The sequence below is a fragment of the Prosopis cineraria genome, unplaced genomic scaffold (assembly GCF_029017545.1).
Source record: "Prosopis cineraria cultivar Desert tree isolate PC_DT_omini unplaced genomic scaffold, ASM2901754v1 PC10, whole genome shotgun sequence".
Taxonomy (NCBI): Eukaryota; Viridiplantae; Streptophyta; class Magnoliopsida; order Fabales; family Fabaceae; genus Prosopis; species Prosopis cineraria.
The window spans coordinates 3447275-3518302 of NW_026555341.1; the positions used below are offsets into that span (position 1 = coordinate 3447275).

General features: G+C 36.1%; 7 protein-coding genes and 2 pseudogenes across 17 annotated transcripts; 2 read left to right on the forward strand and 7 right to left on the reverse strand.

Annotated features, from left to right (window-relative positions):
• The first annotated feature begins 504 nt into the window (after positions 1 to 504).
• Positions 505 to 3067, forward strand: LOC129322862 (cyclin-D3-2). Its single transcript, XM_054969298.1, is given in 8 exon segments — positions 505 to 1093; positions 1096 to 1251; positions 1358 to 1590; positions 1701 to 1902; positions 2039 to 2160; positions 2162 to 2219; positions 2222 to 2335; positions 2338 to 3067. Coding segments are annotated over 8 exon segments (1110 nt in total). The 5' UTR covers positions 505 to 996; the 3' UTR covers positions 2466 to 3067.
• A 2771-nt stretch (positions 3068 to 5838) lies between these two features.
• On the reverse strand, positions 5839 to 7756 carry LOC129322705 (ADP-ribosylation factor 1-like; annotated as a pseudogene).
• A 3068-nt stretch (positions 7757 to 10824) lies between these two features.
• On the reverse strand, positions 10825 to 13078 carry LOC129323163 (microtubule-associated protein RP/EB family member 1C). The gene is made up of 6 exons (XM_054969746.1): positions 12894 to 13078; positions 12611 to 12766; positions 12358 to 12464; positions 11538 to 11754; positions 11351 to 11464; positions 10825 to 11257 (listed from the first exon to the last, which is right to left on the reverse strand). The coding sequence occupies exons 1-6, from the start codon at positions 12999 to 13001 to the stop codon at positions 10979 to 10981; spliced, it is 981 nt and encodes a 326-aa protein (XP_054825721.1). The 5' UTR covers positions 13002 to 13078; the 3' UTR covers positions 10825 to 10978.
• A 742-nt stretch (positions 13079 to 13820) lies between these two features.
• On the reverse strand, positions 13821 to 16991 carry LOC129321303 (probable LRR receptor-like serine/threonine-protein kinase At4g37250; annotated as a pseudogene).
• Positions 16992 to 23142: 6151 nt separating this feature from the next.
• On the reverse strand, positions 23143 to 24723 carry LOC129321694 (putative oxidoreductase TDA3). Its single transcript, XM_054967571.1, has 2 exons — positions 23742 to 24723; positions 23143 to 23620 (listed from the first exon to the last, which is right to left on the reverse strand). Exons 1-2 carry the CDS (start codon positions 24625 to 24627, stop codon positions 23253 to 23255), a joined length of 1254 nt encoding a protein of 417 aa, XP_054823546.1. The 5' UTR covers positions 24628 to 24723; the 3' UTR covers positions 23143 to 23252.
• Positions 24724 to 37712: 12989 nt separating this feature from the next.
• On the forward strand, positions 37713 to 39408 carry LOC129284441 (transcription factor MYB44). The gene has a single exon (XM_054919928.1). The coding sequence runs from the start codon at positions 37868 to 37870 to the stop codon at positions 38915 to 38917; it is 1050 nt and encodes a 349-aa protein (XP_054775903.1). The 5' UTR covers positions 37713 to 37867; the 3' UTR covers positions 38918 to 39408.
• Positions 39409 to 41087: 1679 nt separating this feature from the next.
• LOC129322279 (probable cadmium/zinc-transporting ATPase HMA1, chloroplastic) lies at positions 41088 to 51091 on the reverse strand. Its single transcript, XM_054968509.1, has 13 exons — positions 50380 to 51091; positions 50020 to 50170; positions 49740 to 49927; positions 47981 to 48127; positions 46595 to 46790; positions 45873 to 45985; positions 44619 to 44860; positions 43655 to 43760; positions 43174 to 43338; positions 42650 to 42866; positions 41952 to 42139; positions 41782 to 41868; positions 41088 to 41431 (listed from the first exon to the last, which is right to left on the reverse strand). Exons 1-13 carry the CDS (start codon positions 50914 to 50916, stop codon positions 41252 to 41254), a joined length of 2517 nt encoding a protein of 838 aa, XP_054824484.1. The 5' UTR covers positions 50917 to 51091; the 3' UTR covers positions 41088 to 41251.
• Positions 51092 to 54316: 3225 nt separating this feature from the next.
• On the reverse strand, positions 54317 to 61791 carry LOC129322338 (protein MRG1). Of its 11 annotated transcripts, none has more exons than XM_054968638.1 (12): positions 61514 to 61791; positions 60903 to 60982; positions 60318 to 60371; positions 59573 to 59718; positions 59382 to 59417; positions 58795 to 58835; positions 58017 to 58118; positions 56407 to 56546; positions 56067 to 56236; positions 55724 to 55808; positions 54985 to 55040; positions 54317 to 54730 (listed from the first exon to the last, which is right to left on the reverse strand). In XM_054968638.1, exons 1-11 carry the CDS (start codon positions 61649 to 61651, stop codon positions 55034 to 55036), a joined length of 999 nt encoding a protein of 332 aa, XP_054824613.1. In that variant the 5' UTR covers positions 61652 to 61791; the 3' UTR covers positions 54317 to 54730; positions 54985 to 55033. The 11 variants fall into 11 exon arrangements, with proteins under 11 accessions (XP_054824613.1, XP_054824607.1, XP_054824614.1 ...); XM_054968632.1 differs by having other exon boundaries at positions 54985 to 55078; XM_054968639.1 differs by lacking the exon at positions 54317 to 54730 and adding an exon at positions 54764 to 54895.
• A 7869-nt stretch (positions 61792 to 69660) lies between these two features.
• On the reverse strand, positions 69661 to 70626 carry LOC129284582 (PAMP-induced secreted peptide 2-like). Its single transcript, XM_054920098.1, has one exon. It carries the CDS (start codon positions 70355 to 70357, stop codon positions 70019 to 70021), a length of 339 nt encoding a protein of 112 aa, XP_054776073.1. The 5' UTR covers positions 70358 to 70626; the 3' UTR covers positions 69661 to 70018.
• Positions 70627 to 71028: the final 402 nt, after the last annotated feature.

Genomic DNA, 71028 nt, shown 5'->3' on the forward strand with positions numbered 1-71028 from the left:
ACTAAATTTAAAAAAAGGGAGACTTAACTATCACTAATTCAATATTTTAAAACTGTCATTTTATTTTATAAATATAAATGATGTCACGCACAACAAATTATGATTTTATATATATATAATTGATTTTAACATGTACGGGATGTTTGGTCATTTTTAAGAAAAATCATGGTTTGTATATTCTGGAAAACATAGGATTTTATTTATAATTAATTTTAATGTGTAAAATGAATATTCAAATATATTTTTACAAAATTATGATTTTATTTAATTTTCAATTCTACTTTTCAATCATGATTAAAATTAATATTATTAATCAATTTTATAAATTAACGAGACATCTTATAACATAATTAATTATATTTAAAATTAATCATATTAATCAAAATTTTTCAACAATCAATCCTTTTTTTGTTTTGTTTCGTCTTTGGGTCAACTAATCTGATAAACGTAGTCAAGGATACGGTTTCGGATCCATAAGCTTGTGGTGTGGACCTTTGACTATTTTATCAATTACTGTATGAATTAGGATGGATATTTCTACGAAATAAAGATGGAAGCACGGTAGACAGTACTAGTGACTAGTACAAGAAGGCTAAGTCTGTCCAACTCCTGTTCCGATGATGTGGAAAAGGAGCTATTTTTCATGCGTCTGCTCGGTGAGCGTGCCGTTACATTCCATTTTCCTGCGCGCCAAACCAGCCTCCACAGCCCCCATTTTCATATGTCATTTATGTGGAAAATTGTGGCAGAGGCCTGCCTGTCATCAGAGACGACTCCATAAAGCAAATTAGGTAAATTTCAACCTCTCCTCAATTGAATTACTGGCCAAAAAAACAAAGGACTCCCCAGATAAAACCCCTCTGTTTCCTTCCTGCATTTGGCTCTCTCTCTCTGGACTTCGCAGATAAACTTATGTAGAAGATCCCAATGGCTCCTTTTACTCATCTTCTCGCTGTATGATGAAGAAGCATTTCTTCCCTCTCTTCCTTGACCACCATGGCTCTCTGGGAAGAAGCCCAAGATTTGCAGGACTCTTCGTTATTCCTCGACGCGCTCCTCTGTCAGGAGGATGGCTTCGAACAAGATTCTGCTGAGGGGAGAGTCGTGACTCCGATTCGGCCGTTAGAGATCCCTCATCTTTCCCTTTCATTTTGTTGGATAATGACTTGTTCTGGGAGGACGCCGAGCTTGTCTTCCTAATCTCTAAGGAGGGAGAAACTCGTTTAAATTCAAATAATCTTATTGCCGACGAGCCTCTACAGGTGGATAATGACTTGTTCTGGGAGGACGCCGAGCTTGTCTTCCTAATCTCTAAGGAGGGAGAAACTCGTTTAAATTCAATAATCTTATTGCCGACGAGCCTCTACAGGGAGCTCACGAGAGGCTGTGAGATGGATTTCAAGAGTCTGCGCGCGCTATGGTTTCTCTACTTTGACCATTGTTCTTGCTGTGAACTACTTCGATAGATTCGCCACCAGCCTGAAGTTTCAGAAGGATAAGCCCTGGATGACACAGCTCGCTGCGGTTGCCTGTTTAGCTCTGGCTGCCAAAGTCGAAGAGATCCGAGTCCCGCTTCTTTTGGACCTGCAAGTATGCCTAACGTTGAGACTAATGAAGTCTAGGTGTTTGTAGATTTGACATGCTTTTTGTTTCTTACAATATTAGTTCTGTTTGAAAGTGGAGTTTTCTGTTTTGATTAGGTGGAGCAAGCGAAGTACGTGTTTGAAGCGAAGACAATACAGAGAATGGAAATCCTAGTGCTATCAACTCTTAACTGGAGGATGAACCCGGTGACTCCCATCTCTTTCTTTGAACTTATTGTGAGAATGCTGGGCCTTAAGAGCCGCTTGCACTGGGAGTTCTTGTTTCGGTGCGAGCGTGTGCTTCTCTGTCTCATTATGGGTAAGCAAAGCATTACATTTCATATTCTAACAGTAGATGCTCACAACTTGGACACACACATCAAATCCAGAATCAGGAGACACGAAAACAATTAGAATATTGCTAATTCATTCAAGTTGCCTTTTTCCCCCCTTAGATTCAAGGCTTATGAATTATCGTCCATCTACATTAGCTGTTGCTATAATGATCCACGTTATTAGTGAGATTGAACCTTTAAATGCAAGGGAGCACAGAAATCAACTCATGGCTTTACTCAAACCAGTGAGGTTTGTGTCAGCTGATCTTTCAGGAACAAGTGAATGAATGTTACAAACTTATTTGAAAGTATTATGCTGTCACGAAGACATTCAAAATCTTAACCAGAAACGCAAGCGCCTGTCTAGCCCAGATGGTGTCATTGATGTGTCTTTCAGCAATGACAAGTCAAGTGACACGGGGCAAAGGCATCATCGGTCTCATTGTCACTGGAGCCACTGTTTAAGCGAAACAGGGCCCTCGAGCAGCAGATGCAATTGCCATCCATAAATCGGGTGTCTATTGATGTTCTTCACAGCCCTCGTTAGTTATTTATCTCAGTATCAGCATGGGACACGGTACCCTCTGGCACATATATGGCACTTGTGTTCTTCGGATGCCACTGTATTGTGTCGTTAGCTGTATACCTGTCTCGGCCATCATTTCCAAGTTAAAGAGATGGAGAATTAGACTCCACCTCTCTACTTTCTTATTGAGTTGGAGGTGGAATGTGGATCTGAAACTAGAGTAGAAAGATGAATTATAATTCTACCCGAGTTGTGATACTTTTCAACAAGCACTATCAAGAAATTTCCTTTATATCCTTATCAGTTATTCCCCCCGACTCTCCTTTTGTTTGTGCAGCAGAATAGTATTTGCACATGGAGATCACTATGAGATGATATGTCTTCAGTGTTGCAGTAGTAGTTGAATAAATGGAGATCTTTTAGAAGGTCAAACTAAACCCTTGTTCATGTCATTGTTTTCCCCGTGGGAGACAGTTTTTCCCCCTCATCAGTTCAATCATATAGTATTACTATTCCAAAACCCTTTTTCACATAAGAGTGAGAAACAGGTCGTCACTAGAGAGTGGAATATCATGTTATAGTAAAGATTCCGAATTTAAAAATCTGACTGATTGTGCTAATAATCTTTTTGTTTGTGCAGAATAGTATTTGCACATGGAGATCACTATGAGATGATATGTCTTCAGTGTGCAGTAGTTGAATAAATGGAGATCTTTTAGAAGGTCAAACTAAACCCTTGTTCATGTCATTGTTTTCCCCGTGGGAGACAGTTTTTCCCCCTCATCAGTTCAATCATATAGTATTACTATTCCAAAACCCTTTTTCACATAAGAGTGAGAAACAGGTCGTCACTAGAGAGTGGAATATCATGTTATAGTAAAGATTCCGAATTTAAAAATCTGACTGATTGTGCTAATAATCTCAAGTGTCTCCATTGTTGAAACTCAGTTTGCAGTTGCTTGTCTGTTTTGTTTCTAATTCGTTTATGGCTCAGTAATTGCAAATGTTTGCGGCGTAGTGGATGTCTTGGCATTAAGAAATATTTGACCCAACTGTTGTTTGAGAGTAATGGAATTTGCATGTGTTTGCTGTTATTGTCATATTGAGGTTTGACCGAAGTGAACCAAGATAATTTAACTGGCGTTGCTGCCATTGATGTCGAACTTGATCCAAAGTGCTGTTTGGTATTGTGCTGTGTTTCATCATTGCCTCTTATGATCATTTGTCAGGCTAAAGTGGATTGGTCAAAAAGTGAATTGCTTTTTGTTCCTTCTGTAGCCTGGCCTCAAATATACTTCCTTTATACAGAAGATGTGTTTTAAAACTTTTTTTATTCTTAAATATAAAAAATTGTTAGTATATTTTTTAATAAATAAATTATTATACGTTATTAAATTAAAAAAAATAAGTATTCTCATTAATTAACTTAAAAAAATTTATTTTTTATTTATAATTATTAAGGATAAAATTAAAATGTTGATGTTTTTCATTAGATAATTAATTTTTATTTATCTGTATGATTTAATTAAAAATATTTTATATAGAGAGATGTGAAGAGTAGGTGGGAAGGGATTCATGCGTCGTTATAAATCTTGAGCAGAGACCACCCCTTGTTTTTCGTTGTATGAAAAAATTTGGCACATGATATTAGGAGTTCCAATGATTCAGCGTTGAAGTCCTTGAAGATAAAGTAATGCTGTATTGCTGTATGGGCCCTTATCGAGCATTGAAATAAAATAATACTCTAGTTCTACTTACAAGGAGAGAAAGGGTATTTGTGTGGTCAATATCCTTTTTCAATTCATGTTTATCTTCATATTTTTGTTTTTATTAAATACTGGAAAAATTGTTAAATGTAGAGTATTTTATTTTAAAATATGCATATTTAATAAGATAAAATTGGAATATATTAAATTTTTAGACTATGTTAATAAAGTTATAAGGTTTTTTTTTTTGTTCTAAAAGATGTTGAATTGATTTTTAATAAGAATGGGAGGAGTAACAAGAACAATAAAAAGTTGAACAGACAAGGTAATAACAAAAGGGGGCTAACTAGGCAGCGCATGAAGGCTTTTAAAGGATTTGAGCCAATGCAGAGAATAAGGTGAAAGGCAGGACAAGATTTAAAATGTTAAAAAGGGTGCAGAGTGAGTCTAGAGTGATAGAGGTAGCTATGAGGATTCTGGGGAAAAGACGGCCTTGCAATGGGAAAAGGATTAAAATGTGGTCCTGCTTTTCGCCTCCTCACTCGCCATGGCCGTGCTTATGGTTGGCTATGGCTACGTGTAGTAGCAGTTGCATTATGTCGTCAGGCATTATGTTTTCAAAAAGTGCTTCGCGTGAGGAGGAGGCATTTTCAAAGTGACAGCAAGGCTCCAGCCTCCCAACCAATAATTCTGAGCGATATCATTACCCTGCTTCGCGGAATCAAATTTAGCACTCTGTTTTGTATTGCTTCTCTTTAATACTTGGGACTAGCACCTCCCAAATCTATGGCTACCATTGCTCCTTTAATAATTTGTCAATGCAGGGAAGCACCCAGCACGCTGCTATGTTTCATGCACATGCGCTTTTTCTTATTTGTCTTGTCATTTCCTTTGCAAATGCGAAATTCTGTGTGAGGAATGTTTTTGTTGCGGGAGTCTCAGCACAAGGGCCACCCTCGCTCCCATTAAAACACCAAGTGAACAGGGCATCTGTGGCTAACAAATGATATTGTCATGACGAAGCAATTCATGGAAATCAACATGATTAATATGAACCTTAATACAATAGTTGATTCCCCGGCCGTCAATGGGGTCCCCTTCCCCACACTTCGAGTTTATGATTGGGCCCATGCATTTTGTGAACAACTTAGTCTTCCAACTCGCTAGTGCTTCCTACTCCTTTAACAGTGAGTAATTTTATAATTTCCTCCCGAGACAATGGAACAATAAGTTAATGTCAGGGACAGAGATTAACAAGAATAATTTTTTTTTTTTGGGGGGGGGGGGACAGAGAGAGAAGAGGTCACATGTGAGGAAATAGAGGGAGGAGTAGTTGAAGTCTTGAAGAGCTGCTGTAGAAAATTGTCTGTTTCTGTTGTATCATATTGGGGTAAAAGAAGAAAAGGAAACATTACTCTCTTCTTCACATAGAAAGTCAGACACTAATAGCCTGAGATTACAAATGATACTGAACCTGAAACTTTCTACAGCCTATAAGGCCATTAGCTATTATTACTTTCTCTCAATTATATAGTGATTTAAGTGACATTTCATTTTTCTGTCCAAAAATTATTATACATTGCAAAAGTGGAAAAAATGAAATGGAAAAAAAAAGATAATAAAAGTCATTTGTACCCTAAGAAAAAATAAGGATAACCGTTACTGTTAAGTGAGACATTACATATATTGATTTCTATTCATGGTACCAAAAAGGAGTATCACCTATCAAGACAAATGAAACTGAACATTGTGACAATCTCTAAGAAGCATTAAAGTCTGTCTTCGGCTAGTACCTACCAAGAGCATTCGCATACCTAATCTTCATTGACTGTTTTTTGCATAGCCCACGTGTAACACGAGAGTGAATACTACATGACTAGAGCCTTTTAGATTTCAAAGCCACACACCAGGGATATTTTAGGTACTACACAAGCCATCAAACATCAACAATATATGTTGCTTATTAGACACTATGGTAGCAACACCCGTATCATGAACTATTGAATCATGCCTTGCCAGATATGTTACTTGATAGCCAATCAAGTCCTCATAGAGTCCTTGTCCAGAGGTGGCGCATGTAGCCTGTATGTACCTGCACCATGCAATATCACAAATGAAATCTAAAACATGCGTTTATTAATGTTAGTTCCAAAGTTCCAAATCAAAGAAGGTGTAGTTTTGGGGAGAATATTAACATATTAACTTTGTGTTATGTGTGAAATCGTAGTCTATGATGGAAGAGCAAGTGGTGGATCGGGTAAGGCAGGTTGAGCAAGTTTGAGAAATGGAAGAGGGGATTACCAACGGCGCTGGCGAGTGAGTGTAATCCAAGTTTTCTGTAATCTCAGAAACACTCATAGCATTTGGAAGGTCTTGCTTATTGGCAAACACCAGTAATGTGGCATCACGAAGTTCATCCTGCGATAACGCATTGTTTTTCAGCATCGTTGCGCTTCCATTTTCTTTCTGATTTTTGAAGGAAGGATTATAACGTACGTACATACATACATACATATATATATATCAAGGGAGTTATATTGGACTGCTGATAAATGGGTACTTTCTAAGATTCTAAGATGTCACTGACCTCACTCAGCATCCTATGGAGCTCGTCCCTGGCTTCAGCAATTCTTTCTCTGTCGTTACTATCTACTACAAAGATGAGGCCTTGTGTATTCTGAAAGTAATGCCTCCACAATGGTCGAATCTACACCCAAAATCGGTTCAGTGCTCTCTACAAATATCTTATCCATAACATCTTCTGATTATTTTCATCATACAACAATCAGTCGTCGGAACTAGATCAAACTAACAACACAGATCAAACACTCAACCAAGATAGATTGTTAGAACTTCAGAGCTAATAAATTCTGATTGAGCCAAGTAATAAAGTGTACCTGTCCTGTCCTCCCACATCCCACACGGTGAAGCTCACATTTTTGTATTCAACAGTCTCCACGTTGAAGCCTGGTTTGTCCATCAAAGAAATCCAACATCGTATTTCAATATCCAAAAAATAATAATAATAATTGCAAGTTAGAGCATGGTGGGGTACGGGTACCTATAGTGGGAATGGTGGTGACGATTTCTCCAAGTTTCAGTTTATAAAGTATCGTTGTTTTCCCAGCCGCATCCAGGCCCACCATAAGAATCCTCATTTCTTTCTTTGAGTAAAACAATCTAAATAGCCTCGATATTGTCAAACCCATTTTTGCCTCTGCTTCGAACAAAATTTCAATTAATATCACGAGCACCTCAGAGATCAAAACTTAGGGATAAAACAGTATGTTCTAAGAATTCTTATCATGCAATCTTCTTAGAAATTGGAGAGCAGAATAATATTTATTTGGGAATAATTGTCAACAAATGAGAAATAAATCGAAATTGTGCATTACTTTGCTGTTCTTTTCTGAGAATGCTAGAGATGGCCTTTAGAAGATTTATTCATCAGGTAAAGAACTTGGTCAGCAAGGTAAGATCAATGGTCAAAATAACTTATTCGATGGCCAAGCAAATCCAATGGTAACTTGGTAGCTAGGAAAACTTAATCATCAAAGTAAATTTCTTTGATTGCAAGTAGGCAAGAAAGCCACTTCAGAAAGAGAGAAAATAGTATACCTGTGCAGAAGATCGAGAGGAAAATAGAACAGACTCTCTTTAGAAGCAGAGGAAGGCAAACTCCAAGTAGTTGTTGGCCTATTATTAGAACCACATGACAAGACAAGTGCACCATACTATAGGCAGAAGAAAAAACAAATAAAAAAAGAGAGAGAATATGATTCGATGAAGATTTTTGAAAGAAGGAAAATGGTAATTTTGAGTGGAGGGCATTTGTGAATAGAAAAGAAATTCGAAGGCATAGATACTGAAAGGGAATGGGTGAGATTCGGATGCAAGTTGGGCACATAAGAGGATTGCGTCGTCCCAACAGTGAGATTCCGAAGTGATGATTCACCAAAAAACCGAGATCGCAGCCACCCGACGCATTCGCTCACGTCTTATCAGATTCAGGTGTCTGTTAAAGCTCTCGCGTTATACGCTTCGAATATTCGATTTCCAGAAAGTGGTATTAATGCTGATGCATTAAACGGGTTTTTGACTTGAGATCGATTATGATATTTCTGAAATTACAGCAATTACAAAAAAAGGAACATGCGAAGAACAAATGAAACAGGGGCTCAAACAATCAAATGGTTAATAAAGAAATGAAAGGAATTACAGGGCAACAGAAGAATGAAGGAAAAGGATGAAAGGAGAGGGCGTAACAGGGGATGAGCAGGAGGAAGGTTAATTCTGAGATAAGGCATCTTTGGCGGATTGTAAGGCGGCGGCGGCGGCGGCGGCGGCGGCAGCAAGAACACCACCACTGGTATTAGATTTATGAGGCTGGTGAACGACCTCCACCTTCCTCTCTGCTTGCGTTTGCTCTGCTGATGATCGGTATTCCACTGTTTCAACTCATGGCGTCCCATTTGCCTGGTTCACCTCCTCCTTCTGTCATGTGGCAACGGTTTATTCATAATTTATTCACCTTGACTTAATAGCATGAAAGGAACAAGGAGGTATACCTTTGCTTGTGCATTCATGTTGACGCAGTGGCTGATTCTTGAGGTGTTTTGGGATGGATTTGGACTTTTGACTGAGAAGTTTAAGGTTTTAAGGGGAGTTGAGAATGGATCAGGAGGTCTTCAATGCGCGCAGAGACAGGCGAAGAAAGAAGGCCGCCTTACGAGTACCGGAATTAAATGCCCTCCCTTTCCATTTCCTTGCGTATCATCTCGTTTCCAACATCTACGTACATTGACTTGCATTTTGACGGACTACAAGGGGAAAATGCGGGGTGTCTCAAAAATCACGCGAAATTCATGTCACGAAGCTGTGGCTATGAACGAGCTGCCTAATTATCAACATTAAGATCACCAAATTATATTAAATAGACGTCAAATTCTACTATTTACTATAATATTATCATTGAAATTGTTATTTTCACTAATGCTTCATTGTGTTAAAATTAAAAATACCCACCAAGTGAGCGGTTAAGAGTATCCAATAGTTTAAAATAAAAAAAATTATAAAAATATCTATAATGTTATTAAAATTGATGTAAAAGTGAATAAACCACTTACTTGTCATAAAAACCGTTAGTTTTTAATGTAAAATATTAATTTTGTTTACTATGTGTCAGTTTTTGTTGACATGGACCATAAAACAAGCAAAAATACTTATGAAATTATCAGTCAGAGCATTTAGTAGTCTAAAGTAAGAAAAAAAGATAAAAATACACATGACGTTATTAAAGTTAGTGCAAAAATGATCAATCATCAAATCACTTAGATGTTTATCATTTAGCTAACATTTAAGTAAAAATTGACTATTTTTTTTCATATGAATACCATATAAAAAAATATTGTTTTGATCGAATAATAAATTAAATTGCTCACTTCTTTGCAATAGTAGCAAAAAGCCAATTGAGGATTTTGATCCTCATTATAAATAAAATCACATAAAGTTATGCCAATGTTCTTAAGATAGGTGGCGTAGGAGGTATTGTAATCACAAACGTATTACGAGCAAAGACAATCTCTTTTATGAAGTACTTGCATTCTTTGCAATAAGCTATAGCCTTTTTGTTCTTGATATTCAATTATGTGCAATCTATCTCATTATGTTAAATCTCAAGTTTTGAAGACAAAAATAAATAAATAAATGAATAGAGGAAGGAAGGGGCGAGATATGTGATGATGAAAAGAAATCATGTAGCGTGAATGTTGATGAATTGATCACATTGCACTTACTAAAGTAATGTTATAGGTGCTTATGTGATAGCTGATCAACTTTCATAGAATTTATCTTGTGAATACTTTTTTGTTCACATCAATAAAAAAATGATTAATTTCTACTTAAGTGTTAATAAAACAGTTAAATTTAAGAGATTTTATAGATTAATTACTTTTGCACCAACTTTGATAACTTTATGGGTACTTTTTTTTCTTACTTTAAGTTACTAGATATTTGTGGTTGATGACTTCATAAATATTTTTACTCTTTTTTTAGTTCACATCAATAAAGACTAACACATAATAAACATAGTCAGCATTTAATACTAGAAATTAACAACATTAAGATAAGTTAAAAATTTAGTCACTTTTACACTAACTTTGATAATGTTATAAGTATTTTTATTATTTTTCTCACTTTAAATTATTAAATGTTCTCAACTGACTAATTGCTTGATATTTTTGCACCTTAACCCTACTTTATTTGTAATCACAACATTAAATAAGTACTTCTTCCCAACTCTAAATTTAAGACTTCATAATTAACTAACTAATGAAAATTAAAAAAAAATTGTGAAGTTGATCATTTCTTATGTTAAAAAATGTCACTTTTCTTAAAATTCCCTTATTTTAATAAGGAGATTAAATGCACAAGGCAGAGGGGGGAGGGGGGGAGAGAGAGAGACTAGTAAATTGATAAGAATAAGTTAAAAAAAATTAATGAAAGAGACAAAATATTTGAGTCTTATATTTAAAATCGAAACGAATCCTTCAACTATATCCTATATGTAAGATTAGAGGGAGTATTAGATATTCATATATACAAGTAATATTATATCATTTGAACTTCAAACACAATAAGGTAAAAAACACAAACTCAACAAGTTGGCAAAACAATAAGGGATCTTAAATGCTGATGTATCTTTCTAAAATAATACCAAATCTTTATCCTTGCAGTTACATGAGATAGGGACTAACATGTTGACTTTAATGTTTTGAGAAAAATGTCTTTCAAGTAGAGGAATGAAGATACAACAAAATGTGATGGCATTTAACAAGTCATGAGAGGTGACCCGCTACAATGAACATCCGAAACATCAGAAAGCCTTTGCCTCGGCGACAACGTTATGATGCCAGTCGCATCGAAGTCTGGATTCACAATGATCTTTCTCTTCTGATTTTCGGTACTTCCTTTCTCCTCCGAAACCTCAGTGATGGGGCTCAATCTCTCACCTTCCTTCTGCTGAACTGAAACCATGGCTTGAGCTTCCGCCACAACTGTTGCATCATCATCTGTGGCGTATAATATCTTCTGTATTGCCGCAACAACCTGGAATTTGAACGACAAACCATAAAAAAAATTATTAAAATTACGGGACAATTAGTTCTCATTGGTCAAAGGTTAAGCCGCAGATGTAGGTACCGGCAAGTGTTCTATTCCAGGACTTTGGCAGAGTATCTCAATATCCCTCAGTTTTGCAAAGTAGAAATCCCTCTCTTTTTCAAGGCCATCAATGGACAATTTTAGCTCCGTGATCTGCATTGCCAACAGCATAAGCAAAAGATGAAGTATAACTTTTTCTAATTCTTCAAAAGTGAAGCCAGAATACCTGTTCATCATATGAAGGGCCGCTGATTGAAGAAGGTCTTGTGGCCTTCGCTGCTTGATTTGCAGTATTTCCAGAACATACATCATTTCTTCGTGCATTATGAGAAGGCTGAGACTTCGCGGCTGTACAACCCTTAGCAGATGGCTGGGATTGAGAGGATTTTTTGTTTGCTTCTCTTCCTCCCTTACAGGACTCTCTCCTTTCCAGAGGATTGTAACTAACAGTATATGCATACAAGGCATCAAACCAAGCCCTTACATTGAGCGTCAAGCACTGCTATGACAAGTTTAAATAGGAAGAGAGGATTACGAAGCAAATGATTGGAAAATATATATCACAGAATCAATCGATCAATTAATATGACTCTAGGAAGAATGTCGTGCGTGCAGTTTGGAAGAACCATTCGTCATTGAGTATAGGTCAAATAGGGGATATATTTTTAGAAAACTTTTGACTTTCAAGTAACAATGTCGACTGCTGGCCCCCTAAAAATAACAATGTCGAAGGTACCCAGTGCAAAGAGTTGAATTGAATCGTTCGTAAAACAAAAAAATGATTATGAACCTTATAGAATGCATAAGAGCCTGCATTTGAATTCAGCTTTTCTTATTGAAAGGCATCATCTAAACGATTGACAAATTTCAAACACCGAAATGTTGGAAAAGGTATCTAGAATGTTCCTGTAAACAGAACTAGTAGATAGTGAAAGGTAATGAGGGAATAGAATAAGAAGTCGAAGTAAGAAGAAAAGAAACATTAAAACGAAAGAAGCACCGACAGATGAATAAGAAAAGAAATCAAGAAGCCAATATTTAATTACTTGTGAACAACTCCCGAACCGACAGAGTCACAATATCGTTTCATCCATTGCATGAACTCCAAATTATCCAGCGGTCTTCCTTTCACGAGCTTGCTGACCTCGATGTGCTGAACAACCCATCCCCACCCAAATAATACAACCGAACAATTCAGCGGTCACATCGTGTAAGGAACACTTTCAACTTGAAGATGAAATTTGACGGGAGTCGGAAAGGGCATGAGAGAAGAAAACAATGGAGAAGTGATTGAAATACCTTAGTGATTTTGAGTTTATTGAAGACGTCTTGAAGGACCTTGTAGTTCTGAATCATCTCGTACTCGCTTTTGGCATCAAAATTGACCTTGTGCATCGGCACAATCCCAGGATGGACCGCATCCATGAGCTGGCAATGTACCGCACCAGAACAAGCCTGAAGAATGGACAATCAACAAGAAACGGTGATCAAGAAATGAGATGCCAAAGAGACAGGGAAAGAGAAAGAACCATAAAGCAAGATAGATTAGGGTTTGGGAGTTAAAATGTAAGAGGATGAATACCTCTTCGACTTTGGAGAGATTTAACTGGAGTGAGGAGTTGATCCAAGCAAGAATCTCAGATCTACCAACGAAATACGCCGAATCCATGATACCGATGTTCGTCGCCATTTTCTGCTTCTTTCCTGTCTCTAGGCTGTCTCCAGATCCTTTGCGATTTAAAACTGGAGAGGGAGCGGGATCTTCCCTATTTTAAATTTGCTGTCGGAGCGCCGACCGTTGAATTCATTTTCAGGTGTCAATAGTTTTAATGATCTCGGGCCTACATTCTTAGGGCTATACACTTTGCCAATCTCGACGCTTTGTTGGACCAATCTGCTATTCCATTGGGCTTTAAAGCCCATGGTTACTGTGAGCACCAAAAAGTTGCCATGAAATGAAACTATGACTTGTGCATTATCACAAAAAAGAACTTGATTTCTGAATTAAAGGACAACTAGGGGGGAAAGCCTGTCAGTTGTAGGGCATACTTGGAAAGGAATGAATAAATTTACAACTGCTTACGACTAATTTAAGTAGCGTTATCGTCAAGGGTACTTGTCAGTTATTTCTTTTTCTTTTTTTGAATCGGAAAGGCAAGCCTCAGTTTGAATTCCATGATCGTCAATTATCATTTTATGCCAATTTTTTTGGACCTGCTATTACTTTTTTTTTTTATTTTAAAAAAAGCAGGATACCAAAGCAATTTTGGCGTGTCATTGTTTGGGGAGGGGGTCACTCTTTTTTTTCCTTCCATTCTTTTCGCTTCACTTCTCCAATTTTCATCATTCATTATTATTTTATTAAATAATTTTTTTAATTATAAAATGGATGAAGGGTAAAGAAAAGAGAAATGGAGGAAAAAGGAGAGACTCCCCATTGTTTGAGTCATTCGCAGTTTAAAGAATACGCCTTAAACATGATTCCAAACTCATCCACAAAGTCCATTCATGCTGACCAAAAACTCGCTGCGATTGTTGGATTGAGGATAAAAGGGGTAATCCTGGATCATTTGTTGACTGAATTAATTGTCGGACAAGCAGATACGATCACAGCACACCATGGAATGCAAACAGAAACACCAGTCAGTCAATCGTTAAGTATACTTTTCTACAAGGGGAAAAAAACAACACGGCGGCTTGTCACACGTTTTAGTGAGCATAATAATGTGAGGAGGAAAATGTGGAGGGGATTTTTTCAAGAACTAGCAACGCTTCTTTCATCGACGGCCTCTTCTGGGGAACGCTAGACACACAGCTATATCCTAACTTGAACCAAGCCAACAAGGACTCCTCCCTTCCCTCCATATCAGCACGAATCGCCATGTCAGCCATCCGAAGAGCCCGGGTCTTATCCTCAACAAAAAGCCCCGGCGGTTGACCCACATCATCCAATGCCACAACCTTCCCGGTCAGTAGCTCCAGGAAAATGACACCGAAGGAGTACACATCCCACTTGGGATTAGGCTTAAGGTTTCTGAGCGACTCTGGGGCATGGTAAGGAGACCCGCCGCCTATTGTACTTGGACTTGGGCTTGGGCTTGGCCCAACTGTGATGTCTGGAAAGCTATCCCTGGAGGCCGTGGATCTCTTGCTCCCGAATATCCGAGCGGACGCCCCAGCCTTGTAACCGGAATCTCCCGTCACAATTCTCTCGAGCCCGAAGTCTCCAATCTTGGGCTCCATGTCGTTGCCCAGCAGAATATTGCTGGGCTTGAGATTTCCATGCACGTGCTTCTTGTCGTGGAGATAAGCCAAGCCACGTGCCACTCCTCTCGCAATCTTGAGTCTGACCTCCCATGGCAGGTGACAAGGCGAAGAGCCCACCTTCCCTGACATCGCAAGCACACCACATTATTAGCTCACACCCATAATTCAATGGAACAAAGACTGTGCCTCAAAACAAGAAAGAGCAGAAAGCGTTATTTTCCCTTTGTTTTAAAAAGTGACAAGGGCAACAAGTCGTCTACATCACATGCACGCATCATCATTTTTATTTGTGCGCTTCCAGTTATGGACGTCCCAATCGCTTTCGGAAAGCCATAAAACGAACCTCGTCACTAGGCGTGTCAACATAGTTGACTAAAGATAAAATAATGTTACGGTTGCAGCTACTCCCTACCCTTCCCCTCGAACTCATATTCCTCCGTGCCTATGTTGATAGACATCGATTTCTCTTTTTCTTAAACAAATTCACCTAATTAATCTTGAAACAAGTAAAGTTGAAAATTTGATGCATCGCTTTTACTAAGCAGGGATTGAAGTACGTACTGTAACGAAAATTAGCCAGGCTGCCGTTTGGGACGAAGTCGTAGATGATGAGCTTCTCGTCTTTTCCCCAGTAGAAGCCACGAACACGAACCAGATTGGGGTGCACCAATTTGGCTATGACCCGGACTTGGGTCTCCAAGTTCTTGAACCGTTCGAGCCCGTTCTCACCGATTCTTCGAACCGCCAGCGCCGATCCGTCTTCCAACACGGCTTTGTACATTATACTGGAACCAGTTGCCCCCAGTATAAATGCCGAAGCCTTCAGGAGTGTTTCCAGCTCAAGCTCTTTTTCACCGTCCACAGTCACCAGTGTCCCTGTTTTGCGCTGCCCTCCTTCTTGTTCATGTTGCCTCCGATGGTCATGAACCTTTTGGTTTTTCAAGTCTTGTGCTTCCACTTCGCTGCCAGAAGAGCTTGTGGTGTCGGTGGACTCTTCCTCTTCGGCCCTCTTGCGCAAGCACGACCACCTTCCGAACCCTCTCGACTCTGGTGATGATGGCGACGACCAATCACTCCTCATTGCTGTAGCTTTCTTCTTCAGTTCACTCTCCACATTTTTCTTTCTCTTCAACCGGTGGACATGCACGAAAATGAGAGCAATGATTGCAATGCCGACAATATCGCCAACTACGATTCCTATAATTGTTGTTCGTTGAATCCCGTCTTGCTTAGGGTGCGAAGATACGGATGGTGAAGCTGCCAAATCAGGAGGAGACTCAAACGTGTTCGGAAATGCAGCTAGAGCAGGAGACGTAGCAATGGGCGTATTTGGTGGGGAAGGAGGAGGATTGGGACGTGGATTCTTGATTGGTTCTCCGCGAAGATCAGGATTCCCGGAAAATGACGTGGCTTGTTGATTGATTAAAACTACGGAATCAGGAATTTGGCCGGTGAGATTGTTGAAGGAAAGGTCGATGGTGGCGTTACCGGGATTTTCTCGGCAAATTCTGGTGGGATTTTACCCGAAATGTTGTTGTAGGAAATGTTCAAGTATCTCAAACTAGCCCCGCCGAAATCCGGAGGCAGAGATCCATTGATAAAATTCGAAGATAGATCTAAAACTTGTAACGTTTGAAACCCGCCAGGAAGACCGCCCGAAAAGTAATTATTATTCAAAGAAGCCACCGTTAGATTTTGCATATTTGCCAGATTGGTAGGTATATTTCCAGCCAAGGCATTGTTGGAAAGGTTGAGAACCTGAAGATTTCTAAGCTGTACTATTGAGTCTCTAACCTCGCCGCCTATCAAATTTCCAGACAAATTAAGTGACTGAAGTTCAAAAGCCTGAAAAAGTGAAGAGGGAAGAGAACCATTGAGTGAATTGCCCGAGAGGTCGAGAATTCGGAGGTGCTCAATCAACCCCATATCATAAGGAATCGAACCCACGAGCTGAGAATTCGCAAGAGATAAGCCAATCACTCGAGCTTGAACCTTTTCTGCACTTGAAATCTCCTCACAGGTAACTCCGTTCCATGAACATGGTGTGTCGTCACTGAAATTCCAGCTTCCAAGCACGCGAAGAGGATCACTCACAACCGAGCACTTGAAGGAAAGCAACAAAGCACCATCTCTGTTTAGGCATGAGGACTGCTTAACAAGCAGAAACACCGAAAGAATACTCCACCATAAATGGAGACGAGCTCTTGATGGGCACATGATTTTATAGCGTCTCGTATTACTCCATGAAAAACAGGGAAGGAGGGAGAAGATAGAGGCAGAAGGTTTGAGAGAGCTATGATGGAACACAAGACATGAAGGTGCAATACAGTTGCAAAAAGTATAGAAGGAAAAAAAAGTGCAGGATAATCAGCTCACCAAAACTAAACCTGTGTCAGTGAAGCCACGCAGACCTTGCTCAAGTAGTTTAAATGTTTAATTGCTCTTCCCAGTGGCTCAGCTGTCTCGGTCTTCCCGAATTGACTTCATAAAATATTGAAACAATAGCGCAAAGATTAAGATTTTTTTTATTAAAAAAATGAATGAATGAATGAATTGGCACAGTATGTCAGCATCCAATATTGTCATTATTGAATGGGGTCCCAAAACAGGACTACTCCATCTATCATCGTCATTATTGGATTAAATGAAAAAAGGATGGTGTTTATTCAACGTTTGTACACCGTTTCAAATTTAACTGGCGGCCACTTAGAGATTGGAATATGCTAATGCCAGGTGATGAATTCACAGGACAAACGAGGACCAACCTACATTGAATTCCAAGACCGCGAGAAGATATGGTCATATCCCATTTATTGGAAAGAGGGGATAGTACATGCACAGTTCGATATCAATAATGCTGCTTCGTGCAAATCTGTTTTGTTGTTCCTTATTATTATTTTTTCCCTGTTGCTTATTATTCGTATCAGCATGATTTTGCAGAATAGTTAGCTGCCGTTAGGCGATGCTGCCCAAAATAACGTTGCCATCTTGATGTCTTTTCAGATTAGCAAGGGGAAAAAAATGATGCTTGTCATATTCCTTATCGTCTTGTTCTTCATTAATTTCTTGTTTTGGTATTTTTGCTTTTTTAAATGGTGGCAGCTTTACACCGCGTATATTAAAATAATCTGCTTGGTGAAAATGGGCTCAGCAGCGTTTTTAAAATGAAATAATATAAAACTTTGTAACCCTGTTAATCGGGAAAGCTGCTTTAATTGGCCATTAAGATCCATCCTTTTCGCCTTTGCTAAAACGCTTGCTTTTCTTCTTGTTTAGTTCTTTCTAATTGAAAAGATGGCAATGCCTATAAGAAAGGAGAATTCGGTCCCGTTAGCAGTTCAAGGAAGATGACCAAAACAGAAGCCTTTCAGAAAGGTCAAGCCACGAAGAAACCACCAAACCCAAATCCTTCCAGGAGATGTAAAATTCACCAAAACAATAATTATTAACATCACGTACGCAGAAATAGGCAAAGGATAATCTTTTAAAAGGAATTTTAAAAAAAAAAAAGAAGCCCCAGTTTAGTGATGCATTTTATCACGCTCTTCCATAATTCTTTTGGGAGCGGATGTAGTGATGTGAAACAGGGTGAAGAGATTCCTACCCTTTTGCCTCTGAGTTGGTGTGCAATAATTAAAGGCATAAAAGGAATTAATTTGTCCACTGATGGAGCCAGAAACAGTGAATGGCTTTGGAGCCGGTAACACTACACGAGGTTTGTTTTTAGCTTTTTAAATTTGGTGGGTTTCATGAGCAGTGATAGACAACGGCTGTTGGTTTGAACGAAGAAGCATTGCAAGGTAACTTGGCTTGCCCCAATGAACGGCTTTCGTGATGGAGAAGTGAAGCGAGGCCGTGGAATCTTTCTTGAAGGAACAGAATTTCTACGACGCGAGGGAGATGAGCGAATTCCAACGAAGAAAACGAAGTGAAGAAGACGTCAACAAATATGGGTGCCGGGCAGTTGACATGTGGGGGAGCCAAGTCTACCCCGTGAAGGGGAAGGGATGTGTCTCCAAGTCCAACAACAATATAAAACCGTCGCCTCTACTGTTGCGGATTAAGTTAAAAGTCGTAGGATTGATGATCCTTTTCAACACCGGTTGTCTTTCTGCATATCTTGTGATCATCTTGGACTTGAGTTTCACAAAGTTGAGGCCACGTGCTCAATCAAGTCGGTGTGTCTGGCGTATGGTTTGTGAAGTCAAAAAGGGGGGTCATTAAACTAATGAGATGCTAATGAAAGCACAGTTACAGGAGGAGTGGCAGGGGGTGGAGGCTGGAGAGAGGAATAGTATATTCCCGGATTTGCGACACATATGCTTACAGCAGAAGGCAGCACATGGGAGGAGCCTCGAAATTATGTGAATGGCTTCCTTCCTCCAACTGTACTTCACGCTTCTTCATCACCGCCCTCTCTCGTTTTTACCCTCTATTTTCTTTACCAGAATATTAATCATAACACGACTTTTCCACATTGTGAATCGTGTCCACGCTGCCCGTAGAGAATTTGCAGCCTGGATTTGGTTTCTTTTCCCATGTTAAGCCCCATTACTCCACCACATTATTGACCCAAAAGCTGTTTTCTTTTCAACACACAAGATCGTCACATAATGGACTGTCAAATTTTTGGGCCACACGTTTGCAATTTATCAACCAGTACTCATGATGATCTATTCTCCGATTCTGTGGCTAAGGCTAGAACCAAAACCTCCGACAATCCTCTCCACTTTGGTCTCAATTTTCAAATTCATTTTTGACAAAGAAGGTATTTACATTTTTCAAATTCATTACACCACCAATTTTCTTTCTTTCTTTTTTTTCCCTCTTAACCTTAAGAAACTGCTCTATTTTTTTTTATTCCATGTATCTTGTAAACTTGGAATATTTCCATCAACCGTAATTCTATTTGCGGACAGATTCAAGTGAACCTGAATGGATTGCTCAGTACCTAAAGGATCATGCAAATCAAGGGCCCAAAATGCAGGTATCAATTTCTTTCCAGCTCCAATTTTTCTAAGATATGAAATTTAGATTAATTTGATGAATTATTATCTCTTTCTTTAATATAAAACCAAGACCAATTATTTTGTGGCCTCGTAAAGTGACAGAGCAAACCATATAATTTTGATTTGGAGTTGGAAAATATTTCTGGCACTAAAAGATTGTCTAGGGTTCACACTTGGAGTTAGATGTCTAACTAGAGCCTTACGGTACATTTGGTTCAAAAGAAAAGAAAGAAAAGGAGGGGTAAAAGGAAGGTGAATGATTTTAATAATTATCTATTTGATTTGAAAAGGTAGGGAAGAGGAATAAAAAATAAGATAATAGTTTTATTCTTGTTAAATTTAACTTAATTTTTCTTGTTTACTTTGGAAAGAACTGTTATATTATAATTTATTAAGTTTTTATTTTAAAAATATGAACTTACATTAATAAATAAAATTGATGAACAAATATATTAATATTATGTTTTATCAACGAGTCTAATGAAAAATATAAAAATTTTATGCATTAACATTAAAAAATTATACATTAATTTTTGTAAAGTGATAAAATTTATTTTATCATGAGAGAGAGGAAGAAATAATACATAATTTTGTAATATAAAAAATAATATAAGATTTTTAAAATAAATTTTTAAATTAATTTTAATTATTTTCTCTCTCTTCTCCCTCCCAAAAAAACCCCAAATCAAAAGGGAGGGCTAGTAGGGGAGGGGAGAGGACTCTAATTTTTTAATCAAACAAGGGGCTTCCTTCCTTTCCTTTATTAGACACTAACCAAACAAAGGAACTCCATTGCAAAAACTTCAAACTAAACACACCTTTAGGCAAGAATGAAAATATTGTTAAAACCTTCAAGTGTAGTAACAATCTATCCATTTAAGCCTTGTTTGGTATAAAGCATTAAATTTTGTAGTATTGAAAATTTGATTAGGATTGGGATTGAGATAGCTGGTGGAAATAAATTTTAAAATCATGTTTGGCATGCGATGGCATTAAAAAAAACTTAGACTAAGATTAAAAAGTAGGGAAAAGACTCGGATACCCATATGAGATAACTCATCACCTCTTGCCTCACCCTCTCAATCACTCTTAAAACTTCTCACAGCAGAAGATTCATCACACAGATATGAGACGCAAGGACAATGTAAGGATGGCACAAGGAAGACGACATCGGCAGAGGTTGTCGACGAGTGTGAAGGAAAATAGAGGCCGGAGGTTGTCAAAATAGGAGAAGGAAGGTGGAGGGTCGGAGTCGTCGAGGGAGAAGAAGCAAGGTGGAGGGTCGAAGGTCATCGATAGAGGAGAGAATCTCAATGTTTATATGAGGGCATTTCAATCAAGAAAATTTCAATCCTAGAATAGATTCTGCAATATCAGAGGGTGGTGGGTTTGAGTATTTCCACCTGAATAGTACTAAGCAATCCTGGAAATTGTGGAATGCTTTATACCAAATATGTCAAAAGGGCTATTGCCCAAACCCAATCCCAATCCATGCCCTCAAATACCACGTACCTAATAGGGCGTTAATGCTCAAGGTTTTAGTGCTCGTTTGAATTTTAATTGAGTATAATAGATTATAAAAATAAGTAATTAAATAATAAATGTTAATTATAATTGATTATGTTATAATATAATCTATTTGGATACTATCTTTTTAGAATTAATTTTAACAGAATTAAAAATATTTAGATAATTTATTCAGAATTAATTCTAGTTGTGTAAATTATCATAAAGGATATTGCCTTTCAAAATTAAATTATTGATAAATTTGTATCTAATATTATTAAAGTTGTTACATTTTATTTAAGAAGTAAAATATATTATTTAAATTACACATATGATTAATTAAAAAATTTAAATTATATAAATATTAACATTTCAATTTACACAAATAAATAACCCAATACTCCATCTGTTAAAAAATATAAGATATTTTTTGAAGAGTTGGATGTTAAAAAATATAACACATTTTTAGTCTTTCAAGGTGTAATCATTGTAGTTTTTTTAAAACTACCCGTATTGATGAATGATTTTGTATTTATTGTAGAGTGTTTAATAAGGGTAAATATAAAAAGATAGGATTAGTTTGAAAGTAGGTAACTACTTTATTAAGGGTGAGATTCGGTTAAAAATGTCTTACATTTTTGAACGGAGGGATTATATCTTAGTTAAAATAAATTTAATAAAAGAGAAAGATATAATTTTTAAATACCAAACATCAATTTTACAATAACTAACGAAATGATAATATATAAGCTAATATCTAATTGGAGTGAGATGCAGGAAAAATGTCATCATTTATTCAAAAGTTGGGGTTACCATTCGATTAAAATTCATAGGACCGAAATTTTGGAGGAAAAAAAAATATGATGACTTTAAATTTAATTAAATGTTTTTTCTTGCCTATTGATATTTTTTTATTTTCATTTAATTGTTGAAAAATTACCAAAAATGCCCAGTCTTTTAAGTTATAACATGAAAACTTTGTGCCTTTTTAATAATTCTCTCTTATGTCATTTCTTATAGTTTTACCAATTTTTTCTCCTTGCGTAAAATAGAGTATTGGTTTTATCTAATTTTCTTCCTTCTTTTCATCAACATGATCTCCTCTAATTCCTTACCGCCGACCCATATCTTTGGACCTCATCGCCGACAAGTTCATGACTATTTGACAATAGCACGAACACTCTATTCTCCTTCACAATGTCTTGACAGTCCTCCACTCTTCTTCTATGCTTCATGTGTTTGAAAACTTGAAAGACGAGCACACACCAAAGTGAGCACGCGGGAGAGAGCACACGGAAGATTGTTGCCATGGGTTATAGTTAGAGACAGCTCATCGGTAGGAGGACGGTGGCAAATCTGAGAATGCACAGACACAAAGCGCACGAGATAGCAAGACATGTGAGGTGAAAACAAGAATGTGATGTTGGTCCAAAAAAGGAAAACGAGAATACGAGAGAGAGTGATATAGATAGGTAAGATTTTTTTTACATATTACTGATAAAAATCAATTTTAAAAAGCTCTATGAGGCAGCTTCATTAAAAAATTAATTTGTAGCTATATAATCAATTAAGGATGAATAAATCGTCTGTGTTCGGCTTTGGTATGCATAATCCTTACAGGAATCTTACAGATCTTCGCGGCGTTAATCGTTTGATCGGATCTATATTGGCAAGTCGACGTATGGTGCCGTATACTATATCACAATGTGCTTTGAGTGCCTGTTTAGATACCTTGTGAAATTAATTTTAGGTTCAAAATTATAATTTTAAAAAATTTTAAACACTTTAATTTTTTCAAACTTCATTTAATTTTCAAAACTCCATCTGAATAAATTAAATTTATTTTATTTTAAAAAATTAATTCTGAATATTATTAGAATTACCCACTCAAAATAATAATTACCCATTTAAAATTAATTTTAAAAAAATTATTCAAACATCATCAATTTTATCATAATTTTTTTCTGAAAACTTATCCAAACATCATTACACTCTAAAAATCAATTTTTTTCATAATCAATTTTTTCTAATTGAAATCCAAACATGCCCTTGGTTTGCCTGAATAATCGATTATGCAGGGGCAAATCATGGTTTACCAAATAATTATCCAAACACCTTAGATTAATCCTCTGTGCTACTGTGATTTACAAAGCGCGAACCTATCGACGACCCACAAATCTGGCGGGAGCAAAGCTTTGAAGATCAACAATGGAAGAATGGCCGTCAATTAGAAGTTCAGCCATGGCAGCTCCGGTGGCCGGTCCATTTAGAATGCCCCAGCAACTATGCCCCGTGGCAACATAACAACCCTTCATACCTGGCATTTCTCCGATGACGGGCACGCCATCATCAGTGCAAGGCAAGAAGCAAGCTTGCTCTGCCTTCACCTCTGCCTCTCCTCCCAAATGGCTTGACACTGTCCAAGCCACTCTCTTCAGCATTCCAATCGCTTCCGAGTTGCCCCTCACCTCCTCTGCATCATCCGGCACCTCTTCCTCCGACGACATCCCACACAGATACACCTCCCCTGTCAACTCATGCCATTTTGCTATCAACCATCTTTCCTCTCTGATTTTCCAACCCTACTGCTATAACTGTTACGACTTGTGATCAAAGATAAGCGTACGTAAAGTTCGGCAATGGCATACCTGTGGGGCGAGGGTAAACTTCAGGGTCGATGGGCTTTCCTCCATGAGAGGGATGGTATCTGAGGAACAGAGCGTGGGGGGTTAAAGCACTAGCTTCTTTAGGCTTTAAAACAATGCTATGTGCCTTAAGCCCATACACTCTAAACAGCGATGACAACATTTCCAAATTAGCAGACCAAGGACCGAGAGCCAGCACAACAGCGTCCCCCTCAATAACCCGTCCACCTTCAAGCACCACCCCTCCAGTTATACCTCCATCTAACTTCACGCGCTCCAATTTCCCGATCACCACGTCTACCCCATGATTTTCCACGGCCTTGCTGATTAGTGTGCGAGTAAAGAGCTGCGGATGAACTTGAGCCGTAGTTTCTGGGGTCCCAATTGTTCTGGACCAACCACCCGGTCCATCGACCCATGGTGGTAGGATGGAGCCGCGGGAGGATCTGGAGCCGTAGGTAGGATTATCTGATTCGGTGAAAGAAACGCTGAGAGCTGTGAGAGGTCTGTAGCCGTAGGATTGGGGACCATTCAGCTCTTGAGAGAGGGAACAATGGAGATGAAAACTGGCCCGAGCGAGAGAAGCCAGGGGTCCTCCGTCGCACCAATCGAGGGCGAGAAATCCACCGGCTTTTCCAGAAGCAGCGCAGGCGACGTCGGACTTCTCGACGAGAGTGACGGCGGCGCCCTTCTTGGCCAGAAAGTAAGCCGTGCACACCCCTATAACTCCGCCGCCGCACACGACGACTCGATTCGGAGGCTGGTGCTGCTCCATGGTTGGTGAAGACGACCGAATCGACGTTGCTGGAGAGATGGGGGATCGGTTAAGTGGGTTGAGTCGCGAAAACGGAGCGATCAGTGACCTGGGAGCTCCTACCGCCAGATTCATAGTGCCGATTAGGCTGTGTGTTCGTTCTTGGTTTCGCGGAGCTGACACGTGGGCCGCCTAGCATCTACTCGAAGTCCCCAACAAATGGGCTCCGTTTTTGGATGCTGTGCCACTTATGGGCCTTCTTTGCATTGGATTTTCTCATCCGAATTTTTTAATGAGATGATATTTCAGGATGCTGTGGATATGGAAGTATCATCACTTGTTATAATTCAAAAAATGCATGTTTAAATTTCAGTAATAAGTCGAATACATAATTAAATTAAAAAAATCTTAGTTAAATAAATGAGAGAATGAACAGATCTTATCTAATAATCACATCCGACTCATTTAAATGATGATGTTTTAATTAAGTGATAACCTGTTAATATTAATCAATTCAGTCCATAACTTATTTTTGGGTACAATACAATGATACATAGAGTTATTTAAAAACTGTGAGGGGCGTGATTCATTTCAAACTTGGTTTTTTTTTTTTTTGTCCCACCAACTTCGTTTTCTAGTTTGATTTTTCTCCCAGCGTCGTTGACTCATGGGCCCACAAACAAGGGAAACAAGAAGCAGCAGCAGCAGTAATTAATTACACGGTTGGCAAATTTTAAATCTAAATTATTTAAAAATCAGGGTTGCGATTCAGCTCATCCCCAGCTTCACTTCCGCCAAGTTGCTTCATTTCTTTAATGATTGCTCCTCTCTTACCTTTTTAATTTTTTTAAATCCTTGGAAGTTGGGAAACAAGAACAAGGAGGAGAAAAGTAAGCAAAGTTAATTGCCACTCAATTCATACATATAGTTTGTGTGTTGGTGTGCCTGATGGCAACTGCAATATTATTATAATAATTGGGTTTAAGCCATTGGGAAGCTCTTTGGATTCTACACAGAACGGCTTATATATACCTGCTCATTTTTTTGTGTGTGTTATTTTTAACATGTTATATTAAAATTAAAAACAATTAAATTTAATGAATTTTAAATTTTATTTTCATTAAATATATATATTTTGTCTGTTTAAAAATATAAAACATTTTTTGAGAAGTTAGATGTTTAAAAATATAAAATATTTTTAGCATTTTAAAGTGTAATCATTGCCTTTTTTTTAAATTATCCCTATTAGTGAATGGTTTTATATTTATTATAGGATGTTTAATAGGAGTAAATATGAAAAGATAGAGTTAGTTTAAGAGTAAGTAACTACTTTATTAAAAAGTAAGATTCGATTAAAAATGTTTTATATTTTTTTAATAAAAAAGTATATTTTAATAAAATTATTTCTCTCACCAACATTTAATAAAATAAAAAAATAAAAAAATTCATCTCTCTATTCCATAAAAAGTACCGGAGTGGGTTTATACGCAAGCGCGCGCGCGCCTTGCGATTCCACCAAGTTTGACGTTGAAAGCCTCTTTCTTTCTTTACAAAAATCAGGAGGAAACGCCCCACTTTCATTCAACTTGCATTTTCATTCAGCTTCCACACTGTTTGTTTGTTTTTTTGGAGTGCGACTCCTCATTTTGAAACCACCAGGATTTCTCGCAGCCCATGGTTTTCTTTTCGTCCATCTTTCCTTATGCCAAAAATATCTTGCCCTTTTATTTATTTATTTAGTCAGGTTCCGTATATTATAAGCGAAACTTTTATCCTCTCCCTTCCACGCAGAAGGAAAACAAAAGCTGTTCACAGGAAAAGTCTCCTCGGCCTGTTTGACAAATCATGGCGAATCCTTAATTTTTCAAAGGACGCTCCCACAGATAGTTATGTTACAGTGAGGGGTCAACTTGTTTGAATCTTACTTTGCTGAGTTCATTCACAGGGCAACCATCATCAAACTTTGAATTGCATGGGATGTCCCTGGTTTCCCTTGCAACCACCCTTTTTTTTCCCTCAAGGTCAATTTCTTAAATGGAGGCACTGTTTATGTTTGGAAGTTAATTCGTCAAATCCCCCTTTAGCCTCTATGCCAACATCATACATTTGCATTTTTGCCTAATTCTTGACGAGCTTATGATAAATGTGCCAAGTACCACCCTTTGAAATCATGCACATATTATTACAGGATTGAAAGTTAACGTGGTGTGTCTTGAATATTTAAAATTTACTAACGCGGAATTTCCACTGTGATGGTTTTTCGGCAGCAATGAGATTAAGAGAGAAAAACAAGGGATTAGGTAAGGAACATTGATGATGATGAGTGATGACCAAGTCTTGTACTTATAAAACAGCAAAAGAGAGAGGCCTTTATTTATTTGAAAGTGGGAAATGGAGATGACTTCGTCAACCTCAGTGGCAGTAACAATGAAGAGCGGGGTAATGATAGCCACATAAACAACCAGATCAACAAGGCGCTTCACAGTTACCAGTCATTGTCAAGGGTAGAAGAAAAACAACAGAACCACCAGAAATATATTATTATTAATAAATATAGAATATCTGGATGGATTATCAAATGAAAACGAAAGAGATTGAATAATTGGTGGGCGAGGGACATGGTCCCAGGAGGCACAAAGGGTTAAAAACAGAGGCAGCCTAACTAATTATATCAATAAATAGGCATCAGAATAAGACCCTTCATTCCAGAGTCCGAACAGAACAAAGCACCAGGACTCAAAAACGCTCCTAACTTTTTATCCTTTTCTATTATCCCAAAAAAAAAAAAAAAATTTATCTTTTTCCTATTCACACACTTTCTTGTCCCACATGAACAAGCCCTACCTTCCAAATAGTGTACCGTTGAATTTCTTCATATCATTGCTCGTTTTCCTCCCTTTAGACGGCTCTCCTCCTTTTGCTTCTCTCGCCATGTCTCTATTCTATCCCCACCTGCAACGAAAATGGAAGCCTTTTCTTTTCTTTTCTGTTCCTCTTTTTTTTTTTTTGGTTTTTGGTGGGTGTGTGTCTGTATATATCCTGGCCCAAAATGCACACCACTTAATTGCCATATTCTTGCACGTTTGGTTCTTTCTATTACAAGACAGAAACTAAAAGAAAAAAAGGAATCATGTTATAACTGTTGGATGTTGCAATCCCATATCATGAAATTTGCCTTTACTCGTGGCTTCCCCAAATTCTGAATAATTCCGCATTAGAACCGTCAAAGTTGAGTTTTGGATAGGTTTCTTTCCAACAACAGCAGGAAGCATAATGTCCAGAAATGAACCTTATCCGCAACACTATCACTGCTTTTAGTAACTAATTAATGTGGGTGCACATTGTGTTCAGAGCTTGAGATTAAACATAAACAAATGAATGAATAATGGGCTTGCGAACTTGCTAAGCTTCCAGGATTGGAAGGATCGGACAAGGACCTTTCACCTAACTGGAACACACGAGAAGGGGAACACTGGGTTCCACACCTTGACCAGAATCCCATGTTATTGGAAGAGCCCGTATATAAAATTCAAGACAACGGTACTGGTCCTGGTTTTATTATAGAGCCCCCCCCCCCTAAGCCCTTCTTTTTCTTTCTAGCTAATCCATCAATTCTGCAGAGCTTTTTGTTTCTTTCTGCTTTCCTAACTGCCTTCTTGCGAGATGGCATTCTATATGACTTTAATGTTAAATCAAAATTAAGAGAATTTGAAACTATATTGCCGGATTGACATGGAAACATGTCTTACTAGAAAATTATCAAAATAATTTTTTATTTTTAACAAGAAAGAATGGCACCTAACACTCTCAAATAAAAAAAAAAGTCACCTAAAGCCCAATTTATTCTAAATTGATTCTGCAAGCTCAAATATCGTGTATCCAAATATGTTTTTTAGTAAAAAGACTATTTTGCCCCTCATTTGGAATGTACAAGTTTTCCCATGAGTATATACTACAAAACGTTTGTATATAACATAGCAAGGTCCACACGTTAACAACACAATATTCTTTTATTATGCATAATCTATGTGATTAGTTAAACAATAATGTACAAGTTCTTCAAATGTATGAATAACATAATATTTATATATAACATAACAAGGTTCATACATTAATAACATAATAACCGTTCATTATATATTTCAGTGTGAGATTGGACTTAATTTTAGAAAAAGACCTCTATAGGAAATTAATTTTGAATCAAAATCATTGGAATTTGAAAATACATCATAGTACGAGATTGAATTGAAAATATATTTAATAAAAAATTATCAAACTATCCTTTATTTTTAACAAATTAGGGTTTTAAGAATTACATTTCATAATTTAGATAGTCAGTAAAATTGAATACGTATAAGATACCGTTAACAAATTTTTCAAGTGGGCTTACAAGCTCGAATTACTAAAAATAAATTATGTTAAGATGTTAACGTATCGATTTCACGTGGTAACAAGTCAATAATATTAAATATATACAATTATTGTTAACAAGTTCTATCAGTAAATTAATAATAAGTACAAATGAGTTACATGACAAGTTGAGTTAGAGTTTAAATCAAGTCCATTTTATGTTTTAAAAAATGAAGGACATTTTGATCATTCAGTAATAAAACATAATTTAAATTCAGTCCCTTGATCATGCTGTGTATTTTTAAATTTTATTAATCAGTCCTGATTTAAAATTAAATCACGGGAAGGGTCCTCTGATGAAATTCCTCCTTCCATTGAAACCCAACAATTTGGACTATTATTCCTAGCGGTTTTGGTATTTATTTTTCTCCTACAATTAGCTCCACAACCACCACCGTGTCTGACGTATTCGAAAACAATATCTTCGTCTTAATATCCACCGCTTTAGTTCCATCCTCCCATAATGGTCCCTATTCGTTCACCAACGATTACATGTCCGTGCGTTTTCACTTTTCTTCACCAGCTCCCATTTTTAAGAGATTGATTAAAAAGCACAAGTCTTAACATTGAGTGGTAGATTTGTTCATGGGTTTGTTTCGCAGCACAGGCATTGCTGGTTCAGTTATATTCATGTGCTTCGGTTTCAACTTTTAGAGACCAATATCCGCTTGGTTTTAAATGGAAATGAACGAGAGAAGAAAATATGAATATGGAATATGAGGGGCTAATAACTCAATAGGGATGTTAAACAGTGAACGCCGTTTATTTCTAGGGCAGGTGACATTTGCTTTGCGATCGAAGTGGACACTAACAGTCATATTCATAGGCTCCACCAACATTTGCAGGCATCGCAGAGTTCTAGATTGGGTCGGGAATGAAGGTCTTTTTTTTTTTTTTGGAGCAAAAGGTCGTGAATGAAGGTTAATAGGAAAACTTGTCTTTCAATGCCACGCACAGTGCCATACAAGGATCAATCGTTATTACGTGACCTGAACCATCATAGCATCCACACTAGTTTTGTGATGAAATGCTGTCAATTTTCAGAAAAGATTCCCATCACAAGAAAAGTCATAGGGAGAGTGTATGTATTTTAGTTTGAGATCTCTACACAGACAATTACCCACAGATCAAATAATAGTAATTAGTAAATGATAACGAGGAGAAGAAAAGAGCGTACGTCAGGAAAGGGAATGTATAGAGACAAGAAAAACAAAAGAAAGGACCAATAAAAGTGACATGTAAAGATTGATACAGGAGCGGAGAACGAGGGGGTTGGGTCGACAATATCAGAGGCTCTTTTTCCTGTCTGGTATTAATACGATGGAGTCCCACCTCCTCAAATTTCGTGCTTTTCATATGGAAGATGGCATGGCAGTTTCAAATTCGAACACGGCTTCGTCTATTATTACGATCTTTATTCACTTTTCACAATTTGATCTCCACCTAAACTAACTAGACGCTCCTCACTCCCAATTGTCTGATATTTTAATCAAGCTAACTAATTAAAGCACCGTCACATCTCACCTGCCCATTAAAAAAATACTTCGGTCAAGTTCAGAGGCAATTATCTCTTGATTCAAAAAAGTTGCGTGCTCGTGTAGATTCCGTTTCTCTTGAGTTTTGAAACAGTTTTTTCTTTAAAGAAAATGTTTTAATGCATTGAAACACTGAGCATACTGAAAAGTAAAGATAATTGATGCAATCGTACCCATCCATTGCCTTTCTGGTAAAGAGCCCATTTCGCGCGGTAATTACCTTGTAAATCAACCTCAAGCCCTGGCTTTTGACTGACAGATCAAATATCAGAATTAGTGCGCAATCTCTTCACGGATCAGTTTGAAAAAGAAATGCAGTGAAAAGCAGGCCTTCATGATAAGCACGAAACGAAGCAAAACGTTATTATGTAGATAACGTGAGTATATTTAGCGCCATAGCAAAACGACGCCGCAGAGAAGTTGGGGGTACGTAGGCAGGGCTAGGTAACGCATTTGCGGTTGCTCCAATCTTGATGCATGAATAACGATCACGTGGAACTGTAAAACTGTAAAAAGACGGAAGAATCGAGAGAAAGTAGCCAAAAGTTAACTACATTCACATGTAATTTTATTTAATTACTTTGTGGATCTTGGCGTTTTTTTCCTGATTAAAAAAGTGGACATATTGGAATTGGAATAATAAATACTCCCTCGGGCATAAAATATAAGCATTTCCTTTCACCTAATTTTGGTTCAAAATATAAAAAACCATAATACATATAAAAAATTTTTATTTTACCCCTTATATTTATTTATTTATATATTTGTGTAAATGTATTCCTCATTGATCATAGAATATATTGATAATTAAAACTAGAAAAAAAGTAATATATATTTTTATAAAAATAATGACTTTATTAGTATGTAATTTAAAAAAAACTGTTTATATTTTGGATTCAATGGAGCATATTTTGTTTGTCCGGGAAAAAAATGAAAAGTAAAAGGGGTAAAAAAAAAAAAGAGGTAATTTGTGGGGCTGGGCTGGGGCTGGGGAATGCGATATAGCTGGCAAAGACGGTTCAAACGGATTTTTCGCCATATATATTTTTTAAAAAAAAAAGTAAGGGAAAAGGGAAAGAGAGGCCGCAAACAAAATGATGTGACAAGAAAATGAAAGGGGGATGAAGCCATGAAGGAGAAGCAGGCGTGGAGCATAAAGTGGGGATGGGAGAATACGACACGATGGATAGTGGGGCCCAGCTCAACAACCCAAACCAAAAAACAAAAAAAAAAAAAAAGGGAGGAGGACACGGGGACAGCCTGCTGTCTGAGGTTGAACAATCAATTTCCGGTACCTACGTGGCAGAGGTTGAGCCGTGGTAACAACTGTTGGGGCTTCGCGACCCTCCTCTGCCTGGAACCGTCGTTTTCCACGTGCCCTAAAACTTCAACTACACCTTTGCGGCCCCTATTTTCCCAATCATTTCCTTATTGCTCACCTTTTCCTTTACACTCGTTTATTCCCCTACTTTCACCATTGTTCTTCTATAATTTGTGTCCCCCGCATTGTCATGCCTCACTACTTGCGATGGAAACAACATAGGGTATCATAACCCATAATTATACAAGATGCATGAATCTTGCTAATGACTGGGCGTCATGATAGTTGTCTTTAAATATATCTTTGAAAAATGTTGAAGAGCGTTCAAAACGTGCTGGTAATTCAGTTTTGGATATCATAAACTGTGAATGCTTGCATGGTGGCGAAGGAAAAAAAAAAAAAAAAGTAACATTGAAATTTGAATATATAGAAGCACGCGCTCATAAGAGGCTGACGTTAAATTAAACAGTGCACGACAGACGACAGTGGACTGTCTACCAAGTTATTAATAAACAATATCAACCCGTTTTTGTTTTCAAACCATGATCGGTATAAATTGCAATTATATAAAAATTTACAGAAAACTCTTATTGTGTTTATAAATCACAGACAGTGCAGCAGCTCCATTCAAACGGTCATACAAAGCGTGCGGTCCAATTAGACAGCACAGTAATTTAAATGAGCAAGTCATCGGGGGGGAAGATTTTATCCAGGATTCAATTTAGTTAAAAAAGCTGTGAAGATATTGATAAGAATTAAAGATAAGAGGGCGTTTGGGGTACGCAGAAACAAAAGGAACGCGGGGTTGATGGAAAATAAATAGGGCGAGTTTAAAAAGGGGGAAAAACTACGTAGTGCATGGGATGCTGCATGTGACTAGTGAGGAGGGCAAGCTAGCAAAGCTAGGTCAGTAGCGTCATTTGATGCAAAGGTTTGTGCTTTGGTATTCACTACTCATCCATTAATTCGCCCCCAGTGAGGGGAATACCTGATTTGCAGCTGTCCCCGCTCACTCCTTGGTTACGACCCTCCGTATCCTTGTCCTTCTTGCTTCTTTCTTTTATTATTATTCAACATTAATATTCGCACTCTTCCTCCTCCTATTATTCCCCCATGCCTTCTCATTTCACTGCTTCACTTATCTTTTTTTTTTAAAAAAAATATTACTTGTGTTTTATTCTTCAACATAATTGGTGTTTTTCATTCATAAAATTGCCTTTTTTTTTCATTTATATTCTATCAAGCATGCCCAGTCAAGTTTTGATGAATTATATATCTATCGGTGTTTGCATCATAACCGAACAAAGCTTCGCCATCCAATCCAATACAGTGGTTTGTATTCCACACTTATAACAACTACTCTCTTCTGTTATGAAATCCTCACAAAGCCCCTGTGAATTGCACTCAACTAATATTCTCGCTTTTGCTTGTGAATCATTTACTCACTCTTCCTACACCTCACAACTCTACCTATGCGACACCTATTAAAAGCATAACCAGTAATTTGGCACAGGTCAAGCTTAATTCGGATTGAGCCCAAATAAATTTGATAGTCAAGTCAATCCAAATACTCGAATTATCATTTGCCCCTGGTTTTAACAAACTTTAAATTTTATTTTAAAATTAATTATTTTTGTTATCATAAAAATTATAAAATATGCTTTTTAGAATACTTAAAAAGTACATGTGACTCAACCTTTTTAAATAATTTTAAATTTTTTCGGTCTTAATATTAAAAAATAAGTATTAAAATATATTTTGAATATTATTATAAGTTAATTTATAGATTAAAAATAATAAAAATATTAATATTTTTATTTTAAAAATAAAATACCTATCAAAATGTACTCAAATATACAGTCTCTCACTCTAAAAAGTAAGTTAAATTGAAAGAATTAATTAATATTTAATATATATTTGTAAACTTCTATTTGAATATTCGGGCCATCCCAAATGGGCTCAAACATAAAAGTATATTTGTTTGTCAAAAAATATAAAATATTTTTAATTAAATCTCACATGTAATAAAGTAATTATTTATTTTTAAATTAACTCTATCTTTTTATATTTATCCTTATTTAATAGAGTGTTTTATTTTAAAATAAACATGAATATACTTTTAAAAAAAAGATAATGATTATATCTTAAAACGTTAAAAATATCTTACATTTTTAATGGATGGAGTGCAACTTTTTCAAACCCAATCCTAGTTTTTTTTTTCAAGTTTATTCGGGTTAACTTATCAAAATAAACCTGAATTACAGACTTAGGTTAAGAATTGGTTTCATAGATAAAAAACATGATTTACGTGGTTAGCAAATTAAAAACAATCAATTTTATAACTTGGTTAATCTTTCGTATTGATCTGAGGCTCCATTTTCAACCGAAAAAACCATCAATTCGAACTTTGTCGTCATTTTTTTTTTACCATCAATTTCACTGTCGATATTAGAATTTTGTTCATATAACCAGTCTTTTAACTCGTGACGCCCGCCTACTCCTAATTAATGAGCTTCTATGACTAAATTAAACTTACCAAAATGATATGCAATTTCTCTATTATTTAACTTTACGCGTGTATTCTCTCCAATTTCATTTATAAGTTATCATATTGTCCATGTATAAAAGAACAAATAATAATAATCTGTAAATTTTAAATAGAGTTAAATAAATTATGAATTTTTTCATTATTTTAATAGATATGTTGAAAGTAATTTAATTTATAAATGTAATTCAAAAGAATATGTATAAAAATATATATGTTCTGTTTGATATAGTGAAAATGATTTTGATGAAAATAAAAATAAAGATAGATATTAAAATAGAGTTGAAAAATATGTTTGGCGTGTTCATGAAATTAAAAAGTTATTTTTATTTAATATTAATGTTAAAAAATGAAAAGACTAAAATGTTCTCGGCCCAAAAATTTTGCCCCAACCCAGGTCGAAGCAAAAATTAGCTAGTTGCCACCGTCGAAGAAGAAGTGAGCTTCAACTAGATACCATTATCACCATTTGAGATCCAAGGATGAAGGTGGTCTGAGATCTGCAGTCGGAAACGTGGGTCGACCCATTAATGGTTTTCACTTCACTTCCCAATTCAGGAAGACAGAAATCGATTGCGTCTTCAAGTACTTTAGTGATTTTGCTTGTGCTTGGCCCTTTCTATGGTAGGTTCGATTGGATTAATATCTCGTGCTGCACATGCACTGTTCTCTCTGTTTCTATGCTCTTAACCATCCTTCTCCGTGTCTCTCGTTGTTTGCAGGATCGTTCTGGAGATCACAGGCCCTAGTTGTTGGAGGTTGCCAGTGCTGAGACGTTCACCAACAATGGGAAGGTTGATAGGAGCTGGATGAGAGAGGAAGGGATGAAAAATGAAAGATGAAATTGGAAGACTAAGGTTTTGTGATGGAAGTGAATTCCGCCAATTTTGGTAGGACTGAGTTCTATATGGAATTGATTTTCAACAAAAAACAAATCACTTTTTAAATTCCATGTCCATTTATTTTAAGGCCAAAATTTCAGAGTACCAAAAGGGATCATACTTACACTGGAACAGTCACCGAAATTTTGGACAGCACTCTAAATTATAAATTTTAAAGTAAAATACATCATGAAATAGGTCAAATTACATAAATTATCATGAATTTATTAAGAACAGATAATTAAGTGCAAAACTTGGTATGATCAGCAGGGAATACTTAGATATAGAAAATAAAAGTATAAGTATATGATTCTTTTGGGAGAATATAACTTTGTATTTATGCATTTTGCTCGAGTTTTATTATATGTCCCTACATTTTTTTTATATTGATATTCTAGATCTCTACACTTATTTTTTTTTTTGGTGTTCTAGGTAGGACTTAAGACATATGAATATGAACCAAAACATTAAAACAAATTGCAGAGACCCACACCAAAATTTAAACAAAGTTAGAACTCAAAGTTATTGTTTCTTACAGACAACAAAAATTATTAGGTGTGTTAGAGATACTAAGTCTCAAAAAATAATAAAGAATTCTCACCTCCCTTATCACAATTTACTTAAATACAAAGATACAATAAAATTAAAATAATGAGTGTTTGATTAATAAAATATGCAAGATATAAAATTGTAGAGGATACAAAGCAAAAAATAATGTTGAAAACTGTCTCTAATATAAACTGAAATGCTAGAAATGGACATTGAGAATTGATTGTTGTTGAGGTACCTTTCTTTGTTGCTATTCTCAGACTTATAATTCGCTAATGGAGGTCACAATCTTATAAATTTAGAGCAATCTTGTAAAATTTAGAGCTTGTTGAGATTATGATTTTGTGAGAGATAATATTCTAATAATGGTTTTAAGTTTAAAAAATTAAAGAGCCATGCTTATTTAGCCAAACTAATTTACATGATGTGGACCGTGGATCCATCATTATTAATCTCTTTTATGTTTAATATTTTATTGACTTGACCTAATTTGTCTTTTATTCGTTGTCCCCTTTTGAATGTATGCTGTTCAATTTTAGCCTAAATAGTTTTGTTTTTTCCTGCTTTTTTAAAAACATATCGATGCTATAAGAGGGAAAAACATCTAACGGAAATAAATTAAAAACGAAGGCGTAGATGCTAATGTTACTAACTTACTATGACTGAGAAGGGGGGGGGGGGGGGAGACGAGGGTCAGAAAAGAAGTGCGCAGGTCGTTGGTGCGACGTGCGTGTGACAGAAATGGTCGCGGATCTGTTGATCATTTATTTCCTCTATTCTCCACCCGACAACCTTCACTCTCGCTCTTTCCCCATACCCCTCCTCTTATTATTATTATTATTATTTTAAATCCTCCGACACGTCACCTGTATTAGTCAATATAATAACCGTTTTTTGCCGCTTTTGATCATGCAATGTATGAATAATATATACACATAAGTCAGGCGATTAATAAATAAGGCAGGGGGGGAACTATTTTTAATAAATTTGTTACGATACGGATGCAAAGATTTAACTGGTTTCGATAAAAAATAAAAATAAGGGGGTGTAATGAGGACTAAGATGATATATGCGCAACTATAACTGGCATGGCATCATAAGGAATGAGAAAAGACGGGAGGAAGCTACCGAGCACAGGTCTCGAGGAGGGATGGCTTCCGGGATCCGTACGGATATGGAGTGACCGGCAGGTGTCGGTGGGGGAGTGGGAACGGGGCCGATTAAGTGGTGGTGGTGGCAGGTATACAGGCTGGACTGACTGGAAAGCAGCAATGATTCGCCCTCCGATTCGGCGACCGATCTTGTCGTCTTCTGCCACCTCAGCCATGGTGGGCCCCGCTTTCTAATTGCCGCAAGCAAAAGGACGACACTTAAAAAATCCCACGCGAAATGCCCTACAGCCTGGATTCCTCAGTCAAACTCAGCCTCCGCCCCACGACTTGAACAACAAACCCAACTCCTTCTCTCACCTCCTTTCTCATCGTTATCCCTTTCTCCTTCGGAATTTTTTTATTTCCTTCTTTTGTTGTCTCTTAAATAACTAAATATATTAACGTGTAATTTCCGGTTCTCTACTCTCTCCTCTCATTAACTTCCAGAACCGTTGTAGCCTCAACAGATTCGACGACCCGCTTGCTCTGTCTCCGGATGCGTGAGGTACACTTGCCACTTGACCATCGCAGCAGGCCGGTGGATGAGGCAATGATAAAAGCAGGAGCGGGGGAGTGAAACGGACGCCCTGCGCGTGGGCAGAGGAAGAAAGGACAAGAGAGGATGAGGATGACTTGGGTGAATGGAAGCAGCTGAGAGGTGACGCGTGTTCCAATGACAGCTGTATCCCAAATCCCAAACTAACCGCCTTCCCTGGAAGAAGCGGTTCCAATTGCCCGCAACGCCCCTTCCCAACTCCAAAACTGAACCTGCTCATCCGGTTTCCTCTTCCGCCCTCTCTCTCACATATAAGCAGCCCTCCACCTTCACCAATTTTTCATTGTAACCCAACAACTTCACGCCACTGAAACAACCCCCCCCCCCGGGGTGATCTTCTTCCTCGCTGTTTCTTAGCCATCTCATCTCTCCATCTGCATTACTTTTCGCCTCCATTCTCTTATGATCGCCGGCTTTTGAAACCGACATGAATACGGTCGCTTCCAGGAAGGATATGGACCGGATTAAGGGTCCCTGGAGCCCCGAAGAGGACGACGCCTTGCAGAAGCTTGTCGACAAGCATGGCCCCAGGAATTGGTCCTTGATCAGCAGGTCCATTCCCGGTCGATCCGGCAAGTCTTGCAGGCTTCGCTGGTGCAATCAGCTCTCTCCCCAGGTCGAGCACCGTGCATTCACGCCAGAAGAGGATGATACCATCATCAGGGCTCATGCCCGCTTTGGCAATAAATGGGCCACCATCGCTCGCCTCCTCTCCGGCCGAACTGATAACGCAATCAAGAACCACTGGAACTCTACCTTGAAGCGCAAGTGCGCCTCCATGATGATCGATGATGCCGGCGCTGTGGGTGGATTCGATGGCAGTTTTAGCCCTCAGCCGCTCAAGAGGTCTGTCAGTGCCGGTGCCGCTGTACCGGTATCCACTGGGTTGTGCATGAACCCGCCCACACCGGGTAGCCCGTCCGGGTCGGATGTGAGCGAGTCCAGTGTTCCCGTTGCGTCTTCTTCTCAAGTCTATCGACCTGTCCCCAGAACCGGCGGAGTTCTGCCTCCCGTAGAAACGACGTCATCTTCCAATGACCCGCCTACGTCATTATCGCTGTCGCTTCCGGGCGTGGACTCTTCCGAAGTCTCCAATCGGCCTGCAGACACAACACATGCTGCACTACCGGCCAACAGTACGCGCTTATTATCCGCAACGGCACTGACGGCTGCTTCGACTCTCACGCCCACCCCACCTCCGGCTCCGGCATCCGTTCCGATGTCGGTGCCGCAGCAGGTTCATTCGGGTAGGGATGATCGAGGATGCGAGAGGGGTCCGTCGGCGGCGAATCAGAATGGGTTCTTAGCTTTCAATTTCAGCGCAGAGTTGCTAGCTGTGATGCAAGACATGATAAGGAAGGAGGTAAGGAGTTATATGGCGGGGTTGGAGCAGCAGAATGGGGTGTGTTTTCAGACAGCTGATGGATTTCGAAACGCTTCGGTGAAGCGTATTGGAATTAGCAGGATCGATTTATGAACAAAAGAGGAATCGAACAGAGCAGGGTTGTGAAAAATGCGGATTGGGGACTGAGAATGAAGCTTCGGCCTTTTGTTTAGGATGGTTTTAGGCAATAATTTTGGGGTAGTGTAAAATGTAAATAGAAATAGAGAGACAACGCGTGGTTTAGCAAGAGGGCTGGGTAAGCCGGTAAGGGGTTAGGAACAGAAGTTAGAAAGGAACTTCATTTCCAGGAGCTGAGGAATGAATGAATATTCTATGGGTAACAAGTCTGAAATTTCACCGACGTTTACCGTCTGTGACTCCTGTTCTCCATGTCTGGTGGGGGCCCCAAAAAGAAAACAAGAAGAAGAAGAAGAAGAAGAAAGAGAAGACACGAGGGAACTGAGGAGAGATGTAGGATGAATCAAATCCGTAAATCTGAATATAAGTTAAATCTATTTTCCTTATCTGCACTTCTAAATTTTAATTCATGGCACCGAAGGGTGAACCTGTTTTCCTGGCTTCAATATACTGAGACATTTGCAAAATAAAATGCTTCGAACTAGACACTGAAAACAAGACAATATATAATGTAACTTCAGTCTCTTGCCTAATATTTTTTTTGGTTGCTTCCGAATCTGGTGATGTTTTCCTTAAATTCTGAATTTGATTTTAATTCCAAGCCTTGAAGAAGTTTCAGGGTGAGGATTCTGGGACCCTGGTTTTACATATAAATTGACTGAATCCGCTTTCTTCAAATTGTCGTGGACAATGAATAAAAAATAGGGCTGCACGGGCCTGTAAACGGATTAACGGATTCACTGCTCGAGTCTTTGCGTTAACTGCATCTGATGTGAGAATTTTGACTCGTTCAATTTTTTCGGCGGAGTCTCTATTCTATTCCGTTGGGTTGGAATTTTAAAATTAAATTATCATAAAATACGAAAATGAAGAGTCTTAACTACGATAAATGTCTTTTTATTTTAATTGGAAATACAAAAAAAATTAATTTAGACGATGGAGAAAAGTTTCAACAGCAAAAACTAAAAACAGAAGTTACAATAAGAACGAATGAAATTATTCGGAGTTACACTTTTTGCCTTCAACTATTCGTTCAAATCACTGTTCCTATTAATCAAATTTTATGTTACAAGTAAAATTTTATTTTAAATATTCACATTTTGTCATCAAACACCACTCACAATTTCCCGGTTTAAAAATATTAGATTAAATTAAATGACTCTTTTTTGGGGACACAAAAAAGACTCCAAATTCTCAAACATCACAAAACTAGGCTTGAAGTTAGGGAACCTTTTGGGGCAAGGCCAGGGGAGGGTGGAAGGAAGTTTGGGGGTTGAAGAGCTCTAATGGAATTGTTGGGAGTAACAAAAATTTGATGAATGGTGAAGCAATGGAGCAGCCACATGATGGAAGCCTCAAGTGTGATAAGAAATGTAATTAAGTAGATGCCTACAAACACAGCGAACCTTCAACTAACTACACAAGGAACGGAGTTGAGCTGGTTATCCGTTACCATGGCCGGTGCTGGTGCAACACAGCTGCCTTGTTGCATCATTCTCAACCACGCCTTTTTAATGGCCATTACATAATATGCACAAAACCTTCTCTTCTTTGTCTTAATGTCACCCTCTTTGCGAGTAACATATACGTAACATATGCACCTTTCTAAAGAGCAGCCATGGAAATAGCAGCCCCCAATCGCCGCGTCAAGTTGACAGCCAACAGACTAAAGGATAAAATCATAAAATTTCACGGCATGTTACTTACTTTCATCTTCGAAAGATGTCTGACTCTGATCCGAAGGAAGTTACGTAACTCTTGATTTAGTTTTTTGTTTACTTTTCTTTCTTTGTTTTTTTTTAATCATTTTCGGTAACGCAAAGCGTAACCTTTATTTTAGACTTCCAGAAAAGAGAAAAATGAATTTAACGAAATGCATTTTTAAATTAAAAATTCAATCGTACTTTTACGAATAATAATAATAATTAACACCGGGAATATGTCTTCCGTTCAATTTCTAATGAAACATGTGTCTGATCCCCCGAGCATTCAAGTTCTTGAGCTGTCCTGTCTATCGCTTTCAATAGACTTGCTTTTCTATGTGAAGTTCAATATTAACCAGCAGCACTTTTTTGCCTCAATACATTTGCAAGCTTAGTTGTAAAAAGTAGATACGAGAGAGAGAGAGAGAGAGAGAGAGAGAGGCTCGTTTCGAAATGATCGAGAATGTTTACATCTGCGAGATAATAAAAAATGGCTACTAATAAAAAAGTTGGCCTATTTCTCAATATACATACTATCTAACAATCAGCAGTACTCTACTTACAGCCAAAACCTGAAAACGCTTGGTCACAAATTTGCGGCGTCCAAGGTGCTCGGGTTAGTGTTGTTTGTCGTGAGTGAAAGAAGTCTAGATTTTATCTTCTTTATCAAATGCAGCATATCCTGCCTCCACGACCAAGCTGGTTCATGCAAACCTCGTACGGAATTCAGACAAACAAGCAGGGTTCCACCTTCATGTAACAGAACCTACATTCATGGAAACAGTTAAATTGGAGACTTGAAAAAAAGACCAATAATGCAAAAATAAGGGAGAGATGCAGCCAAAAATAAGGGTTCCATTCCTACTTCATTATAGAATGCTTTCTCCAGTTCATGAAGCAAAATAACATTTATTTCCCTTGCAAAGACTAACGGGAGATTTTTTTTTTTTTTCCCAGCTTCATTCCTTCTTCACCATGATAGATTTCTTAAAGAGAACAAATTTCCTGAAGCACGACCAAACTTATTTTCCTTGCAGAGACTCATGGAGGACAAACAAGCAAAAAGGAAAAAAAAAAAAAAAAAACTGCATCAAATTATGAAATTGAGTATCATACCGTTAACCACAAGGGCAAAAATCCCAAGACCGACGGAAGAGACGCCATGAAAATGCTGGACAATGCCAGAGCCACGTTTTGTTTAATCTGCAGATGCACTAATGTATAAGGAAAATACTATCCAACTGCAGAACGAAATAACACGTCAAAACATAGGTGCTGTAAAATACCAGTGAAGTTGTTTGGCGAGACTTCGCAATACAAAATGGTACTGCAGAAATATTTTCCCGAAGCAACAGCACATCTGCAACTGCTATGGCAGTTGCACTAGCACGATGAGCAAGGACAATTCCTACTGTTGCAGCAGCAAGTGCTGGGGCATCATTAATCCCCTCGCCAACCATGATTAGGCCTCCCCCTGCGTCGATAAAAAATCTGTTCCATTAAAATTTGAACACTGAGAGTTGAAATAAAAGAAAATACAAGACACATTAGGGGCATACATAGCATACAAGCAAAACCAAACTCTAATATAAGAAAGGATAAGTGCATTTAAGAAAGACATCTAATTCAGTTGTATTAAATTCAAGAAGAGTGAATCTGGTAGAAACACGTAAAATAGTTCCTCTCATAAGAAATATGTAAATGGAAACACCTCAGTGATCCCAACATAAGCAAAAAAATGACAATTGGAAGCAATGCATGTAAAGGTGCCCCCCTCCAAAAAAAAATAATAATAATAATAACAAAACAAACAAACTAAAAAGAAGAAAAAGGTGAATAAAAAAATTTCAAGTCAGAAAAATAAAGAACCTCAAAAGGGAAAGAGGTTCAACCCCATACAAATATATGTGAAAAAATATTACAATAGGGAAAAAATCGTGAAGAGATATTAAGTGATTAACGTATTGTAGTTTAAGGAACCTACCCATATCCCTCGAGATGTCCTTCACATGACTCAACTTATCTTCAGGCTTCAGGTTGCAATAAACCTCATTGATGCCGACAGAACTTGCAACTCTCCTTGCGCTGGACTCATGGTCACCAGTTAACATCATCACGCGGAAGTTTGCTTCATCTTGCAACTCCTTTATGACATTAGAAACCCCAGATCGAGGTCTGTCCTCTAAGTGAATCAGTGTTACCTGCAGCAAGTGGATATTTATTTAGGTTCAAGTGAAAATGAATGAGACCTAAAAATATGACATTATCATAATATAAAGAGCTGTACAATAGTCCAATTCAAAATAAGAAGACTGAAGAAGGACAAAATATTAGCATATATATGTAAGGTGAGAGACTTGTATGCGCAGGCCGTCTCCTGTGCAAAAATGGAGTTTATTGCATGAAACTATCAGCAATTCAAAGTAATAGATTGCTTCACACTTCTAAAAGGTTCAGAACTGCACCCTCCCCAGGAAAGAGAAACATAGTAAACTTACAATATACCACCTTTTTGTCAATTGAGAGGGCAGCATGAACAAATTCACTTCCAAAAGAAGATGCATTAACTGCTTCCTTGATCCTTTTAGACTCGTCTTCTGATTGACATAATGAGGTGATGAAATCTACAGATCCAAGTGAGGCTTTCAAGAGTTTGGCTCCTCCACTTTCTGACTATACCAAGACAAAACATCAATTTAAGTCATTGTACATGCCATGCATTCAAAGATAAAATTGAGAAAGATAATACTGCATTCACTTGTCACCTTAATGAGTCATATTATTATATTAAGTAGGCCCAAGCATTGACGAAAATGGCTAGATAATGAATGTGAAACATTAAAACGGTGCAGATAGAAATTGCAGAATACTAAAACTGCCAGACAATTCATGTAAACAGAATAGCAGAGATAAGTAAGCCCACGGCACATACTGTGGTTCACTCTTGCAGTTAAATTAAATACGTAAGCAACCATTGATAATGTAATACCTCAATGCTGTTGAGAGTGGCAACAAGTCCTCTACCAGGAAAATACTCAAAACTTTCAACAGAAACAGACGGGAGGTCTTTCCCCTCACTGTGATCAACAACTGCCCTGCAATATTTCTTCTCTCAAAATAAATATACCACATAGAGATGACGGAAAAAAATAATAGTATTTACGAATCAGGATCACATTTCACAAATTTTTGAGATGATGCAACTGAATTTATTAATTTAATGTATGTATGTATGTATGTATGTATTCTTACAAACAACTTGTAAATGTAAGTTATGGAAAGCCTAAATATCAAATAAAATGAATAATAAAAATGTGTGAAGAGCCGTTTTGAGCCTAAAATCAAAACTGTTAAGTGAAGATCCATAGTTTCAATATAATATCTAACATGTCCTCTCACACGAAAAGCCTCTAAGGATTCAAGCCCACTAAACCTTGTGTTTCAACTTAAAATTTAATTGAGGATGAGGGGCAGCATGGATTGTACTCTAACCATTTGAATACAAGGGTTGCAATACCAGTCAAGAACTGTTCCAATTAAGAGACCTAAACTATTAAATAAAGTTCCATGAATAGTTTTAGGCTTGTGTAAACTTATATCTCAAAGTTTCAAATTGGCCCTCCTACTAAAAAGTCAGTCAACGATTCCAATTTTTGCCCTTTTTGTCAAACTTTCCATTTATATTTAACAATTTGCAGAATCACGCCTATTATATGTACCTGACATAGCTAACACATTATCTATGCCAGGTGATTCCGGGTAAAACATGGGAGGGCAACATTATCCACTTTTACACTAGAGAGGCCAAATTGAAACTTCCAAGAAAACTACAGGAACCAAAGTTGTATTTAAGCCATAATTTTCTTATAATATTTAACAGAGAGAGAAAAAACCTTACGGGGAAGACAAGGGTTCAAAAAATATAAGGAATTCATTGTGCTCAGCAGAGATACCTTCCAATGGGGTGAGTGGTACCCTTTTCCATGGCAGCGGCAACAGCTAGAGCTTCTTTTTCACAGCTAGGAATACAACAGGAAGAAATTTTTGTTATGTTATTTCTAACCATATGACCATAAATTGGTTCAATTGCCTTAAATACAAGGCCACCAGTTGTCAGTGTCCCTGTTTTGTCAAATGCAATTGTACGGCAAGAAGATAGTGCATCCAGAACATGTCCACCTTTTAGCAATATCCCCTGCAAATTAACATAAACAATAAACCCATAATAAAGGGGAGTGTCACCCTATGCAGCATTCATGGGTGTTACAATTTGAACAACTTTATACTTGACTCCAGCTAAAGAACACACACACAAGGGTTACATATTGTAATCAAAATTAACCAATTGCAGCATTCAACTCATCTTATAAACAGAGCTCTTCAGAAATCTTTTAAAGATGCAATAAAAATTAGTTTCAACATTTAGAGGGTGTTACACGTTTCTCTGATAGAAGCATGCTTATGCTTTAGTTATTCTGAGTACATCTGACCAACTTTCAAGATTACAGCTGGTGCTTGAAATTGGTACTTATAGATGCCATGGGATGGGCAAAAGGTCTTCCACGAGAATTCCCATACTTCTTAACAAGCTCAGAACAGATAAGGAAATAACCTTCCTCTTTATTCAAGTGGTTTAAAGGTAAATTACAGCTCCAAACTTCTTCGTATGCTAATCTCATAAAGTTGAATGCTTGGACTTTCACAACATTATTTATAAGGGCTACATTGCTCGCGCATAAATATTTGAAATTTTACCTAAGCAGCTAACTTAGTGGTTAGTGCTATATGTTGATATATACAAGCATTTTAATTATAGACACATTGCTAAAGTTAGCAAGCAAAAATGCATGTGGAAGCCCATACTTGATCCAAGTCGTAGGGTTTAATAACTTGTTTGCAGAATTATTATCCCACCCAAAACTAACAGGTTCAGAAACTGCAGTATCATTATAGTTACAAACATTATATTAAATAGAAAGTTAAAAGACACAACAATATTGACAGGGGACAAATGATTAGTAACTGAAACAGCACAATGATAAAACTTGAAAGTCTCCCACGAGAGAAGTTAAAATTTAAAAAGACTAAAACAACAATTTAGAATATCAAATATATTTTTCAGCATCGACGAAGATAAACATGACATGTTTTATGACATTTCACAATCAAAATGATTAACTGATCAGCACCAATGGACCCAACTATACCTTTTTTGCGCAGGAGCTGATTGCTGTAGCATATGCCAATGGAGCTACGGCCAAGGCACATGGAGATGCAGCCACCATGAGGCCCAGGGCTCTATAAATTGAACCCCTGCAAGCTGCATAACCATACAGTAAATAAGCTGAAGGATTGATGTTAAAAATTACATATGGATGTGAAATAAACGATTTCTTTTTAGGATGCTAGCACACTTAGTTGAAATTGGACAAGACAGGAAATCCAAAAAAAAAAAAAACAAACAAACTGCTCAGCTTGTAAAAATGAAGGCACCAAATAGAGAAATTTTACAAGCTATCTCATAAAATACCAATTCCAAGCTATAGTACCAACTAAATATCGGGAAAATGAGTCTATTCATTTCAATAAATCATGAGACCCTGCATGATTTATAAGATTAATATTATAATTGACTAATTTCATAGCTGAGGTCCATTATACCACATCTTGATATCTTTATAATTAAAGTGATAATTTGTCAATAATAATATTAATATTTATAAGAATTCAGCAAGCTAAGGTGTCTGTGCTACTTGAAAGAAGTAGTAACAATTAAAGGAAAGGAGAAATTGGCATATTTGACCTCAGCTATGAAATTTATAAGAAAAATAATGAAATTTTTACTCAATAAGACAATATCATTTGCAGTGTAGAAATTTTCAATACGATAACAAACAGAACCAAAGCAATAAAGTACATTGATAATTACCTGAGGTACTAATAAATGGCCACTTGAATATAAGTGGCCCAATGACAGCAATAGCAACGGATAACACCACAACAACTTTGCTGTATTGCTCACCAAATTCATCCAGCCACCTTTGAAGCTTTGGTCTATTCAATTGTGCTTCTTCAGTCAACTGCACAATCCTGTTAAGTGTTGATTCCTTCCAAGTCTTTGATGCCTATGATTCCAAAAAGAAGTACCTTCCGGTGGTAAGTGCCTAAACGAAGCACAGTTTTACCTGGACAAGACAAGTATCTATCCCCAGACAAGCTGAACAAGGAATCAACTGACAAGCTAGCACTAGCAATTAGGGTGCATAGTGTCAGGCCAGTTTTTTTTTTCCTGGCTCAGTGCATGGCATGGCTGGCATCAAGCAGATTTTTTGAAGCTTGGTGTCTCACTTCACTTGTAACATCACCCGGTTAGGCTAGATAGTGTCAAGCTGACCAGTTTTTGGTAAGAATTTTAATTCAGACCCCATGTCCTTGTAAATTTGCAGATTGCTTGGGGGAAAAATTCACATATGCAATTGTAGGCTTTAAAATTACATTTTTCCATTCAAAGAAAATCATAAAAGTCCCTATATATGACTCAGTTTAGGTGGGCTAAATTGATAAACATGGTCGACGTAACATGAAACTCAGCACTTGATAGGATACCACTACGACATACTCCTTGTATCACACAGTTTAAGAAAGTTGATTAATTATAATAATTATGTTTAAAAATAAAAAAATTGAACTAAAATGCCCTATGTTAATTAACATAAGCCCGCATTAATTATTTCTCGTTAATGTAAATTATGAGGGGTGCTTTAGGAAATGTATATAAATAGTTATTCAAATGGGTGATTTTGCTTATAAAAAAATACAAGTGAAAAGTGATAGGTTCTCTAATAATAAAAAAACAGAGGGAGTATTTATTATGAGCTGAGAACATACAGCTACTCTTGCTACCTACCAAATAATATCTCCTTAACCGACACTTACCTGCAAGACCTTTGAAACACAATCAACAGTCAACCCAAAATTTTAACTACACTATCCCTGCCACCAAGTACCAACACCTTACTACAATTGTAGCTACCCAAAATTTTGCATTATCAGTTTGAACTCTTTCTCCCAATACAGCAACCAGTCTCTATCTCTCATTAACCACCTCCTCCACAGCATCCCCACAAACTTATCTAGTCATTTATGCTGCTCACTACCGCTATAACCACGATTACTCCATTGCAGTAAACCTTTCATGGTAGAAAAGCAAAAAACTTGAATCTAAGATCATAGAAACAAAAGATGAAGAAAGTTTATCACACGTCCAAGCATTTCTCTTACCAAACTATCCAAACATAAATATACACAGGCATACCTTTATAATTATTCTCCCATCTAAATTCCTCGCACCTCCAGGAACTCTGTCTCCAACTCTAGCCTCCAAAGGTTTGACTTCTCCAGTCAGATGCTCAATGGTAATTGTAGCACTGCCTTTGAAAACTTCACAATCTACAGGCACAGACTAATCACAATACCATTCCCATTATTCTTTTGATGTATAAGACTCAACCCCAAATTATATGCATGGATATGTGCTCTGTTGTGTGGGAGGCATACATGTGTATGTGGATCAAGTCTGCTCATGGGAAGCTTTCAATAGTTTAGATATGAAATAGCGGGAATCTTTAAACAACAGAAGCAAAAAGAAAGCACATTATGAAAAGGACACAAAAGTTCCTATGAAGGGAGTGCAAACGACTGGTAAGATATGTGAAAAGATTGGTCATACAAAAATTAAGTTTCCTATTTTTCATCTGTGAAGCTTATGATTGCAATATACGAATGCCTCATATGATAAACATTGACAGCTTCAATAAACATCCATATGCCAATGAATTCATAGTATTAAATTGTGATTAGAATGAATAGTTATGGCATGATGATAGAGACTTGGTAGTATGGGATACCAAGTCCCACATTGAGTAGTATGGGATGCTCAATGGGGTATATAAGTGGGTTGGTTCTCCCACTTCAACAGCTAGCTTTTGGGGTAGGGTTCCCCATCCCACTTAGGTACTCATCAATTGATATTAGAGCCTCATTGTCGGCGGTTCCGGAAAGGGCTACCCATAGAGGGTTCTAACTAGAAGGAGACCGAGTTAAGTACTGTGGAGTGCAGCCATCGGGACGTCGGCTTTCCATGGGGGGCCAATTGATAGAGACTTGATAGTATGGGATACCAAGTCTCACATTGAGTAGTATGGGATACTCAATGGGGTATATAAGTGGGTTGGTTCTCCCACTTCAACAGCTAGCTTTTGAAGTAGGGTTCCCCATCTCATTTAGGTACCCATCACATGATAAGCATTTAAACTAGCAAATTGATTTTGCAGCTTGATGTGAGTAAGGGGGAAAAAATTAACAATCTCATTCCCCACCCCCAGGGGGCTCATTTGTTGACGCATGCCAACCCTCTCTGTTAAGAAATATTAGATTTATGGGCTGATAGTCAAGATTTCCTCCCTTCTCTTTATTCTCTATATCCTTAGGAAACAGGCGCACAGTGCCTGTCTGTTTCCATAATTATAGGCAATTTGATCCTCTGTATCAAGGGGATTAAGTTTCTGTACCTCTATATATAAAAGGGTGAATCACCCTTCATTCATCACATGAACGAGAGTGGGCAATTCCCTCATCCCTCCCTTTTTGGGGAATGGCTGCAATCACAATCAAGTGATTGAATGAGTTGGGGACTCCAAAAGCACGTGAAGGATAAGCAGGTGTTTCAGGAGATGGTCTCAAAAAGGGTCCGGCCTTGAAAGAAGAGAGAACTCTTTATTCTTATTTTAGTCTGTTTTCACACCTTTTATTCATTCATACTTTCTTCTTTTGTTTGGATACCAAAATGTTGTTCTATAACCTTTAATTACAATGCAGTGAATCATACACCAGAGTATACTAGATCTGAGCAGCCAAAATTGGAATCAATAATAGCTAATGGTTCCAGTCAAGACTGCTTAATTATTTGGAGATGACAGATGCAGACATAAGACAATAGTCACGATTTTATCATCCGCTAGAATTTCAAATGCCATTTAAGAAATACTGCTCAACAACAAACGTATTAAACTCACCTCACCAGCTCCAACCAAGATAAATGAGCCTACTGTCACATCATGCACAGGAACCCTCTTGTATGCCAAGTCAAAGGTATTGGGAAGTTTATCATCACTGTCAGTTTCCAGCACAAGGGCAAAATCTGGATTATTGTCCTTCAACTCTTTAACATCAATCATAGAACGGCTGGTGAAGTACTCCTCAGCTGCAGAAATAATTCATTTAGACAATCAAACCTATTGAGGATCATGCTTTGTTAAACAAAGTTCACCAAACGGATTAGCCTATATAGATCACCTATGTGAGCCAGATTAAACATGGCTAGAAGTAATCCTCCCTCCAAAGAATTTCCCATGAATATGGACGCAAAGGCTGCCAGAGCCATCAGCACGTGGATATTTACTTTTCCACTGCCAATTTCAACAAGAGCATCTAGTGATGCAGGAACCTGAAACGCACAACGTGTTTGATTATTTTGGCATGAAGCAAATCCTCTGATTATAGTTGTACCAATAACTCACACCGGTCAATGAATTATAAAACCATTTGCTTTTCAATCTACGGAACTGATTATGAAATAATATTTCGCCACAAAATAACACTATCATGTCAGGCAGACGGAGAACAAGATATTGGAGTGGAAAAATAATAATATACCCCAACTAAAGGAAAAGCAATGAAAATGAGAGCATTTTGAACAGGCTTGATGACGGGCTTAGGCAAGGTATGGGGGCAAATGGCAGCAGCCACGAATAAAGCCGCTGAAAAGCAGCATAATTGCAAATGCTCCCTTAAAAAATCTGCCAAGTCTATCCATCTGGTGACTTTGGCGAACCCGAGAATAGCTTTTTGAGGTCCAGTAAGATTCGCACAATTGTTGCCGTGTGAGTGGTGGTGACAGCCGTGATGGTCGTGGTGAGTTTGATCGCTGTGTTGGTGGCGATGACCGTGATGATCGTGCTGGCTTCGATCGCTGTGGGGGTGGTGATCAGTGCTGGATTCAGCGACACAAGGCAGAGGGCGGCGGTGAAGCCCGAGAAGTTTGCGAGAAGCAAAGCGGCTGCCAAAAATGGAATAGTAAGAGAGGGAGCGTTGGATGAGAAAGGATTTGGAGAATCCAATACTCTTGGCACCCTGGTACAATACAAGTGACTGAAATTGGGTCGACGGCATTAAACTTGGGACCGCTTCCATTTGCAGATTTGAAGAGGGAGGAGGCTCAGCTTCAGTTTTCAGGCCATTACCAATGAAGCGGGGAGGGAGAATCTGAGAATAGAATAACCGAGTTCAGCCTAGTCACGCCTCGTTAATACTCCTAAGTCCTACGACAATGTCTACTCTTTAACTTTGCGGATGAAGTGAACCATTCAGTTCGTCGTTATGTCATCCACACCACATCATGTGCTCATCCCAGTTAAACCGGTCCCTTTGTGGGGGCATTGCCGCATTGGTCGATGCGAATTGCGAAACACAGGTAGCCTTGTGACACGACTCTAAAAATTGGTTATAATAATAATAATATATTATTATTATTATAATTATCATATTTGAGCTAATTAAAATTTAATATTACGAAAGAAAAACGACGGAGAGGAAAGTTCGATGCAATTATTATTATTAGAATCAATAATCATCATTGCTTTAATTAAATCTCTCACTTAATCTCTTGAGGTTTCCTTTAAAAAATTAAAAAAACTTACATCCCTATTAGAATCAATCAATCAAATGTATTTATGATAAAATTTAAGTGCTGAGATTTAATTGGAGAATTAAATATATTATAATGGATATAAGCAAATGGACCTAATTTTATTAAATCAATAAATAAATCTCTCTCTTGCCTTACAATCTGTGTAGTGTGTGTAAGCACTTGTATAAAATTTTGTCCCCGTCCCCCCTGTGTTTATAAGCACTTGTGCAGAAAATTTTCAGTGTGACGGACCATCTTCCTTGAAAAAATGACAATTAAGAACCCTCCAAGGATGTTAATCTCAATTAAAGATCATAAAATTTTGATATCTTAGTTAAAGATTATGATCCTTAATTGGGATAAAAAAATATAATTTGCCTTAAATGAGAAAAAAAAATCAATTATGTTGAAATTTCAATTATGTTATTTTCATAATATATGTTAGTAATTTTCTTTCGTCGGGTTAGTGAATTTTTAAGTAATGTTAGTAAATCTCACCTCACATTAGTGGATCCCAATTTGGCTAAATCACTTTTTGTTAGATAATCGATTTCTAAATAGGGTTTCATTTTTTTAAATATAAATTAAAAATTTTCTTAAGCCTGATAAGTGAATTTTCAAGTGACGCTTTTTGTTAAACAATTAATTTTTAAGTGAAGTTTCATGTTTTCACAATATACATTAGAAATTGTCCCAAATGGGTTAGTAAATTTTCAAATGGTGCTTTTTGTTAAACAATCGATTTCCAAGTGAAATTTTATGTTTTCATAATATACGTTGCAAATTTCTCAAAACGAGTTAGTAAATTTTCAAGTAATATTAATGAATTCCACCTCATGTTAGTGGATCTCAAGGGCATTTAAGATAAATTATTTTTTTATCCTAATTAAAATCATGGTTCTTAACTAAGATTTTAACATATTATAATTTTTAATTAAAATTAATATTTTTATAAGATGCTTAATTGTCATTGTCCCATCTTCCTTCCCCTTTCATGGATTTAGTTAATATTTTATTCAAAAAATTCTTCAACATCGGAATTGGTGGTTGGATTTTCATTTCAATTAATATAAAATATAAAAATTAATGATTAAAAATTATTTTCATCTTTCAACTTTATCGAAAAAATTATTAAACACTCAAAACTTAATTATTATAAGTTAATTTTATTTTTTAATGTTAAAAATTTTCATCTCTTTAATATTAAAAATACTTAATAATCATTTGTCTATCATTAAAGGGTTTCACTATTTTTTTTTTATTTTTTTGAATTTAAGGTCAATTTTTTTCTTCAATTTTCATAAAAAATATTATTACACACTCTCAATTTAAATATTTTATAATAAAAATATTAAAATAATATAATGTAGGCAGGGTATAATAATAGCGAATAGACATGACTAAAGCTTCAACGATCCAACTTTAGCTTTTCATTTTTATCAGGGAAAAAAATCTCGAACAGGTTGCCTAGAGCACCGTTTTGACTGTGAGATAGAAGTCAATTTATTTACTATAATATTTAAAATCATGTTAATGTAAGTTTTTTTTTAAAAATACTTTCTTGTAAGTTTACCTAGTCAAATAGTCAAAAAATATTTTCTTATTCACGAGGCATGAAACCCTGAATTTTCTTTAATCCCCCGCTGTTCCTATGTTAAAGAAACATAGCATGTGCGTTACATTTTAAACTAAACAAATTTAATATTTTTGGAATTGAATTATACCACTAGTCATATCACTACAATGTCCATATCATCCTTATTCACGTGGTCTGTTCCTTTAATTAAAAGACAATACATTTTCTATCGTTTTTTAATAAAATGGAAAATTAGGAAGATTAGTCAAATATAATAGGAAAAATAATATTTTAGGATCACTGTATAAAATTTATATCTCACAAAAATTAAATGATTTAAAATAGCTCTACAATCCATTGATTCTTTTGACATATTAATTCTATAAGTAAAAAGATTATAGTTAAAAAAAAAAAAAAAGAAAATCCCACTATTGCTAGCCATCAAATCACCGCCAATAGTGAGGTCACCAGTGCTCTTGCTGCCAAGGGAGGGTTTTGATAATAATCTATTTATAATTGATAACAATACATTGAAACATTTAACAATTAAAATGAGCGAAGTTTTGAAGCCTATAATTTATAATTGTTCATGTAAATTAACAAGTGACATCTATAAAATAACAATAATTCATTTAAAATTAACAAAAATTTATTATAGTTTTAACAAGTTAAAAAAATTGATAGAAAGAATTTAGTTACATGTGTTAGTCATTTATTAACAAGTATTCATTTAATTTTGACAACAACCTATTTGTGATTGACAACAATACATTAACACATTTAACAAGTAAAATGAATAAAATTTTAAAATCTCTAATTTATAATCATTTATATAATATTAACAAGTGACATTTATAAAATAAGTTCCTTAAAAATTAAAAACATACCATTATGTTATTATATGAAAATAATTTTGTGCTTGATTTACTACTTATATATATATATATATATATATATTTTCATATGTTATTAAAAGGTTTGATGGCCACCAAATTTTTTAAGTGGCCAAGAATAATGAGATCAAACACTTTCTTGATCATTTAAAAAATTTATTTTTAAATGAAATATTGCTGGCAATAGAAACTCCAGTGACGTCACCGCTGACATTGGTTTGATGGCAGTCAGGGTTTCTTTTTTTCTGTTTTTTTAATTACTTGAACAGTATTTATTTTTTTTACTTATAAAATTAATATGTCAGAAGGATAAAAAATTGTAGAGCTATTTTAAAATCATTTGATCTTTATAAAATATAAATTTTATATAATGACCTTATTTTCCCTAAATAATAACGGTAAAGATATAATATACATGCCTCACGACACATGCACTCTAACGATAAGATATATCCATTAAGACGTAATAATGAAATAACAAATGCCATGGTTGATGTTAGAAATTCGAATTCTTGGGCTCTAGATAATGATCTTGCCAAGAAACTCATCAATTAAAAGTACCCGCTCCTTTTGGGCCAGACCCCTCAATCCTCAAAAAGACAGAAATCTGTTTTGTTTTTTGTTTTTGTTTTTTTTTTTTTTTGGTTGGGGGTTGTCTTGACACACGCCAGCTTGATGACATTTGTTGATTTACACCCGTTTCGAGTGCCATGTGTCTTCTCAAGCAATTTTCCTAACAGAAGACAAAAATGCCTTGCTGGAACTCAAATTCACGAGAGGAAATCAAACTTGATTCCTGCAATGTGAGAGAGAAAGAGGCGCCCCTATATCGCAGTCCGTCCGCTGTCACTATCAATCCACATAACAAACGAACACATCTAATGAGCCCAAAGCACCCGAACTATCAAATAAATTTCAGTTGTATACTAGCATTTGCCAAGATACAGTGTAAATTCTGAAAGATTAAAGAATTAATTAGCTATCACTGTTACAACCACAATTGGGTAGTTTGTCCTGGGAGTCACATGATAAATATAACATTACCACATTGCCATTGATAATGAAAAATACAACAAATGTGATCCAAAAAGATGCATCACTACCTTTCATTCATCTTTCCCCTTTCCTTTTCCTTCAGAAGCCTTTGTGCCATCATATGCTGAAAGAAAGAAAGTACTTTGATTTTTCTGCAAAAATCTGCAACAAACTTGTTCATCAAAACTGACAGCAACATGTCTCTTTTTCCCCCACATCCCAAGAGCAAAGAAAATTAAGTAAATTAAACTATGGCCTCGAGGGCTTATTTCTTCTACATTGACTTGATCGAGACTACAGGTCCCACAATCACCTCGTAAATGCATATTAGTTATCAAACAAAGACATCCAATTCATTAGAGGTAAATCATTTTTTTTTCTGTGCGTGCGTGCGTGAGCATATGTGATCCACAACCTATCCTAATACTATAATAAACCTCCCAAACTACTAGTCATAAAGAGAGATCCGGATCGGTTTTAGAAACTTTTTGTCAATGACATTTTTCCCCTCTATAATATTCTTCTATCCTTGCATAAATGGGCACCTGATACCGGACTTGCTCCCCCAGGAAAGAAAGTCAAAAGGAAAGGAAAATACTAGAACTTCAATGCAAATTTTACAAACGAAAAATTTTATACCCACAGTTAACAAGTAGTGCAGTCTTGAGCTTGAAAGTCAAAAGCAGCGCAAAAGGAGAAATAGTATATTAGTCTTTAAATCATTATTTAAGCTCAGCAGCTATGGAGTATGCATCTTTCATCAAGGATTCAGAACAACGGTATTAATGAGTTGGATTAAGTTTTTACTTGAGGAAGTCGAGTAACTTCTGCTGCAGGTGATTCAGTGTTTCCTCCTCGATATTCACATAAGCCAAAAGCTCAGGCAACTTAACTGCGAGCACCAGAATACAAATGAAAATTTTGAGGAAATAGATATATATATATATATATATTTTTGGTTTTGGTTGGGGGGGGGTGTTGTCAAGCACACATCATAAGTCATGACTGTTAAAATGCTATAATAAATGTGCCGTGATGACAATATACAAATGTTTTCACTAAAATGATGCCATATTGCCATCATCAGACTAGAAGACAAGTATGAGATACAAGCCAGCAACGATTCTATGTTTAGAAGTTATGCATGTACCAAAGAGACGCAATAAATGTTCAGCTCCATATATGGTTGATGGCGAAACATTATCAACAACTGCTTCATGGTATTGCTTCTGTTCTTTCTTGTACAATAGCATCATAGGCAACGCTTTATCAAAATAACACCGAATTCCCTTCAGAATTTCCCCAATTGAATCAGCCACCCTGCATCAGAGAGGTAAATTGAGCATCATTCATCATTAGTGTGATTGAGGTGTCCAGAACTTGCATCTAAGAGCTACAACCAATTGCAAGAGAGAATGAAATCACATAATAAATAGCCAGACAAGAAAAGGGAGGTTTAGATGTATCAATCATAGACAAGAAAATCTTACATGCCATCCTTCTTCGACCTGTATTCAAGATACTTTGTCAAAATTTCATCAACAGTTGGTGAACGAGGAAGTTTCACAAGCTGTAGGACAAAGATCAGCAAAAGACAGGAATCTTTTACGCCTTTAGACAGAGTTATAATCTAATTGAACAGCAAAAAATCAGCCGTCATGTCAGAATTTAAACAATGTTATCCACAAATCTTTAAGCAACAATGAGAAGCTCAGGATTGCTTCATAATTTGTAACTAGTAACTTTTAGATTGATGAACTTTGACCTAGCAATTTAAACTCTTCGAGTTAAAGTGGTCCTTCACAAAGTATCTTTCTCCAACTTGAATTAGATTTCAGCACAAATGGTTCTCCACTGTTTTGTTCACACTTCAAGATTAAAAGACTTTCAAATGAAGGAGCATGTTAGATATAGATATAATGACACTATTTGTGGTCATTCACCCAGTGGCTTAAGCTTTTGGGCTGAAGTAATCTTTGATGGTTTTCAATTTAAAATAGGCAGCTATGACATGATTATAACCCTAGAATTCCAGTGTGAAACATCTATTTAATTTGCACAGAAACAAATAAATCACAATTATACTTCTATTCTGAGCACTAACCCCTTTTTGAGCTTGTATTTAGCATTTAGGATTATATGCATGAAATGCAAAATTTACAGTTCAAATCTGCGTTATCTTGACAAGCCATCAGTTAATTATGGTGGTTTTAACTTGCACAGATGAAATTTGTCCAAGTGAGATCTTCCAATACATTGCTTCCGCCGGCACAAAAACTTGTTAGTAGTTCTGTAACAACAAGGGAATATTAATCTGTTCTAAGGCACTGTCTTTCCTCATTTTGTTTGAAGAATCATCAATACTAATATAAAATATAAAACCTATGGCAGCTCTCATTATTCACAAGCCATAAACAATGTAGCTCATTTCTTGAACTTTACAAAATGCATGGGGCCCACATCAAGTTTGATTTAAATTACTTGAAAAATCTTTGTTTTATCTTGCCTATATCCACACATCACCGTACTTTCATATGCCAACAGAGTCAAAAGAAAATTTATCAAATCACTTATCACATAATCAACTAAATTTAATCCATTCCAGTTTTGACAGTACTCAGAGATATTATCAGAAAATTATTCTTGTTGTGTTTATAGATAGCACTTCTTATGAAATTCAGTCTTTTCATATAATCAAGTCAACGACTGTCAGCCTTTGTTTCTTCTCCACGAGTTAAATGTCAAATCTCAACAAGATCAACAACAACAATTGCTTGAATTAATAAATGGATGGAAAATTTTGTGAAGGTGTTCACAGGCTACGCACTAGAAAATATACCAAACAAGACAGAGAGTTCATAAGATCACTGCCCACCCGTTGGTACAAGGATTACAAAACTTTCTTAAACATGTTCATAGCATATTTCTTTCAGATTGCTAGCATTGAGGAAATGCATGTTAAAATGTACGGGCAAAATGTTATTGGCAGATTCAAGGGGAAAAAATGGCTCAAAATAAAAATGAGTTTCTCCTCGCTGTTAATATGAGCATAATTTTTGTACAATATAGACCTGAGAAACAAAGTCTACTTTCCATGTACCTTGTCCTGCTGAGAAACAAAGTCCCAATCGTCAACAAGTTGTTTTTTTAAGGTTGCTGGAATTTGAATCTTGACTAGCTTTTCAACAGAGACACTGCCCTTCTGACAATTAGAAACCTTCAATTAGCTGAATATTTTGAAATAGAGTGATGATAACAAAACTGAAGTTCAGGTCAATATCAAACAAACAGGCAAGTATCTGGTATCATGGAGAAAATGAAACAGAATTTTGATCACAATTCATCCTATTAACACTGACTACTTGTAAATTCATCAATGCTCCTTCATAACTCCTCAGATTTATTATATTATTTTTATCATTATTACAAAGTTCATAAAAGAGGAAACTGCATTTTTCCTTTAAATAAAATCTTAATTACAAAATCAGCATTTTTTTTTTTTTGGGCAAGGGTAATAAATGTATACGAATTTTTACCTCCTTGAAGTTGGAAGTAAAATAAAAATATTAACTCCTGTTAAAATTAGTTATAACCTATAAGAGGCTCACATGAAGACCCTATAACCTCAGCCACCTATCAATCCATGACAATTGTTGAAGAAAAGTACCCTCTTGCAGTTGCATTTTATAATCATGTACCAATTCTATAATTTGACCATACTTTAGAAGGGTAAAATGAAATTTCCCCATATAAAATTTAACAAAATGAAAACAACAGAAGAAAATTTCCCAGGGAAATCCAAAACAACTAATACACCTACCAAGATATCACAAAAAGGGAATCTGTGGGTGTAATTAAAAAGATAATGCAAACCAGACCTCAACTCCTGAATCATTCTTCCGCTTCTTCCCTTTAGACACTGGACATAGTAGACAAATTAGACTTAAACAACCATGCTCTAGTGGCACAAATTTATTACATGTTTGTCTAAAATTTAAGGAATCATGAACAATATTGCAACAAAAAAGCCCATTATGAGAGGTCTAACTGGTTAATTACAGCATTTGAAAAGACAAAAAGACATATAATAGCATAGAGATTAAGGAAAATGAAGTGCAATGCCAATTGTTAGACTTAGATGAACTATTTATATTGTAACTTGAAGTTCTTTCTACTTTGTAAGATTTCAAAAACTGCAGGATTTCAGTAACTCACTAGAATATCAGAAAAAGACATGCATTTCTCCTATCCATTGGCGACCAAAACGCACTATGTACCATTGCACAGTAGCAATTGAAATTCACAGACTATGAATCTTGTATTTATAGAAACTGGTGATGGTAATTAACATCTTAAGAAAACCAGCAAAGAAGAAAAACAGAGTAATATTATTGAATGTTGTATTATTATAATGCATAAAAGATGAGTGAAAGAAAAGGAAAATGGAACGAAATTTACTACATACCATTAGTCTTGATGTCCTCTTTATCCACTTTTGCATCTACAGAATCCAAAGCAAACATAGATTTATCAAGAAAACAAAAACAAAGAATTCATAGTATGAACTAGCCAACAGTTCAGGAAATAAAGATATGTTCCTGTATACATCTAAATAATAAAAAGGGTAATCCTCAAAGAAATGTCATCCTTTTTCACCTGTAGAATTTTTGGCCTTTGCTTGAGTTGAACGCCCTGACTTGACATTCTTGTCTACACCTTGTTTTTTGTCAAGAGCCTGCTGTTTCAGGACATTCTCTTCAGTATGTTTCATTAAACGGTCCTCACCCACCCATTCGTCCCAACTGTTAGAAAGACGTTTAATCCGTCATAATGATTCGGTGTTCCCTTTTAAAAAAGTCATAATTATCAATGATAGCAAATATCTATGGTGAAATAAGTAGCAACCATAACGATTCTCTCTTGTCAACATAGATGAATCAAAACAGGCTTGTCATAATACAATGTTAGAAAAGTTATTTGTCACCTTATGAACTGCTTTGGTTGCCATTGAACATAACAGGTACAACAATAACAATATGAAACCAACACAAGCTGAAAGTTTCAGCCTTAGCCCAAGACAGTGAAATTTGAACCTTCATAATTTGAAAACTGAACTTGAAATGAAATAAAACTTGAAATGAAATCAAGATAAGTTAAGGCACTCACTTTTTATTCCATCCCTGCAAAATAGAAACCAGTGAAGCAAACAAAAGTCAATAGCAAAATAGGAAATTCATTCAAAATTCTACTATTAATTGATTCAAGCTTTCAACTCTAAAGCTAAAACATTACATCAAACCCCAAAACTAGAGAAGACTCCAAAAAATATTTTATATATACAAACGAGTTAAGTTCTGAAAACAAGATCTATCAGGGGGGAAAGTATTGCGGATGAACTTACAAGGTAGTGAACAAAATATTTCCATTCATTCTTTCGAATCTCAGCTTTTTGTACCTAATGATCACAGAACACAGTAAATTGGGTCAATACTACCAGAAGGTAAAGGAAAAGAATATAAAAAGCAACTTCATCTGTTGAGGCCTCATATTTCACGCATATAAAAGGTTAGAACTTAGAAGACACAAAATGAATGAACCCTGGTTATAGCTTCAATTATGCATGTTACAGCAACCCCTAACTTTCATATTAGTCTAAACTTGAAGATTGATTTAACAATCTCAGGGCTAAGCAAATAATAATCAATCACAAACATATCAGGTCAGGCATCATAATTTGCTTCATACCTATACATGGAATAGCACTTTCAAAAGAGCAATTTAATTTAAAAATTAGAGAGATGTACTCCACTGAAGGGAGAAGTTTGAAGCCTGTAGAATTAATACATTATTATTGACAAGCAACTGGCTGTTACATGATGAAAGAAGATTCTTAACTTTGTTCCCATGTTTGGAGCAAAGGGGAGCCACAATACGTTAACAATTCAAAAATTATTCTTTTAATAGAATCAAAACGCAAATACCTTGCCTTAGAAATTGGAAAGGTATTAGAGTTACTGCAATGGAAGTGGATGAAGCATAAACACACCAAAAAGGAGCTGCGTCTGTCTGACACATGTCAAACATCTTTTATTAGATACGATGTAGCAACTTAAATTACATATGGATAGATTTTGTCATCTCCATGTCATGTTCCAGAAACCAAAATGATAAATATCTATAAATATTATTCGAAGCCGATCTTTAACGGGAAAAGTTTTCAATAAAGTTCAATGCGAGCAGCGACAATTGGTCATTTTGACGCCATGCAAAACAAACCCAACCTCGTGAAATTCATACAGTCAGCATTCTCATAAACACCCGTCTTTCCATATCGCCAGTGCAAATAATTAAGGAAAGTGTAGCGCTTCTGGTTTCCAACAACTTTTTAACGACAGCTTTCAAGCAAACCAAAATTAAGCAGAAAAATTTGCTGAAAGATTAAAAATGACCTGCTTCTCATTTAACAATCGAACATTCAAGCAAAGCTACACTCAGGAGAGCTGACAATTCCACGAAAAAGAACAAAGCGAACAAGCAGATCAAAATAGTAACGCAGTAAACATGAATTTGCAAGCTGCAAAGGAAAATGACAGGTACCTTTGCTTCGTAGATACGAGGACCATGATAGGCAAGTACTTTCTCGCCCTCGGAGTACATGCTAGAATTGGAAGGCGGAGTATTGCCGCCGGAGGTGTCGCCGTCCGTCGTGGACTCGTCCTTCGACGAGTTTCCCATTTTCGAGTTGGAGAGAGAAGGACTCCACCGTGCGAAAACTTGAAGCTGGTGTCCTTTTCGCCGAGAAATCCACAGTCTCTGGCGAGTAATTGCAGATTTTGGGGGGCGTCCGAAGTCAGGAGTCACAATGGAGAAATGAACAGAAATCGTTTGCAGTTATGGACCCCATCTGTTTCATTCCCCGACCGTTTTGATTGTTGGGCTTCATCAAGCCCAATAAGAAAGCAAATCTCAAGTGGGAATCTCTCTCCTGCTCATTATAAGTTCACGTTTGGCACGCAGAAGTATAATCTAAGAAGTGGGATTAAAAGACATCCCCCAAAATTTGGAAGTTCTATCCGCGGACTAAACTTGTGAGTTTAACTTTGTCGATCATATTTTTAAATAACAAATAAATTCTAAAGTAATTCTATATATATTGAAAATAAATTGACTTGATTTGGATGGAGAGAAAATAGGGAGGAGAAATTTATAAAAATAATACAAAAATTTATTATTTTCAGGAATTTTCTCTCCTAGTGTTTATTCTTTCCTATTTTTCTTTTTATTCAAACAAATAGAGTCGGGAATAAGGGTTGGGTCTGGAGGGCCGAGCTTGGAGGCCCTATTTAAATAAGGGTTTGGGCTTTAAAAATAATTTTTTTTAAAGTAATCAGGCTTAAGGTTTGGCTCTGATAAGCACTGTAAAAAAGGGTTCGGGTTCGGGTAATCCTTCAAGCCCTGTTATATTATTATTATTATTTTCTTCTTTAGTGAAACATGTGTTTGAAGCCAATGACCTACTTATCTGATCCTACACACATTATATTATTATTAATTTTAATTTCTTCTAAAATTAATTTAATATAATTTAATAAATATCAGTGTATAGTATAAAATTTTTAATATTTTTTATTTTTATATAATTATTATGTTTGTATATTTATAAAAAATGAATTATTTTTTAATCAAGATTTAAATTTTATTACTAGACTTCTAAATGTGTGTTGTTTAATTTTTAAAAAATTATAAAAATTTTATTTTTTTAATATCAAAATATTTTAATTAATTTATAATGTTTAATTTTATTTTTTTTATTTTTTTTGAAAAAGGGCTTACGGGCCCGGCCCTGAGCCCTTCACATAAGGGTTGGGCTTGAGAAACAGAGTTCAAAATAAAAAATTAGACCCACCCGTATTTCTAACTCTACAAGCAAACGGCTAATGTCTTATGGATCACATTGCTTAAGTGGACATTTGTGTATTCACTGTAACTTGTCTTCGTATGGCTTTTTTAATTGGCACGGAAAAATTCAATGCATACGAAAAAATGGTGGCAGTCCTTGCTGTTGTTGCCAAGGTTATTATTACATATTCCCCCTATTCAAAATATTAGTACTTTTTTAAAACAAATCTAGGTTCAAGATATAAATGTGTATTTGAATTAAAAAATTATAAATGAGGTTAGAACTCAATTGACAATATCTGATAATATAACTTAATTTATATTTAGATACTTTTTTTTAGAAGTCAATTAGATAAATTAAAATTTACTTGAATAATTTGATTCAAAAGCCAATTAAAATGCACAATGACAAAAATAGACATAAATTTTCTTGTATATATTTTTGTGACCAATTTGATATTTTTAGAAAAAAATATTAAACTTAAAATAACAATTCATAAGTAAAAAAATCTTAATTTTTAAAAGGGTATAATTAAATGATAAAATTCAAAATATTCAATTATGAAAAGCTAAAATAAACTCATAATTTACAAAGCATTCAATTTATATTATCTATAAGTTGATATATAATTACATCATGAACACGATGTATCTATCTTAACAATCTATGTAGATTTGATAAGGATGCCTCTCCCTACAAGTTTGCCAAATTTTCTTCTCATCATCTCTCCTTGCCAAGTAAGCTTCTTCTTCATCTCCTTCTCTACCTTTAATGTTGCTCGCATACCAAATTCACATGCATGTGCTGGTGTTGTGATTCTCCAATTAAAAATCACTTGCCTCTGAATGCTTGTATTAGGCATGAATGAATATTGAACTTGTTAAACTTTTTCTCAACTTATCCTTATTGGTCCTTGTTTTTGTTGCTTGAGATTAGATCTTTTCTAGTTAAAATGGTTGTGTCCATGCATGAGCTTGTTGAATGCTCTTATTAGGCATGAACTATTGATTTGTGCCTAGTTTGTAAGGGTTCAATTTAAGAATAGTGAATGCTAGATTGGCTAAAACCTTTTGATCTTTTAGTCAATATATTAGTATATCTTTTTTCTGTTCTATTGGCTGAAACCTTTTGATCTTCTTTTAATCACATACCTTTGTGGAAGCATGGAATGTTGTTCTTATGTTTAGATTTTGTAAAGAATATGCAATAGGATTTGCTTTAAGTTCCTTTTAAATAATTTATTAACAAGGGAGCTATAATTAAGTAGAAATAAATGATATCAAGATGGATAGTGTTTAAACTCAAGGTGGATTAGAAGTATGAGAATGAATGTAATGTCTATCTTGACATTATCAAAACACAGCACACAATACTGTTATGATAACCAGAATTAAGATAATTTCTTATATTAAGTTATTATAACACAAGGGTTTTCAAAAAAAAAAAGTTTAAAATTTAGAGTCCAAGAAACCCTTTTGAAATAATGTTTAAGCTCAAACTATAGTTTAAAATATATAAAAAGAAGTAACAGAAGTATGAAACATAAATTCATCCACACAATGATCAAAAGAGGGCAATTCTGATACTTTTTAAATCGAACTGTTTGTCATGGGCTCGTGGCACATGTGTCATCTACTATAGTGGATGCAACAGAGAGGGAGCCCTCTTGCTGTGCAATATGACGTGACGTATTTTGATATCATGACAGCACCTCCGGGCCAACTTCTGAAGCACGTTGTTTTACCATCCGGTATCTGATTTAAGTGATTCAAGTGTCCATGCATATTTCTTGAGCTACCTAGATATTAGAATTGATTTCACAATCAAACATTTTGCCATTCAAAAGTTAGACACTTGGGCACAAAATTACCCTTTTTCATTTTAAAACTCACCCCAAGGTGTCCAAAAACCAACCAAGTGCCAATAACCCTAATATCACTTGAACCAACTCAATTGAACTATAATATATTTAATTGATCAATTATACAATAACAATTACATTCCAAACATAATTTGGCCATTAAATCCCAATCTCACAATAATCAAGGGCATAGACATAATCACATACAACCATACCACACTTATCAATATACATACAAACTCCACAATAATGCCACTTGTACTAGTATTTCAATATCTTACAACCATTTCATTACAATTATATTATTCCAGGCCAAGATGCCCACAAATCATGCATTATTATGTAATGACCCTAAAAACAGTGGATGACCCTAAGTTGGCATAAGTTAATAAATAATTCTTTACATAATCAAGAGAGAGAGGGGGGAGAAAGCTATACAAACACAAGCTCCTCAAACCCTAATAGAATCATCTTTCTCTTTGTCTCTATTGGAACCTTCACTTGTAAAATATAACCACGAGAGTGAGTTAAGGACTCAATAACGAAATAATCTAATATATTCATAAGCATATAACAATAGCATACGGGTGTATGAAGTGGAAAGTCAAACATTTATTGAATGCTCATAAAAAACATGATTATCATATAATAACTCATACAATGCATGATCAACACTCTCCTTCTCATATCCTTATTATTCCCTCCAATTGAATCCATAGGCTAATAATACAATAAGACCAAATTCATGTGACTGAATCGGCCCAAGCTCACCAATCATGGGAGAGAAGCTTGACCAAAAGCACACCTATTTTGGAATACAAATTTTTCCTTTCTCCAATATCTAGGGTGTTGCATGCTTCATCTATCTTTAAGACAGTACTGGGCTTCCAAATAAGAAGGATTGTGCGTAAGACTGTGCACAAGGGCCTCCACAGTGCCAATATACTATATAAATTTCACACAATATCCTCTTACAACTTTAAGGTGAACTTTACCCTCTCACAATAATCATACTCATGCCATTTAAATTATACACATAATTCTTATTATGGATAATCATATAATATTTACTAACATTTTAATTTGCATTTGATTCCACAATTGTACAAATACATGTAAAAAGGTTTTATGTATAGAATAATACTTTAGTTTAATACCACTTCACATAATTTTTTCAAAAGTCATGCATAAATCAAGATTTTTATAATATTATATATATATATATATATATATTTTGCAAGCTTATAAATACTCAACCCCTTTGTCACAAAAAGATTTACCATGGCAAATTTATTACCCTTCTAGATTCCACTTGTTCAAAGGCCTGATCAATATTTAATCTACAATATTAAACATTAATCTTTAATTATAACTCTAATTCAATCCCTTTTTTAGCTTAGTTTTGGGTATTTATTATACTCAAATTTTCTCTTTAACATAAACGACACTTCCAACACACTTCAGAAATTCCATTTAACACCTAAATATGTATATAACACTAATTCTTCACCCACATTACTTCCAATTCTCACTCAGGGTTTAACCTTAGCTAAAAATCCTAAATACTACAAAATCTTTAAACCTAGGTTTAGAATCTTGATTCAACTCCCCAATGCCTTATCTAAGCTAATGAGCTTGGTCAAAACCCAAGGTAGAAAGAAAATAACATCCAAACTTGGCCTAAAACCTTAGAAATTTGAATGGAGGGGAAAAAGAGGGGAAATGAAGCTTACCCAATGGTTTTTTAAGCTTGTTATGCTCTTAAAAAGCCGAAGTGATGAAGTCTTAATAGTCACAAACTCTATCTCTGCCACCCTTTTCATTTGCTCTCTTTTTCCTCTTTAAAATTGGATGCAATTCATGCTTGATTTAACACAGAATTTGGACATGTGTTATGGCTTATGACACAGCAAGCCATTAATTCATTAATCACTAAAAATTTACCACTTTACCCTTATTTACACTTAAATTTTTAAATTTAAAGTTTGAGAATGTTACAACGAACCTATATATAGGTGGTATAATGTAAAATTATACTAAATTCTTTGGCATGATGATTACTTATTTCTTCTTAGTTGGCCAAGAATCTAATGAAAATAGGGATGTCATATACCCCTTTGGTGAATAGTAATCAATATTGATTGATGGTACTCATGTGCCATGCCTTGTTAGCCAATTTGAGCAAATTAAATTTATTGAAAGAAAGAGATATATAACACATAATGTCATGGTTGGGAAGGTACGATCCATAATGCTTGAGTATTTGATAATGCCATATTAACTCCTTCAATGAATTTCTCATATTCACCTCCGCGTATATTTTATTAAACTCGTTATAGTTATTATTGCGTTGATTTAAGGCTTCTCAAATTTTTAGACTTCCTTTTATTTATTAGGTAAATATTATTTGGTTGGTAAATATCATTTAGTTGATTTTGGTTATCCAACACCAAATGGATATTTTGGTCCATATCGTTCTAAACATTATCACCTTCTAGACTTTAGATGAGTTTCAAGATTTACAAACAATAATTAAATCCTCAATTATTATCATTTAAGTTTGAGATGTACTATAGAAAGGACTTTTGGGGTATGGAAGAATGGGTTTGAAATTATAAAACACAAGTTGAGATAGATTGTGCAACAATGGCAATGAGGGAAGTAATTAGATTGCCATCTTTTACATGCTGATCATAGGCAGTGAGGTGGCTAACATTAACATCAAAATCAATAGTTTCATGATAAGGAGACCTGTTGGTGAAGCAAAAATGATGGAAGCCTTTATTTGTAGCCACAAAATAAAACTTCTCACTTGTCTTGTCTATAAGTTCATGAAATTTTTCACCAGAAGGTCCCATTACCTTCAATTCAAAAAATAAAAATTTAACACTAACGTCCTTTATTGATCCCAATTAACAAGAAATACCATGAATCAAACTAACCCTATTTAGTTGAAAACGTAGCTACCTTTAAAACCCAAATCAAAAATGAAGTTTGGTTTTGTATAGTAGAAACTTAGGGGTAAATTATATTTGAACTCTGTTTCTATATTTTTGTTATTTAAGTTCTAAATATTTTAAAAGTTTAGCAGAAAATCATCAACAATTTAGTTGTTTATCACGGAAACTAGCTACTTGCAATTGAGGTTTCAATATTCACAACTGAGCTTCTAGTTATGAAAAGTTTCTATTTCTAACCAAGTATTCATAAACTATAAATCTATAATCAGTGCGACTAGAGAGAGGGGATGAGGTGGGAGCCACCTATCACCCTGAGACTACCTAACTTCTCTCTCTTTGTGTGTGTGTGTGTGTGTGTCTCCCCCATTAAAGGGATAGTCACTAATGGCATGAAGTTGCAAGTGAGAATGAACCCACAACCTCTCATTTATTGAGAAACTTACATGCCACTAGGTTATAAAGTCATTGATTTTTCTTTCTTTCTCATAACATTACCTACGTCTAACAACAGAGTTTAGATTCTTTCTCATCTTAGAATATATATAATGTATAGAAAAATGCCCATTTATCACTAAAAAATCTGTTTTAAAGCCATCATTGTTCAATATATCAAGAAATCTTTTGATGCAGGATTGGAAGGTAACTTCTAAGCATGTGTACAGCTATAAATAGCTTATCTATAACCATTGAACTAAGACTATTGGTTAGTTTAATCCTCAAAGAATTTGGACGCCTATAACACATCTTTATCATCATCCTCAAGTCAATTGATATATAAGAAAAGGAAGAAGATAAGAAGTAGAAACCACTTACTAGATTGTGGAAAGGCCCAAATTTAAGCTCTAAGGTCTAAAAATGACATGCCCTAACTCAATATCCTTCTTTATCTACAACTCTCTATCTCTCCTCTCTCGCACAAAAAGTCTAAAACTCTATTTATAAACCAATCAAGAGTCCTTGTTCGCGTGTAAGAGAATGATGATGGGTGATTCTCCTCATTCACCTTTATATCATGAGTGGATGAAATTACAACATTGCTCGTCCACCAGATTTGTGACCCAAGGCGACATAGTTCTCCCTTTGTTTTTATTCACAGGCAATTGTGAGCCTTTACAACTTTGATTGCGGGCAGGCGAGACCAAAATTTAGAATTCCCCAAAAATATCCCAATTGTGCAATCTCCCACCAAGTCCCACTCTAGTGACTATAAATCATCAATCAAGAAATAAGGATGTTGCACGTGTCAGTGAGAGTATATGTTTTTCCCATATTAATTTATCAAATTCACTATTAAGCCAACCACTAAAGATTTAGGGATTAATATATTTAGTCATTTTGTGAAGGAAAGTTGAGAGGGTGGAACGCATTAGATCTACAAATTATTAGTTTTATCCATTAAAGTTTACAGAGTCAACGTTGGCCATCACTTTGAGCTAGCTTTGTTTGACATGCATGCTCTTGTATTGAAATTAAAGTTCACATCCGTCGAAGAAATTAAATTAAATTAAATATATAAGTATTTTAGAAAAAATAAAATAAAGGAGCTTTTGCAAATATAACCTATATTAAAAAATCAAACCAAACAAACAGTCTAACATTTATTATATTTTGTATGATGGTTGATTTGTTATATTTGTCAATGATATATTATTGTATATCAACAATAAACTTTTTGTAAAGTTTCAACTTTTTAATAATAAACTTTTTGTATATTAATGTAAATTGGCTATACTTTTAAATTTTTAAAAATTTAGTCTATATTTTTTTATTACAAGATTTTTTTGACTAGTAGGTCAGGTTATCGTAAAATAAAATATCCAAGTTTAACAATTTTAAAAAAAATACCCTGAGTGCTGCTGACTCTTGCTAATATATATTTAAATGAAAATGAACATTAATTCCAATATTATCATGTGCTGGTATGTAATTTTAGCTCCTTCTTCGAAGAGAGACAATTTTGTATAATTAACTAATTCATGAAAATTTAACTTTCATATAGATAAATATATATGTAAGGAGTCAATAACAGGAATTATAAGCTATTAGGATTTATTTGTTGTAAATTACAAATTAATTATAAAAGATTGGCATGCATTTTTTCCGCGATGAACTTTTGTTCCATCATTGTACCGTAGGTACTGTAAAATAAAAATTACAAAGGCTTAGCATACAGCGTGTCTGCAAAGTTCCAAAGTGAACAGACAAAATAAAACCTATATTCAAACATTATACAATCATAATAATATTCTTGACGACACAACATTTGCAAGAACAAGAAAGCCAAGATGAAAAGCTAAAGAATTAATGTATAAAGAAAGGAATGAAGGAATCAACTAATCTGCAGCAAGTTGCTTGGTAATTAGATGGTACAAGGCCACTGGCTAGTGCCCTTGACCTGGGCTGGGACCAGAGTCCTTAACATCTCCAAGGGTCTGGCTGTGGGTAAACTTGTGTCCCTGTCCTCCAGGGCTAGGACCCGAGTTCTTAATTCCTCCTAAAGTTTCAGAGTTGGTAAACTTGTGTCCCTCACCAGGGGCACTTGGCCCCGATTGCTTCATTGATCCCAGAGACAACCAATCAAACACATCCACGTCCTCTTTGATGCCTTCGTTCACTTCCTCGATGATGCTCAAAGGACGAGCCTCTAAGACTGCGAAAACAGTGTTCACCAGCAGAAACAGAACCACCACGCCTTGAACTTTGAGGGCCGAAGTTGTCATGCTCTGGCGTTGAAATTAAGATATAAAAACTTTGCCCGAAATTTAAGACAGATATCAGAGACAGAGAAAGAGAGGAAGTGTTTGATAGATGTTTTTCAATTTGAGAAGGAAATGGAGACACTTGGAGTCCCTTAAATAGGAGGGCATGCATGAAAAGTTAAGAGAGGAAGGTGGGTTAGGTTGGCTTGACTCATGCATGTTTCAAACGAGAGGCTTGAAAATCTGTTGCCATGTTCGAAGCCAACGTGAGTGGATTGATCATATTCTCGGGGAGGAAGCAGCCGAGGAGGTTCCGAAAGTCCTTGACATACATGTATTTAATTTAGTTAGTAGAAGACCGTGGACAGGGATGAATCTGGGAGTAGTATTTTAAAAAAAAAGAAAAATTAAAAGAGAAACATGTAGTGGAGGAACAAATTTGAGGGAGGGTTGCGGGTCCAAATCGGATAGGTCGCGATCAGTTTCCCTTGGTTCGGAATATCAGAAAGACTGACATTGGGTGACGTCACTTGGCTTTGAATATCGGAATCAAAGTGGTTGAATAGCTGGGGCTGCATGCTGAGGCCAGTCAAAATTAGAAAAACGTCGCCTGTGACTGTGGATGGCAACTCAAAGGGCGCAAGTGAGGCGAAAGTTCATGGCATAGCGAGTGAGAAACAAATAGTATACAA

Bases quoted from the DNA above. Each gene is read 5' to 3' on its own strand.
- LOC129323163 (XM_054969746.1), bottom strand. From the start codon at position 13,001: ATGGCGACGAACATCGGTATCATGGATTCGGCGTATTTCGTTGGTAGA. The intron at 11,465-11,537 runs GTATTCTGGCTT...TTGGCAATGCAG, and splicing joins GCCCTTCATATGATGAACAG to ATCACGGAGCTAAAATTGTC. The intron at 11,258-11,350 runs GTACCTACATCT...TTCAAATTCCAG, and splicing joins CTGGAATAGAACACTTGCCG to GTTGTTGCGGCAATACAGAA.
- LOC129321694 (XM_054967571.1), bottom strand. From the start codon at position 24,627: ATGAATCTGGCGGTAGGAGCTCCCAGGTCACTGATCGCTCCGTTTTCG. The intron at 23,621-23,741 runs GTATGCCATTGC...ATGAGTTGACAG, and splicing joins AGTTTACCCTCGCCCCACAG to GGGAGGTGTATCTGTGTGGG.
- LOC129284441 (XM_054919928.1), top strand. From the start codon at position 37,868: ATGAATACGGTCGCTTCCAGGAAGGATATGGACCGGATTAAGGGTCCC.
- LOC129322279 (XM_054968509.1), bottom strand. From the start codon at position 50,916: ATGGAAGCGGTCCCAAGTTTAATGCCGTCGACCCAATTTCAGTCACTT. The intron at 45,986-46,594 runs GTAATTATCAAT...ATGGTTATGCAG, and splicing joins GCCATTTATTAGTACCTCAG to CTTGCAGGGGTTCAATTTAT. The intron at 42,140-42,649 runs GTAGGTTCCTTA...TTATCGACGCAG, and splicing joins GGACATCTCGAGGGATATGG to GGGGAGGCCTAATCATGGTT.
- LOC129322338 (XM_054968632.1), bottom strand. From the start codon at position 61,651: ATGGGAAACTCGTCGAAGGACGAGTCCACGACGGACGGCGACACCTCC. The intron at 59,418-59,572 runs GTGAAAAAGGAT...TGGATTCTGTAG, and splicing joins AAAGGCCAAAAATTCTACAG to ATGCAAAAGTGGATAAAGAG. The intron at 55,809-56,066 runs GTACATGCATAA...TGGTGCTCGCAG, and splicing joins ACATTTATTGCGTCTCTTTG to TTAAGTTGCCTGAGCTTTTG.
- LOC129284582 (XM_054920098.1), bottom strand. From the start codon at position 70,357: ATGACAACTTCGGCCCTCAAAGTTCAAGGCGTGGTGGTTCTGTTTCTG.